The sequence below is a fragment of the Panicum virgatum genome, chromosome 6K, assembly GCF_016808335.1.
Source record: "Panicum virgatum strain AP13 chromosome 6K, P.virgatum_v5, whole genome shotgun sequence".
Classification (NCBI taxonomy): domain Eukaryota; kingdom Viridiplantae; phylum Streptophyta; class Magnoliopsida; order Poales; family Poaceae; genus Panicum; species Panicum virgatum.
The window spans coordinates 12,024,251-12,093,309 of record NC_053141.1 but is presented as its reverse complement, the minus strand read 5'-3'; the positions used below and the strand labels follow the sequence as shown (position 1 = coordinate 12,093,309).

At 49.4% G+C, this 69,059-nt stretch overlaps 5 protein-coding genes across 11 annotated transcripts; 2 read left to right on the top strand and 3 right to left on the bottom strand.

Moving 5' to 3' along the window:
* Positions 1 to 41,016: 41,016 nt before the first annotated feature.
* On the bottom strand, positions 41,017 to 42,374 carry LOC120711777 (methionine aminopeptidase 1B, chloroplastic-like). Its single transcript, XM_039997417.1, has 5 exons — positions 42,215 to 42,374; positions 42,048 to 42,129; positions 41,714 to 41,957; positions 41,455 to 41,616; positions 41,017 to 41,161 (listed from the first exon to the last, which is right to left on the bottom strand). Exons 1-5 carry the CDS (start codon positions 42,291 to 42,293, stop codon positions 41,102 to 41,104), a joined length of 627 nt encoding a protein of 208 aa, XP_039853351.1. The 5' UTR covers positions 42,294 to 42,374; the 3' UTR covers positions 41,017 to 41,101.
* A 2,157-nt stretch (positions 42,375 to 44,531) lies between these two features.
* On the bottom strand, positions 44,532 to 47,985 carry LOC120713244. The gene is made up of 4 exons (XM_039999238.1): positions 47,970 to 47,985; positions 47,582 to 47,718; positions 47,246 to 47,437; positions 44,532 to 44,537 (listed from the first exon to the last, which is right to left on the bottom strand). The coding sequence occupies exons 1-4, from the start codon at positions 47,983 to 47,985 to the stop codon at positions 44,532 to 44,534; spliced, it is 351 nt and encodes a 116-aa protein (XP_039855172.1).
* Positions 47,986 to 50,375: 2,390 nt separating this feature from the next.
* On the top strand, positions 50,376 to 57,345 carry LOC120711775 (B3 domain-containing protein Os06g0194400-like). Its single transcript, XM_039997416.1, has 7 exons — positions 50,376 to 50,573; positions 50,655 to 50,756; positions 50,827 to 50,858; positions 50,970 to 51,144; positions 51,264 to 51,470; positions 56,310 to 56,401; positions 57,075 to 57,345. The coding sequence occupies exons 1-6, from the start codon at positions 50,445 to 50,447 to the stop codon at positions 56,352 to 56,354; spliced, it is 690 nt and encodes a 229-aa protein (XP_039853350.1). The 5' UTR covers positions 50,376 to 50,444; the 3' UTR covers positions 56,355 to 56,401; positions 57,075 to 57,345.
* LOC120711774 lies at positions 51,856 to 55,758 on the bottom strand. Of its 6 annotated transcripts, none has more exons than XR_005690478.1 (5): positions 55,054 to 55,748; positions 54,739 to 54,976; positions 53,611 to 53,876; positions 53,154 to 53,247; positions 51,856 to 52,569 (listed from the first exon to the last, which is right to left on the bottom strand). XR_005690478.1 is itself a non-coding variant. In XM_039997415.1 (4 exons), the coding sequence occupies exons 1-4, from the start codon at positions 55,269 to 55,271 to the stop codon at positions 54,524 to 54,526; spliced, it is 393 nt and encodes a 130-aa protein (XP_039853349.1). In that variant the 5' UTR covers positions 55,272 to 55,749; the 3' UTR covers positions 53,883 to 54,523. The 6 variants fall into 6 exon arrangements, 1 of the variants encoding a protein (XP_039853349.1); XR_005690475.1 differs by lacking the exon at positions 53,154 to 53,247 and having other exon boundaries at positions 55,054 to 55,126; positions 55,315 to 55,706; XR_005690476.1 differs by lacking the exon at positions 53,154 to 53,247 and having other exon boundaries at positions 55,054 to 55,112; positions 55,201 to 55,705.
* Positions 57,346 to 59,823: 2,478 nt separating the features above from the next.
* LOC120711773 (oxygen-dependent coproporphyrinogen-III oxidase, chloroplastic-like) lies at positions 59,824 to 62,405 on the top strand. 2 transcript variants are annotated; one of them, XR_005690472.1, is made up of 8 exons: positions 59,824 to 60,257; positions 60,338 to 60,591; positions 60,692 to 60,786; positions 60,955 to 61,038; positions 61,265 to 61,352; positions 61,584 to 61,708; positions 61,789 to 61,887; positions 62,137 to 62,405. XR_005690472.1 is itself a non-coding variant. In XM_039997414.1 (8 exons), exons 1-8 carry the CDS (start codon positions 59,856 to 59,858, stop codon positions 62,203 to 62,205), a joined length of 1,059 nt encoding a protein of 352 aa, XP_039853348.1. In that variant the 5' UTR covers positions 59,835 to 59,855; the 3' UTR covers positions 62,206 to 62,405. The 2 variants fall into 2 exon arrangements, 1 of the variants encoding a protein (XP_039853348.1); XM_039997414.1 differs by having other exon boundaries at positions 59,835 to 60,257; positions 60,517 to 60,591; positions 60,670 to 60,786.
* The last annotated feature ends 6,654 nt before the right edge of the window (positions 62,406 to 69,059 follow it).

Genomic DNA, 69,059 nt, shown 5'->3' with positions numbered 1-69,059 from the left:
CCCATTGGTGCCAGGGGGGTTGCGTCCATGGAGTTGACCGTTGGAAGCAAGACGCTCGCCACAGCCTTTTTCGTCTCGGAAGTGCAAGGTAACTTCAGTTTAATACTTGGGCGTGATTAGATTCATGCCAATCAATGTGTTCTGTCTACCTTGCATCAATTTCTTATTCAGTGGATCGGTGATGAGGTTGAGATAGTGCCTGGTGACACTTCTTCCTTCATAGCTACCGTCGATTCGGTGCCAATGATAGCGTCAAGTGCTTATCGGGCTTAGATATGTCCGATTATGAGCTTATCAGTTCCACCAAGGAGGGTTTCGTTCCTGCAACTCTAAAGCCGATGGAGAATCGGCTAAATCACCTAATGCTGTATAGATGAGTCCGGCAGGCGACTCAGGTGCAACCGGTCAGAACGGTCCCACGACCGGTCAGACCAGTCCTCTTCAGATCGGCCATCGGAGCCAACCAATCAGACCGGTGGGTCAGATCGGTCAGACTGGTCCAACGCAGAGTGGCTCCAGCAGCGCATTGAGCACTATCGGGCGCGTACGAATGATAAGCGTGAGACTATTAAAGAGTCAGAAGATATGGACAAGCTGGGCCAAAGTTTCATTTCAGCTGATCCTCTAGAAAAGGTAGATCTAGGTGATGGTACTATTTCTAGGCCGACTTTTGTAAACAAGAATTTATCGGCTGAGTTTGAAGCCGATTTAATAAAGTTATTAAAAGAATATATTGATTGTTTTGCTTGGGAGTATTCTGAAATGTCGGGATTGAGTCGTGATCTTGTTGAGCATCGTTTACCAATCAAAGCCGATTTTAAACCTTATAAACAACCGGCTAGACATTTCAATCCTAGCATTTATGACCAAATTAAAGAGGAGATTAATCGATTATTAGATGCTGGTTTTATTCGGTCTTGTCGTTATGCGGATTGGATTTCTAATATTGTGCCCATTGAAAAGAAAGATTCGGGTAAGATTCATGTTTGCATTGATTTTATAGATCTCAATAAAGCTACTCCCAAGGATGAGTATCCTCTGCCCATAGCCGATATGCTAATTAATGAAGCATCGGAATATCGTGTTATTAGCTTTCTTGATAGTAACGCAGGTTACAATCAAATATTCATAGCCGAGGAAGATACGTCTAAAACGGTTTTTGTATGTCCCGAATTTGTTGGTTTGTTTGAGTGGGTGGTTATGACTTTTGGTTTGAAGAATGCTGGTGCAACTTATCAGAGAGCTATGAATTTAATCTTTCATGATTTGCTTGGTGTCATCTTGGAAGTGTACATCAATGATATTGTCATTAAATCGGCCGGTTTGGATTCTCATTTAGCCGATTTAAGACTTGCTCTCGAAAGGATGTGTCGCTATGAATCTCTTTATCTTTGTGTTCTTTTGGGGTATCGGCTGGGAAGTTCCTTGGTTTCATTATTCATGAGAAGGGCATAGAGACTGATCCTAAAAGAATTGAGGCTATGAGGAAAGTTGAAGCTCCTACTTGCAAGAAAGACTTACAAAAAATTCTAGGCAAGGTAAATTACATGAGAAGATTTATTTCTAACTTGTTTGGAAAGATTGATGCTTTTACTCCTATTCTTCGGTTAAAGAATGAAGCCGGATTTACTTGGGGGGCAAAACAGCAAGAGGCATTTGAGAAAATTAAATATTACTTGTCTTCGCCGCCGGTTCTTAAAGCACCTAGGAGAGGTGTTCTCTTTAAACTTTATATAGCGGCCGAAGATAAGGTTATTGGAGCTGTTTTGACTCAAGAGACTGAAGGGAAGGAGTATGTTGTTACTTATATAGGCCGACGACTTATTGACGCGGAAACAAGGTATACTTTTATTGAAAAGTTGTGTTTGTCTTTATATCATGCTTTTACTAAATTGGGACACTATCTACTATCTAGTACATGCATAGTAGTATGTCAAACCAATGTGATAAAATATATATTGCAAAAGCCGATTTTGAGTGGTAGAATCGGCAAATGGGCATATGCTTTGGTTGAATATGATTTGGCTTGTGAACCTTTGAAATCTATGAAAGACCAAATCGTAGCGGACTTCATTGTTGAGCATCGGATTAATGATGAGCATGATTTGAAAATCGGCCATATTTTTTGCACACCATGGAAGTTTTATTTTGATGGATCGGTTTGCGATGATGGGAGAGGAATTGGTGCTGTTTTTATGTCTCCAAGTGGTGCTATTTTGAGTTCTCAAACCGATTGGAAGAATATTGCACAAATAACCAAGTTGAGTATGAAGCATTATTATTTGGCTTGGAGATTTTACAATCCATGGGTGTGAAGCATGTTGAAGTTTTTGGTGATTCGCTTCTCATTGTGCAGCAAGTATCCAAAGTATAACAGTGCTATAATGGTTTATTAAATGCATATCTTGATAAATACCTCGACATTATTTCTTCTTTTGATGAATTCGTTATAAGACATTTGCTAAGAGAAGAAAATGGACAGGCTAATGCTCTGGCTCAGCAAGCACCTGGTTATAATATTAGAAAAGGAAAATTCAACATTAGAAAACCAATGCAAATTGAAGCCGAGCTGCAGGTTCTGGACGAACTGGTCCGACCGGTTGCAGCGACCGGTCTGACCGGTCCTGAGACCGGTCTGACCGATCAGACAGTAGAAAACATCAATTCGGCCATAAAAAAGCCGAAGATCAGGATTGGAGAGTTCCTATAATCTCCTATCTTAAAGATCCTGGTCGTGGTGCAGAGAGGAATATTTGGCGTGCAGCATTCAAATATATTTTGATTGATAATGAACTTTATCGACGAACTGCCGAAGATTTGCTTCTCAAATGTTTGAACTCGGATCAGGCCAAAGTTGCTATGGGAGAAATTCATGAAGGCATCTATGGTACTCATCAATCGGCTCCTAAAATGAAGTGGTTGCTTAGGAGAGCCGATTTTTATTGGCCTTCCATGATTTCGGATTGCTTTAAGTATTATAAAGGATGCGAAGAGTGTCAACGGTTTGGAGATTTGCAGTTAGTTCATGTTGTATCGTTGCATCCTATTATTAAACCATGGCCGTTCAGAGGTTGGGGGTTGGATTTTATTGGACAAATTAATCCTCCATCTTCAAAAGGGCATCGCTTCGTGTTGGTTGCTATGGATTATTTTACTAAGTGGACCGAAGCAGTTCCTTTGAAGAATATGACACATAGAGAGGTGGTTGAGTTTATAACTGAGCATATTATTCATAGATTCGGTATTCCTCAAACTTTGACTACGGATCAAGGTTCTTCATTCATATCAAAGGAGGTACGCGCATTTATCAAATCTTACAAGATCAAGTTGCTAAATTAATCTCCATATTATGCTCAGGCCAATGGACAGGCCGAGTCAAGCAATAAGATTTTGATCAAACTCATCAAGAAGAAAATAGATGAAAATCCTAAGAGGTGGCATGAAGTGTTATCCGAAGCATTGTGGGCTCATCGTATATCTTGTCATGGTGCTACTAAGGTTACTCCTTTTGAGCTTGTGTATGGTCAAGAGGCCGTTTTGCCCATTGAGGTGAATCTGGATGCTTATAGATTGGCTAAGCAAAATGATCTTCCCGCTGTTGATTATTATAATTCAATGATGGATAATATTGATGAAGTGACCGACAAGCGAACGAAGGCTTTAAAAGAGATTGAAAAGGACAAGCTTCGGGTTGCTAGAGCTTACAACAAGAAGGTAAAAGATAAATCCTTTCAGGTTGGAGATTTAGTTTGGAAGACAATATTGCCTCTTGGGATAAAAAACAATAGGTTTGGTAAGTGGTCACCGAGTTGGGAGGGTCCATATAAGGTTGTTAAAGTTATATTCGGGAATTTCTACATGATGGAGACGCTTCAAGGAGATCGACTACCTAGAGCTATCAATGGGAAGTACTTGAAGAAATTTTACCCAAGCGTGTGGCAAGATGCATGAAGAAGAGATGGCCGATTTATGAAAATCGTCCTTAGCAGTATTTTTTAGTCCCTAGTGTTGTATAGAATACTTCTGTTTTGCTTTTTTAGCTTATAAACTCACTAAAAAGCAGGGGGGACATATGTTGACAGCCAAATTTGGCACCTGCCGAGGCCAACCGGTCAGACCGGTCGGGCCGACCGGTCTGACCGGTCTGGTCTGTACAGTCCGAGTAGAATTAGGGTTTTTGTAGAGAGTCCTCATGTAATCCTACTCGTGAAGGGGTACGTCTTCCCCGGCCTATAAATATAAAGGCTAAGACCGATTGAGGTTATTCCCAATCGAATCAATACAAAAATCACATTACTTTTTACCTCTCAAACCCTAGCTTTTTCCAACCCAAATTGCTTTCTTCCTTCGTCTCTACGACGTTTGAAGGCGTTCTGAGTGGTCTGCCGACCTCAGGACAACTCTACGTTCACGAGCTCCGATGGGGTCCCTCCCGAGCTCGCTGTTCTAGGTTTCCGACGACGCTCTGTTTGCACCGGTCAGACCGGTCTGCCCAGGGTTTCGCGGGTGTTGATCGTTTTGACGATCGTTCACGCGTTCTAGCGCATTCGAGTGTGTTGACACGATTCTGTGTCAACAACGAGGCTGCACCATGTCAATAACAGGTCGTGCCGCCATCTCCAGGTTAAAGATCTCTTTATCTTTGTGTTCTTTGTCTCGGTTCAGCCCCTGGATTTGAAACATATTTTCAGCAAGTTTCTTATCAGCATCTCTCAGCTGCTGTTCGATAACCATCTTATACGCTTCAAGATCAGCATATGCTTGTCGCAATTCAGCACACTCTTGAAGAGCTTGTTCTCTTTCCCCTAAAAGATAACAGTATGAGTCACAAACTCATTACCAAAGTACTAATTCAAAGTAATCGTAACAGTTACTCACTTTGGCTTTGAGTCAGTTCTTCTTGATCTACCCCACCAGTTACTCGAGCTCCATCATTAGCTCGAGCAGCTAATAGCTGCTGTCCAAGTTCAGCAATCAAAGCATCTTTTTCAGCAAGTTCATGTCTCAAAGCAGAAATCTGCTGGAGCCCCTCGGCTTTCACAGCCAGAACTGAAGACTTCAGCCGAGAACGCTCGACCACTCTCTGCATATCCCAAGCACAAGATTTACATCGAAATCGAAGCAAAGACAAAAGGAAGGCGACTATATCTCATAATCAAAGGTATTACCTTGTGATGTTTATAGACCCGCCGCAATGAGCTCAGCACATCATTGCATAAGTCGGTCCCCAAAAGATCATCCTCAATCAGCCCCAATGGGACCTCCTCTGCCTGTTCGGAGCGAGACACTCCAGGTGTTGAAGTACTCGGCGGGACAGAACTCGTGGAAGGTAGGCTTACGGGAATCGAAGGCTCTGCAGATCCAGCAGGAACCCTAACATCCTCATCCCCCACGTTTCTACATGTGGCATCGCTTCCCTCGAGGAGCTATCGCCTTGCTCGGGGGCTGGACCATCTGATAGCAAACCAGCAGGTTGTAATCTTGAAAAGGTTCCCCAGTAATTCTGCGCAGAGCACGATTTAAACATCTAATCCTTCAAACATAGTAGTATAAACTATTTGAGTCAAAAAAAAGACTTACACTTTCGCCCTCTTTACGACAAGTTTCGTTGGTACTCGCAGCTTCATATGTACTGGTCCTGAACCAGTCAAGGGAGCTACAGGACTCGCACTGAGAATAAAGGTGCTAGTGGCACTAGTAGATCCACTAGCATTCCGACCGGTACCCGATACACCCACGATAGCAGGGCTGGGAACTGGCGGAACCACATTGAAAGTAATCGGGTGCTCTAGCCTAAGAGGGGGAGGGGGTGAATTAGGTACTAATAAAAACTTTGACCTATGGCTCCAACTAGTTTGCACAAAACTTAAACTAAAACAAGCTATCTAGATGTGTAACTAGGTTGTTCTAGTGTGAAACCCCTATCCCAAAAGAATTATGCACCCTATAGCCTTTCTTAACAAGAAACTACTCTATGAAAGTAAAGGCACAAAGGTTGCAAGTAATAAATGCGGAAGCTTAAAGAGCGGGATAGGAGATAGCAAACTCTTGACGCGGGTGTTTATCCTGTGGTTCGGTTAGCCACAAAGGCACATCTACATCCACGTTGTTGTAGCACTCACTAAGAGTATTGCTACTCGGCCACCAAGTCTCTTCCGTGAACACAATCACGGTCACCTTGGCCCCGGGTTCCACTAAGGAGCTTCTCCACAAAGGATGGGGGTCTCCACGTCCCCCGCACAAAGATGTCGTCACCGCTCCACACCAAGTCGGAGGGTCGATGACGTTGCCGGCGAGCTTCACGCTCCAAGGTGCCGGCGCACCACACTCTTATTTTGGTTCGCTAATGAACCACATCACAAAGGCTCTAAGCCTTGCAATCTCACTCACTAAGAGTTAATCCTTTACACAACACTCTCAAAGTGTGCTAAGGGCTAAGGATGTGATCTTGATGCTTTTGTATGGCTTGGAGATGTTCTTGGGTGTGTGTGGGATGTCCAGCAACTCCAGCAATCTTCAAATGGCCGGGGTGAGGCATATATATAGGCCACCAAGTTTTGTAGCCGTTGCTCCAACGGTCAGCTGAAAATCTGTGTATCACCGGAAGAACCGATGCCTCTGGCAGGGGTAGCGTCGGTTCTTCCGGTGCTCCTGATCCGAAGAGCTTTCAGGGCGCTGCCCTGAGACCCGCGAGGGGCGGCTCCCCCTCGACCCCCGTCCGCGAGAGAAACCGGGTAGCGGAACCCCCGTAGGGGCGGCCCTTCGGGCCTTGCTACGCCTATCTTCTCTTTCTTTTTGTCATCACTTGAACCTAAAAGCCTGAGAATGATCATCTTAACAATCATATTAGTCCAAGTGTTGTGTTGTCATTCGATCACCAAAATCACTCGAAATGGCATAAATGGTGCCATGTTCGTTACAATCTCCCCCTTTTTGGTGATTGATGACAACACAATCAAAGCAAGCATAAATTTGCAAAAATTGACAAATTTAACCACTTGATACCAAATTAAAAACCGCTTACGCTTGCTTGGATGTTTACCATCATCCAATGACGACTTGGCCTCCCCCTCAAACCATGATTCCCCCTTTTTCTCCCCCTTTTTCGCTACTTCCCCCTCATGACTTGATTCACTTAGGTATTTCTCCCTCTTTGGGATATGCTTCTTCTCCTTGAGAAAATACCTTGCTTTGATCCACATTTCTCCCCCTTTGGAATCAAATCACCTAAAAGGTCTTGCTCCAATAAAAAGTCTTGCAAAACAATATAGCTTAAGAGAAGATTAGTAGCCTAGTGAGTTAGTTCCATGACTCATGATCCAATTGTATTATATCAATGAAGATACCAATTGAAAACTTTCACTATGGTGGATCACAAAATCACGAAACTAGCATGTCATGAGCTAAGCTTTCCATAAGTATGTGCACAAAATGATAATGTGAAAATCAAGTGCATAACTAGATGTAATAACTAGAAAGCTTAGATCATATCATGCACGGAGGTAGCTCTAAAGTAAATAGGATATGACAAAGATACCAATTTAATGAGTTTAGAACCTTGCATACCTCCGGGGGTTTTTGTTTACCTTGCATGTACCAAATTGAAAGTGACTTACAACCAATTGAAAGTCTTTTTGAAGAAAAGCACTTGGTACACCAAGGTTGAGCAAATATATGAGCACATGGCCTATGGACTTAGATATGAGCATTTAAGTTCAATAGAGCATGGCTCAATATGCATGAAAACACAATTTATCTAATCACTCTTATAGAGTTGTTTGTTCACATTGATTGTGAGAAACATTCTCTTAGAGTGTTAACTCCACGTGAGACTACAAAAGATAAACTAGAAAACATGTTAGTCTCAAAATCACAAGCCATAGGATGAACTCCCCCTAAATGTGTGCAATTAATGTTTGAATCACCAAGCAAATGTATGCACATTAATTTTGACACAATTAGGAAGTTTACCCTATAGCTTGTGTTCATGGTACACATATGAAATACATACCTCATGAAGTCCATGTACCATGAAGGGTAATCTTGTGTAGCTTTCTACACACTTATCAAACCATGTAGGTTGCTCATGGGTTAGAGTCATGACACAAGCAACCCACCATATATAACATTAGGAGATGCAATGCAGCTATCCTAGCAAGAAGCAATGGAGCTATATGATGCTTGAATTCAATTCTAGCTACCATTACTTTAACATGGGGGACTTGGGCAACGTATGTCTAAGTTGTGAGCTTAGCTTGTTTTGGCTTGAACCTTTACTTCAACTTGTGAGCTAAGCCTCCAAATCCCCCGTAGCCAATTTTGAGCTTCAAGTCTCCTTTGGAACCCACACCATTTGAGGCCCCTTCATATTGATGATGACATCCTTGGGCACCCAAATGGGGCGGTTCCAACTCCTTTCTTGCTTCCCAACCTTGTGAGCAACCACCTTGCCATTTGTTTTCTTCTTGATCACATAGGAGGTGCTATTGCTTTTGTTCCTCCGGTTGGGCTTGGTGTAGATGAGAGAACTTTTGATTGTAAGCTTCTTCTTGTTCTTCTCATCTGAAAGCTTCTTCCTTGGTTGAGGACACTTGTTGGACTTGTGTCCTTCTTTGTGGCACTTTGAGCAAGTCACGGTGGACCCCTTCTCAAGCTTCTTCACCATGTTCTCACGGTTATCTTGAGAAGGTTGGACATTGCTCTCCATGCCTTTGCCCTTCAATCTATACAAGTCCTTCATGAGCCTTTCCACTTCTTGCTTGAGCTCATCATTCTCCTTGGCAATGAGATCATCGCATGATTCTACAACAACATTCTCATTGCATTTCTCATTGCAAGGGTTAGAGCAAGAATCATCAATTAAATCAATGCAAGGAGTTGAAGCATCTACCCTAGAGATAGGAATTGCACAAAGGATAGTTTGCTTCATTTCCCAAGAGTCATTAGTATCATTAATGCTCTCAAATTTTAATTTGAGCTCTTCATGCTCCTTGCTAAGCAATTTGAATTTGCACATCAAATCATCCAAGTTTGTAGCAAGAGAAGCATTTAGATCTTTGAGAGCACTAAGGTTTTTAATTTCTTTTGATTGTTTCTTAATGACTTTTTGGTGCTCATGAACAAGGTCAAGAAGTTCATCAATTGAAGGAGAATCGGAGTCATCATCACTTACATCGCTATCCATACTTTTGGCCATAAGGCAAGTGTTTGATGATGATTCGAAGTTTGTGCGGGTGGTGAATCTCTTGGTTGATTCATCACTTGAGCTAGCACTTGATTCTTCACCACCACTAACCCATTCACCAAATACGGCATATGATTCATGTTTGGGCTTCTTCTCCTCCTTTTGTTTGCTCTTCTTGAACTTCTTCTCAACCTTCATAAATTGATGGTGAGGCCCATCTTTGAGGAAGACCATGTACCCCATTGAGTTGATTTCCTTTAAGCACTTGTTCATCTTCTTTACATGCTTGTAGAGGTTGGGGTTCATTGGCTCTTGATCATCACTTGAGGAGCTTCTTGCTTCCTCTTCTTCCTCATCACTTGAGCTACCTTTGATGGCCATCTTCTTCAACTTTTTGACTTGCTTGCATGCAAGTGCACTTTGTGTTGGTGAAGAAATTGGCGCTCTTGTCTTGATATCATGACGTAGCTCATGGGCGATCACCTTGTTAAGGACTTTGTTTGGTGTCATTGTGTTGAGATCTTTCTCATAAAGAATTGTTGTCACCAAATCATAGTCCGGCCTTCTAAGTGAGTGAAGGATCTTGCGAATGCGTTCCAAATCTTCAATTTTCTTCACATCTAAAGAATTAATCTCATTCACAAGAATATTCAACCGTGAGTACATAGTTTTAGCATTTTCATGATCAAGTTGTTTGAAACTATTAAGTTTATCAATGAGAACATGATATTTTTCATTTGCAACATCTTTTGTGCCTTCATGGTTCTCACTAATAGTTTTCCATAAAACATTAGCATTTTCGCAAGCAAACACACGGTTGAACACATTTTCACCAAGAGAGTTTAAAATAGCACACTTGGCTATAGCATCATATTGCCTCTCTTGTTGATTATTGCTTTTAGTTCCTTCACTCGTAACTCTCCAAACATTTAGGCCCTTTGCTTGGAGGTGTGATTGCATTAGAATCTTCCATCGTTGGAAGCCCGTACCATCGAAATGTGGAGGAGGTCCTAGAGAATCCATCCCTTCCCCTAAAAGAGCTAACTCACTAGGCGGTGAAGCCTACCGATCTAATGAGCCGGTAAACACAAATTTGCCAATAGAATTGGCTTTGTTTGTGAGACAAGTGAGTCCCGGCTCTGATACCACTTGAAAGTAATCGGGTGCTCTAGCCTAAGAGGGGGAGGGGGTGAATTAGGTACTAATAAAAACTTTGACCTATGGCTCCAACTAGTTTGCACAAAACTTAAACTAAAACAAGCTATCTAGATGTGCAACTAGGTTGTTCTAATGTGAAACTCCTATCCCAAAAGAATTATGCACCCTATAGCCTTTCCTAACAAGAAACTACTCTATGAAAGTAAAGGCACAAAGGTTGCAAGTAATAAATACGGAAGCTTAAAGAGCGGGATAGGAGATAGCAAACTCTTGACGCGGGTGTTTATCCCGTGGTTCGGTTAGCCACAAAGACACACCTACATCCACGTTGTTGTAGCACTCACTAAGAGTATTGCTACTCGGCCACCAAGTCTCTTCCGTGAACATAATCACGGTCACCTTGGCCCTAGGTTCCACTAAGGAGCTTCTCCACAAAGGACGGGGGTCTCCACGTCCCCCGCACAAAGATGTCGTCGCCGCTCCACACCAAGTCGGAGGGTCGATGACGTTGCCGGCGAGCTTCACGCTCCAAGGTGCCGGTGCACCACACTCTTGTTTTGGTTCGCTAATGAACCACAGCACAAAGGCTCTAAGCCTTGCAATCTCACTCACTAAGAGCTAATCCTTTACAGAACACTCTCAAAGTGTGCTAAGGGCTAAGGATGTGATCTTGATGCTTTTGTATGGCTTGGAGATGTTCTTGGGTGTGTGTGGGATGTCCAGCAACTCCAGCAATCTTCAAATGGCCGGGGTGAGGCGTATATATAGGCCACCAAGTCTTGTAGCCGTTGCTCCAACGGTCAGCTGAAAATCTGCGTATCACCGGAAGAACCGATGCCTCTGGCAGGGGTAGCGTCGGTTCTTCCGGTGCTCCTGATCCGAAGAGCTTTCAGGGCGCTGCCCTGAGACCCGCGAGGGGCGGCTCCCCCTCGACCCCCGTCCGCGAGAGAAACCGGGTAGCGGAACCCCCGTAGGGGCGGCCCTTCGGGCCTTGCTACGCCTATCTTCTCTTTCTTTTTGTCATCACTTGAACCTAAAAGCCTGAGAATGATCATCTTAACAATCATATTAGTCCAAGTGTTGTGTTGTCATTCGATCACCAAAATCACTCGAAATGGCATAGATGGTGCCATGTTCGTTACACACATACATCCTACGAGACATGAAAGTTTGTGACTACCTTTACTCGTAGGGATTTTAATGCCTTTTAATCATAGATTAGTTCATGAAACTTACCTTTCCCTGTGAATTACACGTACAGAGGTATCACCCTACATGGTGCACCATTATCACCTTCCGAATCTAATGATTCATCAGTCGACAAGACCGGATCCTCCTCCACAACTGGCTCATCCTCATTAAAAACCACAGGTGCGTGGAACATCTTCTGGTTTTTTGCCTTTGCAGAATTGGGGATAGGAGGATCACTCTTGAAAATCTCCACATCTGCCTGCACAAGACAATATGTTTATGTGAAAACTTTTCAAGAAACAAACAAAAACTCAAAAAAGTAGTCGGAAAAGACATATCCTACCCGAGAAGGAGGATTACTGGCTCGAAAGACAGACGGAACATACGGGACACTGGATCGGGAAATATACTCCGGATTATCCTTAACCCATGTGTTCGTTCCCTCGGCTCTGAAGAGAACCGAGAATTATCTTCAGTTCCTTGATACTGAAAACCAAAATTCTTTCATCTCTGCAAAGGCTGAATTCTGCATTGAGTCCAATTAAACACAACAAAAGCTGCGGTTACTCACATTTCTCGCAGACAGAATATGAGGTCTTGCAACTCTTTCACTTGATCCTCACTTCCAGGAGAATTCTTGTGAATCCACTCGCGGAAGTATGCGGGTGTCTTAAGGGAGAATTTGGGCAGAGCAGGATCTGGATTCCCAATATAAAACTATTTTTCTCTCCAGTCAGGATCAACATGAATCCTGGGCCATCCTAGATACTTGTCAATTATTTCTAGGTGCAGTTGCAAACTTGTGCATCCAACGCGTCCAAGTTCTTCAGAAGATGGTTGAGGAGTAAGAGTATACAAACTCCGAAACAACTCGAAGTGCAGCTCAATTCCAAGAAAAGCTTCGCAAAAATGCACAGCAATGTGAAGCACAGACTGCGGAGTCAGATGGTCGATTTGAATCCCATAGTAATAAAGAAGACCCTAGGAAAAATCGCTCACTGGGAGAGCCAGGCCAAACTCCAGGAAAGAGGAAAACAAAACAATCTCCGAATCACTAGTAGATGGGAAAATCTCCCCTATGGCATTCCGCTAGTGGATCATATCCTTTGGCAGTAGAAGGCACTTCTTAACCAAATTATGCAAATCTGATTCAGAGCACTTACTCTGAACCCATGACAGTTCCTCTTCCGCTTGTTCCTTCCCCTCTCGCTTCCGCTTCTCTCCACGGTTGGAACCTGTAGGCTTCTCCATCCTGAAATCTTACGAGCTTTTTGATTAAGCTCGGGGACTAGGGCTACGGAAAGACGCGCAGTACTTTCGCTTCGAAACTGTCGGTATCCTGTAGCAGGGATACCCACTCTTACTGCGGGAAGGCAGGACCCGCATAGTTATCCATAACTGCGCGCAAAGGACGGACTAGCCAGGCCCCACGGGTCAGGCTCTTTCCTCACCAGGCCAATGGCCCCGGACCTGTTCTCCGCCTGGGGATAGGTCCGGAGACGCCACGTGCCCCTAAGGAGTGGAAGCTCCATGTCGACAGCCGAGGCCTCGGACCCCCCGTAAGGGGTCCGGGACCTCCTGCGTCCATCCGGACCGCCCCATACTGCGTGGGGGGGTCCGGAGCTGCCACATGTCCCGGAGGCACGGGTTCGAGCGCGAGCCTTCCGCTGGAAGACTCGCCCACCCACTGCATTTAATGCAGATGGTTAAGGCGTGCTCTGCCACTGCGGCACGCGGGACAGCCTTCGTCAGGCCTCACTGTGCACCGCGTATTACCAAGGTACACAGTGCAGCCGCCTGTGCCGCTCCCACGCAGAGCCCGTCTGCAACATTAAATGGATACGACGGTACGGCACTTTTCCATCATGCCGCCTACGCCGCAAGCTACACAGCCCGTTCAGCTACGTGGCAGGCGACGCCTCTAGCTACGTCTGGCATCGTCCCGACAAGACAGCGCCTGGACATGATGAACGAGAGACTCCAGGAGCAGGCAAGGGAATCCAAGAGAGAGATCTCCTTTGCCTGCGACGCCATAATGTATGAACAGTATGTTATTTTATACTACACCGTTGGGCCCACCTATCGGGGACCCAACAGCCATGTACGCGCCTCCCTTGAGATATAAAAGGGAGGCGCTCGCTGTGCACTACAAGCTCTCCAGACACACAAGCTCTCGCGAACTCTCTCGAGAGAAGGCAATACAACACACAGTGGACGTAGGGTATTACGCTCCGGCGGCCCGAACCTCTCTAATTCCGCTGTGTTCATCGTGTTCGAGAGGGAGATCGAACTAGGACTAGCTAACCCCCCGAGTACACACCCTCTGGGCTAGGGCGGGTGCCTTCCGCCACCCGGCCGTGGTTTGCAGCACCACGACATTTGGCGTGCCAGGTAGGGGCCGCTTTAGCTGGTCGCAGATCATCTCTTCCTCGTCTCGATGGTTCGTGTGGACGATGTGGAGATGACAGAGGGTGTGGCGTCCTCCACGCCACACGCCTCTCGCGTTCCTGCTCTAGGGGCAACTGTGCCTATGGAGCAGCCACCGTCGGCAGCGGCGCGCGCTGCTCGCCGGCAAGAGTCAGGGCGCCCATCAAGGGCCCCCTCACAAGCTGCGAGCGGCGGAGCGCTGGCAGCGGCTAGGGAGTTGCTTCGCAACCCCCCGGCTGAGGCAGCCTCGCCAGATGCCCTGAGGCAGTGGCGGGACGACGTTGACCGTCTCAGCCACCTGGCTCAGGCCTCCCCCAGTTCTGTAAGGACTGGGCAACGACCTCCGCCCGGCAATGCGGTGGTACCTTACCGCCAGCGTCAGGGCGGTGCGTCGGCATCCGTGTGCTCCCCCACCGTGAGGGGTGCACGAACAGAAGACCTACGGGTGGAGCTCAACCGCCGGCGCACGGGAGAGGATGCCCGCATCTCCGTCGAGAGGGCGCGAGAGCGCCGTCTTGACATTGAGGGCCGCAACCTCAACGCCGACTTGGACGTGGTGGCGCCCAAGCCCCCGGTGAACGCCCGGATACAGCCAGGCGCACCGGTGGCTGGGGTGGGATGTGCTGCACTGGCGGAGCACCTCCGCGCCGTGGCATGGCCGTTCAAGTTCCGCCCGCACCTGCCGGAGAAGTACAACGGTACCACTAACCCGTCGGAATTCCTGCAGGTGTACGTTACCGCCATCACAGCGGCTGGTGGTAACGGCGTCGTCATGGCGAGCTACTTTCATGTAGCCTTCTCTGGGCCAGCCCGGACCTGGCTCATGAACCTCACACCTGGGACGATTCAGTCCTGGGAGGAGCTCTGTGCGAGGTTCACAGCGAACTTCGCCAGCGCATACCAGCAGCATAGTGTGGAGGCACACCTTCACGCCGTGAGGCAAAAACCCGGAGAGACGCTCCGGGCCTTCATCTCGCGCTTCACCAAGGTACGGGGTACCATTCCTCGCATCTCCGATGCATCTATTATCACTGCTTTCCGCCAGGGGGTGCATGACAAGAAGATGCTCGAGAAGCTGGCGACGCACGAGGTGGAAAGCGTTACTACGCTTTTCTCCCTGGCAGACAAGTGTGCCAGGGCCGCTGAGGGCCGTGCATGGCACTCAGCCCCCCAAGACGGAGACACCAAGGCTGGTGGCTCCGGTGCTACCGCTCAGGGCGGTGGCAAGAAGAAGAAGAACAAGAACCGGAGCCGTGGGGAACCGCATTCTGGCGGACCAGTCGTTGCAGCAGCAGCGCCAGCAGCGGCTGGGGGCCAGAATGCACATGGCAAACGCCCTCGCCCGCAAGGTGGAAGCGGAGGTTCATGCCCAGTGCATCCCACCGCTCGCCACAGCGCCGCTGACTGCCGCGAGATCCAGAAGCTCGCGAAGCGGGTCAGTGGGCGGCGTGAGCAGTCCTCTAAGGATGGATTACCCCCTCCTCGCCAGCGGCCTGGCAAGGAGAAGGCCTCCGACAGCGGAGCCGCTGCTGGGGAGAAGGAGTTGGGGTACCAGTCCCCAGCTCGGGAGCTGAAGGGCGTCTACCACGACGATGACTCCGATTCCGACAACGGCGACCGCCGCAAGAAGCTGTACGTAATGTACGGCAGGAGCTGGGAGCTTGTCTCCCGGCGGGATGTGAAGACCCTTCGCCGAGAGGTCCTTTCGGTGAAGCCGGGGGTCCCGAAGGCGGTGCCTCACCAGAGGTGGATGAACACCACCATCTCTTTCGGGCCATCCGACTGCCCGGAGAATATGGCCGGAGCTGGTGTACTACCCCTAGTCACCGCTCCTGTCATATCCAATGTGAGGTTCTACCACGTGCTGATCGACGGTGGGGCTGGCCTCAACGTCATCAGCTATGCAGCATTCAAGCAGCTGCAGATCCCGGAGTCCAAGCTGACTCCCTCTCGCCCATTCTCCAGAGTGGGCCCACATCCGGTGTTCCCTCTGGGGAGCATCACATTGCTGGTCATGTTCGGGACCGAGGAGAACTTCCGCACAGAGAGCGTTTTGTTTGATGTTGCGGAGGTGAACCTCCCGTTCAACGCCATCATTAGTCGACCGGCACTCTACCGCTTCATGGCCATTGCTCATTACAGGTATTTGGTCTTGAAGATGCCTTCCCCTGCTGGAGTCCTCACCGTGCAGGGCGACCGCACCGCTGCCATCGCTGCAGTTGAGAGACTGCATGCTCTGGCGGCAGAGGCTGCACGTTCCAAGGAGGATCCATCCACCTCGCAACCCAGGGCGCCTGCAAAGGCTCCCAAGGTCCAACCGTCCGATCCGGACCATGTTCCCGTGAAGACGGTGCAGATTGGAGCGGACTCCGCCAGGACCACCCGCATTGCGGGGAACCTGGAGGAGAAATAGGAAGACGCGCTCATCGCTTTCCTCTGGGCAAATGTCGACGTGTTCGCCTGGGAACCGTCACAGATGCTCAGGATCCCCAGGGAAGTGATCGAGCACAATCTGAGGATCTACCCCGACGCCACGCCGGTGCGCCAAAAGCCTCGGAAGCAGTCCGTGGAGCGGCAGAACTTCATCCACAAAGAAGTCCGCAAGCTCCTACACGCTGGCTTCATCGAGGAGGTCCACCACCCCGAGTGGTTGGCCAATCCGGTCGTCGTCCCAAAGGCCAACGGGAAGCTTCGGATGTGCATCGACTACACCAGCCTCAACAAGGCATGTCCTAGAGACCCCTATCCTCTTCCATGTATCGATCAGATCGTGGACTCCACCTCTGGGTGTGACCTTTTGTCTTTCCTAGATGCATACTCTGGTTTCCACCAGATTCAGATGTCTAGAGGGGATAGGAAGCATACTGCCTTTGTAACAGTAGATGGGCTTTATTGCTACATTGTCATGCCATATGGTCTAAGGAATGCCTTACCCACGTTTGTACGAGCTATGAACAAAACCTTCTGTAATATAATTAGAGACATTGTTGAGGTTTATGTCGAAGACATTGTGGTCAAGACTAAGGTAGGGTCAACAATAGTGGAGGACCTGTCCCTCGTCTTCGACTGGCTCCGCGCCACGCGCACGAAGCTGAACCCTGAGAAGTGCATCTTCGGCGTCTCAGCAGGGAAGCTGCTGGGTTTCCTGGTCTCACATCCAGGCATCGAGGCAAACCCAGCCAAGATCAAGGCGATCGAAGCGATGAGGCCTCCTGGCCGCATCAAGGACGTCTAGAAGCTTACTGGATCTCTCGCTGCTCTTAGCCGCTTCATATCGAGGCTGGCTGAGAGGGCCCTTCCCTTCTTTAAGCTATTGAGGAGGTTCGGTCCATTTTCTTGGACCGAAGAGGCTAAACAGGCCTTCCAAGAACTGAAGCAGCACCTCACCTCGCTGCCAGTATTGGTGGCTCCAGAGCCCGGTGAGCCGTTGTTTCTGTATCTTGCTGTGTCTGCGGAGGCAGTCAGCATGGTGCTGGTCGCCGAAAGGATGGAGCAAGCTCGCCAGGGGAACACCAGGGTCTCCCTAGCCAAGGATGGTGAGCCGGACCCCGGACATGGGGGCCCGTCAGCCTCACCCCAGCTTGAAGGTCCAGACCCCGCACAAGCGGGTCCGGAGGAGCCTCGTCCCAGTGGGAACCCAGAACCGCTGGGGGCCCAAGGACCTAATGTGGTGGATAAGGGCGAGCCGGACCCGGTAACTAGGGTCCGGACCGTCCAAAAGCCGGTTTACTACGTCAGCAAAGCCCTCCACGAAGCGAAGGCCAGGTATCTTGAGACGCATAAGCTTATCTATGCGATACTTATTGCGTCCAGGAAACTGCGCCACTACTTTCAGGCACACCGAGTTGTCGTAGTGACCTCTTACCCGCTAAGAGCGATCCTGCACAACTCCAACACCACAGGCAATATCGCCAAGTGGGCAGCAGAGCTGGCTGAGTTCCAACTGGACCTCCAGCCTCGCCATGCAGTCAAGAGCCAGATCCTGGCTGATTTCATAGCAGAGTGGACTCCTTCCCCAAGCAATTCTGGGGGTCCGGACATCAACGCCGGACCCCCGGAGCCGGAAATCAGGACACCAGTCTTCACCGAGCCCCACTGGACACTCTTCTTCGACGGGTCCGCCCGCGAGAAGTGGGCCGGAGCTGGTGTGGTCCTCATCGACCCAACCGGAGATCAGCTGAAGTACATGGTGCACCTTGAGTTCAAGGCCACCAACAACATGGCGGAGTACGAAGCTCTGATCTTTGGCCTGACGCAAGCCCTCTCATTGGGGGTCCGGCAGCTTCTGGTGAAGGGGGATTCCCAGCTAATCATCAAGCAAGTCCGAGGGGATTGCAGCTGCAACAATCCCCAGCTCGCGGCATACCTCATGCACATGAGGAAGCTCAAGAAGGACTTCGACGCCCTGGAACTGCAACATGTTCCCCGCGAACTCAACTCAGCAGCAGATGATCTCTCCGCAAGAGCATCTACCTGGGCATCCGTGCCCGAGGGCGTCTTCGAAAGACGGCTGCTGAGACCTACCGCCCAGCCTGCCGAACTGGGTGAAGGGGATCAAGCTAGCACCTCGAAGCTAGCAATCCCGGCGGCATCCCACCTATGGTGCCAAACCTGGGCTGTGTGCTCTATTGAGGATCCTGGTGACCTCGTAGAGCCACTCCCACCTGCTCAGGAAGCTCCCGATGCATGGATCTCCGAGATCTGGGGCTACCTAAAAGATAACATCCTCCCTGATGACGATGTGTCCGCTGAGCGCATAGTCCGATTGGCTAAACGCTACGCGGTGGTAGAAGGGGATCTCTACCGCCGTGGCGCCAATGGTGTCCTCATGCGGTGCATTTTCCAGGGCGAGGGCCGCGAGTTGCTCGCGGAGATCCATGGAGGCGAGTGTGGAAGTCATTCCTCATCTTGCACGCTTGTTGGCAAGGCCTTTCGGCATGGCTTCTACTGGCCAACAGCACTCCAGGATGCGGCTGAGCTGGTAAAGTCCTGCAAAGTATGCCAATTCCATGCAAAGCAAATACACACACCGGCTCAAGCTCTGCAGATGATTCCGCCCTCATGGCCATTCGCTATGTGGGGTGTGGATATCCTGGGGCCATTCCCCCGGGCCGTCGGTGGGTACCGGTTCCTCTACGTCGCCATCGACAAGTTCACAAAGTGGCCGGAGGTTACCCCTGTGGTGAATATCACAAAGAAATCAGCAGTCGCATTCCTCAAGTCCATTGTGTGCAGATTTGGCGTCCCAAACCGCATCATCGCAGACAACGGGACCCAATTCAAAAGCAGACTCTTCCAAGGGTACTGCGAGGACATCAGCATCCAGCTATGCTTTGTGTTCGTGGCACATCCCCGCAGCAATGGGCAGGTTGAGAAAGCGAATGCAGAGATCCTCAGGGGACTCAAGACCCGCACCTACAACTGCTTGAAGAAGCATGGTGCCAAATGGGTTGACGAGCTTCCGTGCGTACTATGGGGCAACCGGACGACACCCAACCGAGCCACCGGGAGACTCCATTCTTCCTGGTCTACGGGGCTGAAGCATGCCTTCCCCCAGAAATTCACCTGGGCTCACCACGGGTCCAGGCTTTTGACGAATCCATGCAGGAGCAGCTGCGGCGTGACGACGTGGACTTCGTTGACGAACGAAGATGGCGGGCAGCAATCCGAAACGCACGCTACAACCAGGCGCTCCGGTGCTATCACCAACGGTTCGTGCACAGTAGGGAGCTCCGGGCTGGCGACCTCATCCTCAGATGGATTCTGAACCGAGCAGGGCTCCACAAACTTTCCCCCAGCTGGGAGGGGCCCTTCAAGGTCACAGAGGTATGCCGGCCCGGATGTGTTCGCCTCGCCACAGAAGATGGAGTGCCGCTGCCCAACCCATGGAACATAGAGCATCTGCGTAAGTTTTACACCTAGGCAGAGCAAGGAAATAAACTTTTCCTTTGTAATAAGATAGAGTTAGCGTGCGGCCCAGAGCGGTTGGGGGCCACCCTCGTAAACCCGACCTCTGGCATCCATCGCACCGTCGGCTAACGCGCGGCTCAGAACAGTAGAGGTCCGACCTCGTAAACCCGGCCTCTGGCATCCATCGCGCAAGCCATGTACATCAAGATTGCAAAGGAAAGATTTTCTCCTAGTTCTGTCTTTGTGTCAAAGTTAATTTTCGCATTTCGATTCTCGAAGATTTCGCTTTTCTAACCCCCGCGGGGACCTCTACTCTTGTTGCTACAACTAAGATCTGCATTGAGCTGCTGGACCGCCGTACAGATCCGGACCCTCTTGCTGCTAGAGAGGGGTCCGGACCCCTAGGGACCTACTCTGGAGAGCGGGTGCTTGTTTCCTGGGGTGGTCCGGAGCCCTGTGTAGCTGCTTAGCTGGTTCCGTACCCAAAAGCCTACACACTCCACTACACTGTAACGAGTGCTCCAGTACCTGGAGCCAGGTAATTAGGGGCCCGGACCTCGTTCCAGCTCAAGAGTTGGCTTCCTAAGTCCTACACGGCATGTCCAGCCCTATATCTCAAAGGATCGAGTACAACAAAGTGACCTCACCCACTGCTGCGAAGGGTCTGGGACGATGAAGCCAGGTCCGGAAAGATCGTGCTGTTTCCTGGAGTGGTCCGGAGCCCTGTGTAGCGCCTTAACCTGGTTCCGTACCCTAAGCCTACGCACTCCACCACTCGGTAACAAGCACTGAGCTACCTGGACCTGTGCATCTAGAGCCCCGGACCTGGTACCAGCCTGGGACCGGTCCAGGATCAGTCCCGCGGGCCTGCTACTAAGCTGTAACTTTGAAGTGGTACACAGGCCAAACCTTGAATGGTGGTAGCCAGTCTCAACCATTGAGCCTACCTACCAGGGGGTCCTGGCATCCGCTTTAAAGTTTCATGCAGATCAAGGTCCAGTCTCGGTGGTAGACAGGCTCAAAAACAACTGAGACTATCTCCCAGGGGGCCGGGGCATTCGCTTTATGCCACGACATCTGCATACGTCAAGCAGCTAAGTCGCAGTATCATTTCTAGCATGCAAGCAAGTTGATTCTTCTCTCTGTAGATTTTTCTGCTATGCAGGGAAAGGCATAAGACACTCGCTCAGTCTGCAAACTATGCGGCACCTATGCCCAAGGAGGTCCGAAGCATCTTCTTCAGCTCAGGTGGCAGACAGGTCCAATCAACTGAACCTATCTACCAGGGGGCCAGGGCGCCGGGGTGCTGCATACCGCAAATCAACAACTGACAAACAACTAAGTTGAAGTTTCTTCTATTTCAAAAATTTCAACTAATACAATGTTTGTTACATAATGCAAAAGATACAAAGATACAATCCCCAGCTCAAGGGTCTGCAGGCTCCCGCTTGAAGTAGGCGGCGACGAAGTCGACGACCTCCCACACGCTGTCCCGAGCGGCGGCCTCCGTCTCCGCTGCAGGACCATCGACCACGGGCGTCAGCGAGATGGCCGGGTCGTGGCTCCGGAGGCAGGTCAGGATGTGCTCCGCAACCATCCGGATCAGCTCGCGACCCTCGGCTTCGAGCTGACCAGCAAGGACCGGCTCCAGATGACGGAGTCTATCCGAAGCAGAACTCAGTACTGGGAGGGCGTCAGCTATCGAAGCTGGCAGCTCCGCCACCTGGATTGGGCTCATTCCAAATGGCACCAGTGCTAGGCTCGCTTCGGCCGCCCAGTCGGCAATCTGCTGGGCTCCCACGCGCTGGTCCTCCTGGTGCTTCCGGACCGCCTCCTGTACCGCCTCTTGCACCCGGGTGTCCAGAGCCGCCTTGGCCACCTCCACCTCACAGGACCTCCCGTCGAGCTCGCGGGACCTCTCCTCGAGCTCGGCCTTCCTCTTCTCCGACCACTCTTTCAGCTTCTTGAGGGAGTCCCGCTGACGCCCAAGTTCCTTTTCTATGCCGGTGGCGTGGGCCTCCCACTTATAGAGGGACTTCCGGTCCTCCTCCAGCTCCGCCTCGGCAATAGTCAGCTTGCCTGCTCTCTCCTGCAGTTGCTCGCGTAATCCCTGCAGAGTCACAGAGAAGACGTCGAGCTCCTGCCTCCGGACCTCGAGACCCTGGCTGCGAGTCTCCAGCTCGGTCTGCTGGGCCGCGAGGCAAGTCTCGAGGTCGGACCGCTGAGCCGCGAAGCCAACAACCTCCAGGGCGAAATCCTTCTCCCACTGCGCCAGGGTTTTCTCTCGGTTCGACAATGCGAACTCCCGGTCAAACACCTTCTTAAGGTTGGCTCGGTAGGCCTCTTGGTCCGCCTTGAGCTTCGACCGGGCTTCCGCAGCACGGGAGGCTTCAGCCTTCGTGTGCGCTTCCAGGCGGGTGTGCCAGTCGGAGAGGCGCTGGCGCTCGCTCTCCAGAGCAGACCACTCCCGCCAGAAGGCCGCCTCGGCGGAGGAGGTTGCCTCCTCGATCGACCGCCGGACCTGAAACAGCACCTGGGGAAGGGGAGTTACTTCCTCCTCCGGGAGTTGGAGCTGCAGAAGCCGCCTGCCAAAGACCACCTCCAACTCCTCCTCTGCAATAGGACCGGAGCTGGAGGTGGGGGCTTACGCTGCAGCACTTGTCACCGGCGCCTCCGCCGCCGCCGCATCCTGAGCGGCTGCGCCCAGCACCGGCGCCTCCGCCTCCGATGCGTCGGGTGCGGCTGCGCGCAGCACCGGCGCCTCCGCCGCCGCCGCATCGGGTGCGGCTACGCCCAGCACCGGTGCCTCCGCCGCCGTAGTGTCGGGGGCGGCAGCGCCCAGAGCCGGCATCTCAGCTGCCGCAGCGTCGGGTGCGGCAGCGCCCAGCACCGGCGCCTCTACCGCCGCCACGTCGAGTGCGGATGCCCCCAGCGCCGGCACCTCCGCCGTCGCTGCATTGGGAGCGGCAGCACCCAGCACCGGCGCCTCAGCCGCCGCAGCGTCGGGTGCGGCTGCGCCCAGTGCCGGCGCCTCCACCGTCGCTGCGTCGGGAGCGGCTGCGCCCAGCACCGACGCCTCCGCCGCTGCTGCGTCTGCTGCGCCCGCTACAGGTGCCCCCGCCGCCGCAGTGTTGTGTGCTGCAGAGTCTGGTAATGGCGCGCCTGTCAGCATCACATCGCGCATCACCGGGCTGGCAGAGGTCGTTGTACCTGAGGATTTCGCACCCGCCGTCGCCGCTGCTGTCGCTGCCGAGGCCGCAGCCGCCTGGGCACCAGCCGACGAGCCGACGATGGTGGAAGAACTGCTGGGGCGAGGAGCCCTGGTAACAAAGCGGAGAAGCCTTCAGCAAAAAGCAGGGCACCTGTCACAGGGGAAGAAAGCAGAGTAACACTAACCCAGAAGTGTCGGGTACCCAGCGTCCTCGGAGGCCCGACCTCCGCTCCTGCTGCTGCTGCTGCTCCCGCGACGGCGATGCAGGCGCAACCCGGGGCTGCTCCAGCTGCTGCTGCTGCTCCCGTGGCTGTGGCGCGGGCGCAACTCGGGGCTAAACCTGTTGCTGCTCTTGCCGCTCTCGCGCCCGCTGCAGCTGCTCCCGCGGCTGCTGCTGCTGCTGTTGCTGCCGGCGGGAGGTATCTCTCGGCGGCGATGGTGGCGGCGCAGTCACCCCCGAGGACCCGCGAGGGCCGGCGGCCCGAGAGCTACCCTGGCTCGCGCCCTCAGAGGTCCTCTGACGCTTCACGGCCGGCTCCGAGACTAGGGTCCCGTCGCCCCTAATTAGCCTGCGCCAGCCTGCTTCTCCCGACGACGCACCGGAGCTGCTCTGTACCTGGCTGGATCCGGCTGTGGCGGCGCTACTGGCCACAGCCTGCTTCCCCTTCGTGGAGGCACCGGACCCTGCGGTGCTCAGTGTAGCTTGATCCCCTGATGCGCCAGGGATCTGGAGCCCACAGTTCGGATCGCCCCCGGTCTGGCGTGGGGCCAGCCCCCCGTCGTCAAGAGTTGGCAGGGTAGCCAGCACCGCCACCCTCGCGGAATCCTCGCAAAGGGGAACAATACCCTGAGGGAGGATCAGGTTCTCTGGGATGAAGGCGTCTCCCGTCACGGCCCGCACCAGGACCTCCAAGGCTTCCTGGGTCAGGTCGCTCCCCTCTCCGCGGTGGGTCTTACTGCAGTCGTTGAGGCCGGTGAAGCTCCAAGCGGGGCGCGGGCGCTGCTTTAGGGGGGCGATCTGGCGCTTCATAAAGTCTCCGAGCACGTGCCACGAGGTGAGGCTGCTCTCCTCCAGCGACCTGATCTTACCCAGCATGGAGTCGAATTCCGGCTGCAAGGACGGCTTGGCCCTCCAGGATCCACGGTCGGTGGCAGGTCCCTCGGTCGGCAGGGCGAGGCGCTCGTTGGCTTCGGTGATGGCGATCACCCAATCCCTGCACCACTCCTCCCACTTCCCGCCAGTAAGGCCGGGAATGTAAGGAGTCGGCAGGTCACTCCTTATCTGGAAATAGTACCCCCCCCCACTTCGTCCTTGCTCCTTCCGAACCTCACCAATATGAAGAAGTAGCGGAAAAGGATGATGCAGGGCCGCACTCCCACGAACATCTCGCACAAATGCACGAAGATGGACATCAGGAGGAGGGAGTGGGGCGTCAGGTGCTGAAGTTGGAGGCCGAAGTCTTCCAGCAGCAGTAGCAGGAATGAAGAGATTGGCAGCCCCACGCCGGTGGAGATGTGCGAGGTGAATAGCACAAACTCCTCGGCGCGGAGGTTGCCAAGGGGAACTGAACCTGCTCGGACCCCCCAGCCGGTCTCCTGAGCACTCCACCCGAGCAGGCGGCGCACCGTGTTCAACACCTCCTCGTACTGGAAACGGCGAGGATGAGAAAGGGATGCCATCTCTCTGTGGAGGTGAGGAGCAGCCTGCGTGGGGGAGAAAGGGGAAGGGAAGGCTCGAAGGCAAAGGGGCACAAATGTTGGAAGGAAGAAGGCGAATGCGGGAAAGTAACCGCGGTATGCGGTTCGCCCCGTTATAAAGCCTGACTCAACCGGCGTGCCCCGGAACCATCGCTGGAACCCAAGCAACGCCCGCACCTGGTAACCAACAAAGGTGTGAAAAGGCGGGATCTGAACCATCGCCCACTCGCGAGGCGAGGCGGAAACTGAGCTGACGTGCGCATATTAAGCGCTGGCGTGGCCAAGCTTTTCGGGAACTGCGCCGGTGGTAAATGTACCGTTTACTCCGGCTGCAACAATGCCGAGCATCGCGCGCATGACGAGGTGAACCACTGTGCGTGGGGGCCATGAGTCAGTAAGCCGTTGCGATGTGATGAGGCAGCAAACAACCCGACGGATGGTCAAAACCGGTCAAGGCCCCTGCAGCAAGAAGCTTCAAGCTGTGCAGAGCCAAATCTCAGTAGTGGCCCCACCTGTGGGCTCGTACCTCCCCAAAGGTGGGCCCGGGGGCCACTGTCGGTACCCTGTAGCAGGGATACCCACTCTTACTGTGGGAAGGCAGAACCCGCATAGTTATCCATAACTGCGCGCAAAGGACGGACTAGCCAGGCCCCACGGGTCAGGCTCTTTCCTCACCAGGCCAATGGCCCCAGACCTGTTCTCCGCCTGGGGATAGGTCTGGAGACGCCACGTGCCCCTAAGGAGTGGAAGCTCCATGTTGACAGCCGAGGCCTCGGACCCCCCGTAAGGGGTCCGGGACCTCCTGCGTCCATCCGGACCGCCTCATACTGCGTGGGGGGGTCCGGAGCTGCCACGTGTCCCGGAGGCACGGGTTCGAGCGCGAGCCTTCCGCTGGAAGACTCGCCCACCCACTGCATTTAATGCAGATGGTTAAGGCGTGCTCTGCCACTGCGGCACGCGGGACAGCCTTCGTCAGGCCTCACTGTGCACCACGTATTACCAAGGTACACAGTGCAGCCGCTCCCACGCAGAGCCCGTCTGCATAATTAAATTGATATGACGGCACGGCACTTTTCCATCATGCCTCCTACGCCGCAAGCTACACAGCCCATTCAGCTACGTGGCAGACGACGCCTCTAGCTACGTCTAGCATCGTCCCGACAAGACAGCGCCTGGACATGAGGAACGAGGGACTCCAGGAGCAGGCAAGGGAATCCAGGAGAGAGATCTCCGTTGCCTGCGACGCCATAATGTATGAACAGTACGTTATTTTATACTACACCATTGGGCCCACCTATCGGGGACCCAACAGCCATGTACGCGCCTCCCTTGAGATATAAAAGGGAGGCGCTCGCTGTGCACTACAAGCTCTCCAGACACACAAGCTCTCGCGAACTCTCTCGAGAGAAGGCAATACAACACACAGTGGACGTAGGGTATTACGCTCCGGCGGCCCGAACCACTCTAATCCCGCTGTGTTCATCGTGTTCGAGAGGGAGATCGAACTAGGACTAGCTAACCCCTGAGTACACACCCTCTGGGCTAGGGCGGGTGCCTTCCGCCACCCGGCCGTGGTTTGCAGCACCACGACAGAAACTAAGGAGACAAGGGGGCAAGGGTGTAGAGCAATGGCGGCAGCAAACGGTAAAGATTTTAAGTTACCACATTAGGTTTTATAACCTAATCAATGGCAACTTCAAAAATACAGTGGTAGTCCAAACGGTACTTTCACTATTCAGATCTATATTGGAAACACTATTACCCTAAGTCATTTTTTCAGGGATACCATTCCGAAAAAAGAGGTTGGTAATTCAATTATCAAATTTCGTACTCCAAACAAATTACCCTGAGTATGCCATGATGTTTTGGATCCTTTTTTCCAAATTCTGGGATTTGGATACTAGGCCCGGGGGCTGAGGGGTATGTGTCATCAAAGATTTGTTTCTCAAAATTATTTGGCAGACATTTACTTAAATTCAAGATTTAAAGATGAACCCTCGGCCTGAATTTTTTGATTCAAACTCAGGCTCGGGGGCTACTCCATATGGAGTGTGATTGATCATTGCACCCCATAAAAGAGAAGACTATTATCTGAGGGCGTCAAGACTACTCGAGCAGGAGCACCACGCAGCTTCGGTGCAGATCAAGAAGTACTCGGAAGGCATGAGTGTTTTGCCGGGAGCACCTACCGGAGCGTGACGAGAGAATCACGCTGGACTGCTGGAGGATGAGGAGGGTCACGAGTACAACACGACCTACCTCACCGGGAACTTGTGCGGAGCCAATGCTGATTGGACAAAAATACATTTTATGGTTGGTGCATTTGAGTCCTTTGAGTTTGTTGTTGCTGCACAATTAATGTTCCTTATTCTTGGATACACAAATGAATTATCTGAGTGTTTGCAAAGAAGAGAGCAAGATATTCTTAATGCAATCTCTCTAGTTAATGTTGCAAAGAATAGAATGCAGCAACTGAGGACTAATGGTTGGGATCAATTCCTTGAAAGAGTTACTTTGTTTTGCAACAAACATGGTGTCCAAGTTTCTGCTATGGAGGATAATTATGTGCCTTATGGAAAATCAGCACGTTATGCTCGGAACCAAACAAATGATGATCACTTCAGAAGAGAAATATATATTGGTGTCATTGATCAAATTAGTCAAGAGCTTGATTATCAATTTGATGAGATAAACATGGAGCTGCTTTCTTGTATGTCGGCCTTCAATCCTTCCAACTCATTTGCTTCTTTTGATGCACAAAAGGTACGTAGACTAGCTGAGTTCTACCCGAATGACCTGAAAGTCCATGATTTGCTGAAACTTGAATTGCAACTTGACAATTATATTGATGATGTGAGACAAGATGATAGCTTCAAAAGCATAGAGAGTCTTGTTGGCCTCTCAGTTAAGCTTGTTCAAACAAATAGACACACATTGTATGATACGGTTTACTTGCTTCTCAAATTGGTATTGCTTCTACCCGTGGCGACGGCAAGTGTTGAAAAAGTATTCTCTGCAATGGCTTTAGTCAAAGCTAAGAAAAAAATAAGTTGGGCGATGGTCTTTTTGATGATTGTCTACAGACTTTCATTGAGCGGGATATTTTCTTTGAGGTGGATGAAGATGATATAATTGAGACTTTCATGAACTCTAGAAACCGTAGGCCAGACAAGAAGTAGCATGGTAATAATCTGTTAACCTTCCTATGTAAGCTTCTTTTCATTTGGACTTAATATGTTTGAACCATTTGCATTATAATTTATGGAATCTTGGTACTTAATTGTTGAATTTAAGATATGCAATGTTAATTACCAAATTTTAAGATTGTTTACCGAATTATATAAGATATATATACTGTTTGTATACCGAATTGCAAGTGAAAAAAATATCACGGCATACCCTTTATTACTCAAATCCTAGGTACGCCACTGCACTGGAGGATGAGGAGGGTCACGAGTACAACACCACCTACCTCACCGGGGACTTGTGCGGAGCCAATGCCGCCCTCAGTGCAGGATGGAGAAGGTTTGCCAATCAGCACAAGCTGGTCGATGGAGATTGCTTGGTCTTCCACTTGATCGAGACCACAAAGTTCAAGGTGAGAGTGATATACATCTTGCGTAACAGAATGCCTGAGTCATCCATGGAACTTGCGAGGTGGCTGATTGGTAACCTTTTTTATGGATGTTTTGAGGAAATTTTGCCTAATAATTGTTCAACCCATGTATCTAAGTACAATTAGTGGTGGAAGTTGTTACAATAGTTGGAATTGTGTTACATCAATTCGTTCTGCAGTTTGCTTATAGCTGAATTTGTCGACAGAACCACCTGACATATCTACTTTCTCCTAAATTATAGCCTAAATTTTGGGAATCAGTGTTATTTAGAAGGAAATAAAAATCTAACTTGTTTCAAGCTTGGCCATTTCTGCAGGAAATAATCCACGTTTGTACAAAATTTGTCTAATTGAAACTGAATATTTTTTTTTCTTTTGCTATTGTTTGATGTTCTCATGACTGCTATCTATAATGTTATTCCAGTATCATGACTCCTTAAGGATTAACTAGGAGAAATTTATGTATTCTACTCTTGGCCAAGCAATTTATTTTACGCAAATGGCTCAGGTCTACATAAAGCGAGCAAGTTCTTACTACGAAAAGATGAGTGATGAAAGTAGTAGCTTCTAATATGGTGATTGGAGCACAGGTAAAATGTCACCTTCGTTGTTTGCGGTGGTTGAATGAGTGTTTCATACTAAGATTTTGGCCAACTCTCCCATTTCCAAATTAGTTCCAGACTTTCAGCTCATCAACAAAGTTAACCCTTATCTTGCCAATTCCATTTGTGAAAAATACAAGGATCTTTGCAGGGGTTTGGTTTAGCGAACTGATTTAGATCATTCAAAGTAGTGACATTGCAAGAAGAATATCTTCATGACAGATGGTGATAGGAATTGGATCCCTACCAAGGCGTGGGCGTAGGTTGTAGGCGTGGGAAGGAGGAGGAGGGAGGATGATGCGCGCCCGACGGCTTCTGGGCGTCGTGGTCGCGCAAGGAGGAGGAGGCAGGTGGGTTTGAGAGGATTGTGGAGGAAGAAGTGACGGCTATTGCGTGCTACAGTACCGTGGTGCTACAGTACCGTGGGTACTGTTCACGAGGTAGCGGCTAGGGTTTGGGGGTCTCCCGGCTCCCTGAGGGAAGCCGAGTGATATGATTGCTCTTGTTTGATTCTCTCTCTATTGTTTAGGGATACTTATATCCTTTTACAAACCAACTAATTTATGGAAACAATTAAAATATCTAAAGGAGCAGATCTTAGCCACTAGTGCGACGGCGGCGTTGATACGTGATCATCGGTGGCGGCTGCACCGGCTCGGGCGCATGGGCCGGCCGGGCCTGGCCCATAACATCTCTCCGCTCCTCGAGAAACAGCTCGTCCTCGAGCTAAAAGTCGGGGTAGCGCTCGACGAAGGACTCCCGTGGCTCCTAGGTTGCATCATCTGGAGGGAACCCCTGCCACTCCACGAGGATCTCCTAGGCGCCATGCTGGAAGCGCGCCCGCCGCACCCGAGCCGGAGTCAAGACCACCCTGCTATCATGAATGGGCGGCAGTGGCAGCGTGGACGCAGGGGGTCACCGTGGAAGGGCTTCAGCAGCCCCACATGGAAGACATTGTGGAGGCGCGACCCCTCTGGAAGATGCAGGCGATAGGCCACCTGCCCGATGCGCTCGATTACCTAGAACGGACCTGCGTATCGAGGGCCGAGCTTGCCCTTGGGACGGCGCTCCAGCGAGTGGGTCGGCCTGTGTGGCAGGCGGAGCCAGACCCAATCACACACCACAAACTCCAGCTCGCGGTGGTGAATGTCGTAGTAGTGCTTGGCGTGCTAGCGAGCCTGGAGAAGACACTCGCGGACGTCGGCGAGGAAGGAGTCGCGGTCACGGAGAAGCATGTCGGCCGCGTCCGTCTGGGCTACGCCGGCGGTGTGTGGTAGAAGCGCCGGCGGGGGCGCCCGTAGACCACCTCGAACGGCGTCGCCCGAAGCGTCGTGTGGTACGAGGTGTTGTAGCAGTACTGCGCCCACGTGAGCCAGTCCACCCAGGCTCGTGGGCGGTCACCCGTGGTGCACCGCAGGTACATGGCCAGCACCTTGTTGACGATCTCTGACTGGCCGTCCGTCTGAGGATGGAACACCGTGCTGAAACGGAGCTGGACGCCGGCAATCTTGAAGAGGTCGCGCCACATGTGGCTCGTGAAGACGGGGTCCCGGTCGCTGATGATGGACGTCGGGAAGTCGTGGAGCCGAACGATGCCGTAGAAGAAGGCGCGGGCGACCGACGAAGCCGTGTACGGGTGGCTCAGGGCAATGAAGTGCGCATACTTCGAGAAGCGGTCCACCACGGTGAGGATGACCGACTTCTCGACGACCTTGGGCAGACCCTCGACAAAGTCCATCGAGATGTCTGCCCACACCTGGGCGGGAACCTCGAGGGGCTGGAGCAGCCCCGATGGCCGCTGCGTCGACATCTTGTTGCGCTGGCATGTAGGGTAGGCATGGACGAACTCCTGTACCAGCCGCCTGTCGTGGAGGAAGTAGAAGTCGGTGCGCAGACGCTGTAGGGTCTTCTGGACGCCCTCATGGCCAGCTGAATGGACCAATGAGAGCACTCACTGACGTAGGTAGTGCTAAGCGGGCACGAAGATGTGCTTGCCATGGAGAAGGAGCCCTGCGTCGGTGTGCCAGGGCGCATCGACGCCCCCGGCCAGGAGCCGTGCGGCCTCCTCGTCAGTGAATGTGGCCACGCGGATGTCGTCGAGGAGGTCGAAAGACGGACCGGAGATGGCGTGGAACTCCGCCGCGTCATCGGAGCTGAACTCGCTGTCACGGCGGGAGAGGGCGTCCCCCGCAGCGTTGAGGCGCCCCGGGCGATACTCCACGGCGAAGTCGAACCCGAACAGCTTGCTGAGCCACTGGTGCTGTGGGATCATAGACAGCCACTGGTCGAGGAGGTACTTTTAGGCTGTAGTGGTCGGTGCGGACCAAGAAGCGGCGCCCCCAGAGGTAGGGCCGCCAATGACGCACAGCCTATACCAGGCCGATGAGCTCCCTCTCATAGGCCGCCAGCTTGACGTGGCGGGCGGCGAAAGGCCGGCTGAAGAAGGCCAGGGGGCCGGACCCTAGGTGCAGCACCGCGCCGAAACCGGTGCCGGAGGCGTCGCAGTCTACCACAAACTGCTGCTCGAAGTCCGGCATCTGCAATACCGGGCCTGTCGAGAGTGCCTTTTTTAGCACCATGAAGGCCTCCGCCACTTCCGCGGTCTAGGCGAAGGCCTACTTGCGTAGGAGGCACGTCAGGAGGGTGGCAATCGCCCCGAAGTCCCGGATGAACTTCCGGTAGTAGCCTGCGAGGCCCAGAAAGCCGCGCACGCCTCATGCTGAGCGTGGCTCCGGCCAGGATGCGACCGCCTCCACCTTGGCGGTGTCCATCGCGACTCCCTCGGCCGAGATAACGTGGCCGAGGTAGGCGACTGAGCAGGAGCCGAAGGCGCACTTGAAGCGTTTGAGGTGGAGGCCGTTGGCGCGTAGCGCGTCGAGGACGAGGCGGACATGCTGCAAGTGCTCAGACCATGACGGGCTGTATATCAAAATATCATCGAAGAAAATGAACACAAACCGCCGAAGGAATGGCTGCAGGATGTCATTCATCAGGGCCTGGAACGTGGCCGGCACGTTGGAGAGACCGAACGGCATGATGAGGAACTCGAAGTGGCCGTGGTGGGTGCAGAACGCGGTCTTCTCCACATCAGCCAAGTGCATGCGCACTTGATGGTAGCCCGAGCGCAGATCGAGCTTGGTGAAGTACCTGGCACCGTGCAGCTCGTCGAGGAGCTCATCGACCACCGGGATCGGGAACTTGTCCTTGGAGGTCTTGTCATTGAGCGCATGGTAGTCGATGCAGAAGCGCCAGGTGCCGTCGGCCTTCTTGACCACCAGCATTGGTGCCGAGAACGGGGAGGTGCTGGGTCGTATGATGCCCTGGGATAGCATCGTGACACACTGATGCTCGAGCTCATCCTTCTGCAGCTGTGGGTAGCGGTACGGCCTGACCGTGACTGGTGCCGTGCCCGGTAGGAGGTGGATCCTGTGGTCGTAGGGGCGGGACGGAGGGAGGCCGCGCGGCTCGGCGAAGACGTCGTCGTACTACTTGAGGAGGACGTCGAGGAGTGGGCGCTCGGGGTCGGCCGAGAGCGCGTGCAGGCGCGGCTCGGAGATGTCGACGCGGGGTGATCCGATCCCGCGCCAGACGATGCGTCATCCATGCCACCAGAATGCCAAGCAGAGGTTGTCGAAGTCCCACAGGATCGGACCCAAGGTCCGCAAGTAGTCGACGCCGAGGACGAGGTCGAATCCGCCCAAGTCGATGCCGAAGCAGCTGATGGCGAACTCCTCCTGGCTGATATGCATGGCCACATTGCGGGCCACCGCCCCGCATGGCACGCGGTCGCCGTTGGCCACCGTCACTCGCAGCCTAGCTATCGATGTCACCAAACCGAGATGGCTCATCAGATCCTTGTGGATGAAGTTGTGCGTCGAGCCGCTGTCGAGGAGGGCCATCAGACGGTGTCCGCCGATGTAGACAGGGACCATCATCGTGTCCTCGGTGTGAATGCCGGCGATGGCGTGGAGGGAGACAACCGGGTCCGGCTCCTCAGTAGGCTGGGCGCCACTGCCCCCGGCCGCAGCGTCATCCTCGCCATCGGACGTGTAGTCGGCCACCTCCAGGTAGAAGAGGCGTTGGCACTGGTGGCCACGTATGTAGGGCTCGTCACAGTTGTAGCAGAGGCCCTGGCGACGGTGTTCCACCATCTCAGCCGGAGTCAAACGGTGGAACGGTTTGGGCGGCGGTGCCGGTAAGACCGGTGCAGGAGCGGCTGGCGGTGGCAGCGCCGGCGCTGGAGGAGCTGCGCGTGGCGCAGCTGGCGGCGGCAGGGGCAGGTGCTGGGGAAAGCGCCCTGCACGCTGTGGAGAAGCGGTCGCCGTGGCCGCTGCGCGACGCTCGAAGGCCTGTGCGAGATGCATGGCATCCTGGAGCGTCTGGGGTGTGCGGAGCTCGACATCGACACGGATGTGATCCGGCAGACCCCCCACAAAGAGGTCCGCTTTCTGCTTTGGCGAGAGCTCCGGGGTGTGGCACACCATAGAGTTGAAGCGCTCCTGGAAATCTTGGACGGTGACGTGCCAGGGAAGCCGGCCCAGCTCCGAGAGGCGGTTGGAGTGAATGGCCGGCCCGAAGCGTTGGTTGGCGAGCTCCTTGAAGCGCTCCTATGACGGCAAGCCCTCGTCCTGCTCGAGGGTGTAGTACCAGGTCTGGGCCACGCCAGTCATGTGGTACGAGGCGAGCCAGACCCGGTCGGAGGCCAGCGTGCGTTGTCCCCTAAAAAACTGCTCACAGCGGTGGAGCCAGTTCGGTGGATCTTCAGTGCCGTCGTAGGTGGGGAAGTCGAGCTTGCTGAAGCGCGGAACCCCCAGGCGCTCGTGTGCGCCGGCAGCTCCCGGTGCGCCAGGCGCGCCCAACGGGTTGGGCTGCGGGATGTCGTCGAACACGGGCAGCGGTGATGGCGAGTGAGGGAGCGGGATCTTGGTGATCGGCAGGGTCGGCGAAGACGTTGGGGGTGCCGTGGACAGCGTGGCGGCGGCCGTCGATGAAGAACTCGCCAAGGTTGTAGATCCGTACCCTGGCATCCCATAGGGCATGGACGCCGCAAGGGTCGATGTCGGCGGCGGTTGAAGGCGCGACTCCATAGAGGTGATGCGCGCCTCCATGCGCGTCTCCATGTCGCCCATGCTGCTCAGCAGCTTGGTCATCAGGGCGTCCAGACCCTCCATGGTTGGCGGCGGCAGCGGTGGCTCAGACTTGTCGTCGCCTGGCATATCTGATACCAGATTGATAGGAATTGGATCCCTACCAAGGCGTGGGCGCAGGTTGTAGGCGTGGGAAGGAGGAGGACGGAGGATGATGCGCGCCCGACGGCTTCTGAGCGCCGTGGTCGCGCAAGGAGGAGCAGGCAGGTGGGATTGAGAGGATTGTGGAGGAAGGAGTGACGGCTGCTGCCGCGCTACAGTACCTGCGGTGCTACAGTACCGCGGGTACTGTTCACGATATTGTGGCTAGGGTTTGGGGGTCTCCCGGCTCCCTGAGGGAAGCCGAGCGATATGATTGCTCTTGCTTGATTCTCTCTCTATTGTTTAGGGATACTTATATCCTTTTACAAACCAACTAATTTATGGAAACAATTAAAATATCTAAAGGAGCAGATCTTAGCCACTAGTGCGACGGCGGCGTTGATACGTGATCATCGGCGGCGGCTGCGCCGGCTCGGGCGCATGGGCCGGCTGGGCCTGGCCCATAACAGATGGCTTCAATGTCTAATAAAAGTACTAGATACTGTAATGATTTTTTTGAACTGTGGTAAAGTTTTTTTTTTGGGGTGGGGGTGGGGTTACAATCAGATTTTCCTTGCCCTTTTTTGACTGGCAAAAACACCGATGTTCCTGCACTATATAAGGGGAGGTGGATGGCAATTAGCCTCATTTTGTAAATTGATGCTTGTCCTAGATTTTGTTGGGTCCATTTCTTTGGTTCATTTTACGCGGCTATTTGGTTCCTCTGATATTGGCTTTGCGGTGCTAATATCCAGTCTTGGAGCAGGCTAAGCTATTTCTCATACAAGTTTCTCTTGCCACCATTAATTCTCTAGCTTGTTCGTCACAATTCAGGCGGCTCTAGACTAATAAAGTCATTAACTGAACATGGGCCTGCATCCTGCGTACCTTGACGTAGATTAGCAGTCTAAAACAGTCAGGTTATTAGGGCCTAACTTGTAATTAGCAGTCTAATTCACTCAAGCAGTTCACTGTTCAGCATTGATCTCGAAGCGTAGTATTCAAAATGAGTGCTCAAGGTGAGAGAAATACTCAATGAAATTTAGCATTGCCTAGATATTCAGAATACAAGTTAATTTATAGTGGTTTAATAATCAATGGTGCACATATGAGAAAAGATAAAGCTTGCTTGATAAGTCTATATTACTGTGCTTTACAATACTCGTTGTCTTGAGTCGGCCATAATAACTTAGGATGCAGATAAAATGATATCCAATCCTCAATCAATATTGTCTAAAGTGTACATGTATTCAGAAAAAGTTAATTAATGGTACAATTAAGGGAAGATAATACTAAAAAAGAAGTAAGCTAATTGCATAGAAGGTAGGAGTGTAGAACAAGAAGTATGGTGAAGATTGTAAAGATGCATGGTAAAACAACAAGCATTCTGTACACTTTCCTTCATTCTCTCTTGCCAACTTAACAAGCCGGCTTTGAGCTATGAATAATGCTCCGTTTGATCTAATGCAAATCAACGGGCAGAACTTCTCGATTAATCGTGGAATAGATAACTCTCGCTAACTTCCGCTCTCATGGAGAGGGAGACGCCAGAGGTCGTTGCGCCGGCAACCTTCCTCCGTGGGGAGGAGGGGGCGTCCCCGGAGCAGGGTTCACCAAACCGGTGGGAACCCGGTCCGGTTTGACCGGTTACCAGTCAAACCGGTCCGGGCCGGTTCCAATTTCGGCCGGTACCCAATCGGCCAAAATTCAAAATTTAAATTTAAATTTAAAAAATAAAAAATTCCTAAAAATACTTCAAGGTGCGATGAATCTAATGGTGTCAAATTTTCTCAAAAATTCGTTCATTTAGTATTGTTTGCGGGGATTTAAAGTTAAATCAAAAAAAGAAAAAGAAAAAATGGGCCGGCCCATTAAGGCCCATCGGTCAAACCGGTCAAATCGGCCGGTAAACCGGTCAAACCGGTCGGTAAACCGGTAAAACCAGCCGGTAAACCGGTTGCACGGAAGCTTTTGAATTTGGATTTGAATTCAAACCGGTAAAACCGGCCGGTAAACCGGTCGGAACTGGTTGCACGGGAGCTTTTGAATTTATTTGAATTTGGATTTGAATTCAACCGGTTTCCACAGGTTACCGGTCAAACCGGTCCGGTAAACCGCTACCGGAGGGCGGCGGTTTGACCGGACCGGTCGGTTTGGTTAACCCTGCCCTGGAGTCAGTTCGCGCATGGTTGGATCGCATGATTTTTGAAAGGGAAATTTGTATGTAGCACACTCAGAAAGAGTGGTTTTGTGTGGAGCACACCGTGAAAGCTGAAATTGTCTCCAACACATCGTAAAATTGTAAGTTAGTCTCCAACACACCACGCTGAGTTTAATAATCAATTTTAGCTTAGAGATGGTGTAAAAAGACCATTTTGCCCTTAGGCCCACTTGTCATCTTCTTCCTCTTCTCTTTCATCATCCTTTCTTCTCCGCTGGTGAAAGAAATCGGGTGCTCTAGCCTAAGAGGGGGAGGGGGTGAATTAGGCACTAATAAAAACTTTGACCTATGGCTCCAACTAGTTTGCACAAAACTTAAACTAAAACAAGCTATCTAGATGTGCAACTAGGTTGTTCTAGTGTGAAACCCCTATCCCAAAAGAATTATGCACCCTATAGCCTTTCCTAACAAAAAAACTACTCTATGAAAGTAAAGGCACAAAGGTTGCAAGTAATAAATGCGGAAGCTTAAAGAGCGGGATAGGAGATAGCAAACTCTTGACGCGGGTGTTTATCCCGTGGTTCGGTTAGCCACAAAGGCACACCTACATCCACGTTGTTGTAGCACTCACTAAGAGTATTGCTACTCGGCCACCAAGTCTCTTCCGTGAACACAATCACGGTCACCTTGGCCCCGGGTTCCACTAAGGAGCTTCTCCACAAAGGATGGGGGTCTCCACGTCCCCCGCACAAAGATGTCGTCGCCGCTCCACACCAAGTCGGAGGGTCGATGACGTTGCCGGCGAGCTTCACGCTCCAAGGTGCCGGCGCACCACACTCTTGTTTTGGTTCGCTAATGAACCACAGCACAAAGGCTCTAAGCCTTGCAATCTCACTCACTAAGAGCTAATCCTTTACACAACATTCTCAAAGTGTGCTAAGGGCTAAGGATGTGATCTTGATGCTTTTGTATGGCTTGGAGATGTTCTTGGGTGTGTGTGGGATGTCCAGCAACTCCAGCAATCTTCAAATGGCCGGGGTGAGGCGTATATATAGGCCACCAAGTCTTGTAGCCGTTGCTCCAACGGTCAGCTGAAAATCTGCGTATCACCGGAAGAACCGATGCCTCTGGCAGGGGTAGCGTCGGTTCTTCCGGTGCTCCTGATCCGAAGAGCTTTCAGGGCGCTGCCCTGAGACCCGCGAGGGGCGGCTCCCCCTCGACCCCGGTCCGCAAGAGAAACCGGGTAGCGGAACCCCCGTAGGGGCGGCCCTTCGGGCCTTGCTACGCCTATCTTCTCTTTCTTTTTGTCATCACTTGAACCTAAAAGCCTGAGAATGATCATCTTAACAATCATATTAGTCCAAGTGTTGTGTTGTCATTCGATCACCAAAATCACTCGAAATGGCATAAATGGTGCCATGTTCGTTACAGCTGGCCACTCTCTCTTATCTTTCTTCCTTCTCCCGTTGTTCCCTCCCTTCCACCGCCACCTCCCCTCCCTCTTCCCGTGCCGCACTTCCCTCCGACCCTCCCCGCCGCCACCTCATGCGCTCCTCCCCTCCTCCAATCCTGCGGCGGCTGGCGCGCAGGGAAGCCAGCACGGGGGAGCGGCGTGGTCGGCTCGCGCAAGCAGCCGCCGGCGCAAGGGTACGGTGGCAGCCGCTGCGATGGAGCCAGCGCGTGGGAGCGGTGGCAGCCGCTGCGAGGGAGCAGGCGCGGAGAAGCGATGGCAGCCACCGCGAGGGAGCCGGCGTGGGGGAGCGGCGGCGATCAGTGCGTGGGAGAAGGTGCGAGGGACCGGCGGCGGTGCGCGGACTGGCGTCGAGGGGCGGCCACAACGTGGGCTAGCGGCGGCGCGGGCTAGCGGTGACTCCTCGGCTGCAAGTCGCGCGCGGCACCGCACCTCCGCGCCGCAGCCCGGGCTAGCATCGAGGCGGCGCGGACTGGCGTTGAGGGGCGGCGGCGGTGTTGGCTAGTGGCGGCGCAGACCGGCGCGAGGGAGCAGGCGCAGGGGAGCGCCGGCGGTCGATGTGCTGGAGCGGGCACGGGGGAGCGCCGGCGGTGGCCTGCCGGAGGGGGAAGAAAAAGATGACAGGTGGGCCTGAGGGCAAAATGGTCTTTTACACCTTCACGCTGCTAAAAATGATTAATATACTTGGCGTGGTGTATTGGAGACAAACTTGCAATTTTACGATGTGTTGGAGACAATTTCAGCTTTCACGGTGTGCTCCACACAAAACCACTCTTTCAGAGTGTGCTACATACAAATTTCCCTTTTTGAAAGGGAGTTTTCCTAGAAGTGTGGCAGAGCCGCAGAGGGAACATGAGCTTTCTCTCGGACGCCTTTAGTGAACTGGCATGTGAAACACATCATGATTAGTCATTGTTGGTAGTCTATTATTAGGACAATCAACTTGCAAGGGCATAGAAATTAACAATGCAATTCTAAAGCACATATCCATCAATAGCAAATGGTTTGATCTGTTATGTTGTAGATGTAGGGCGTGCTTGGTTGGCCGCCATAACTTACCACGCCACAGTTGAGGCCGACACACGAAATATGGTCACTGCTTGGTTACTAATAAACCTACAGCATGCCACCGCCTTTCCAGTTCATTTTCTCACCACAGTTGTGGCGGCAAAATTTGGCGCCACAACTTCGGCAACCGATGGCTGGCAACCAAACATCCCCGTACTCTACTCCTGTCAATGATATCTTGGTATCGGAGGGTAGGCTGCTGATTTTTGCCAGAAAGGTAGCGAGGAAGATCCCTTGCTATGAGACACTGAATTTTTCATTGGATCGAAGGCCTCCACAGGATCGATATTTCAGAACATGTCCCTACTAGGGGTCCTCTGCAACTGTCCTTGGTATGGGGTGAGACGACACTTCGAGTGCTACGCCATCAAGACTTCTACCGTGTGCTTCTACGATTCCCGTGAATGCGCGCCTGATGCGATCATTGTCCACACTCCCACTGTCAGAGAACGGAAACAATTGCATCTATCGGAGGTTCAGCAGGTGCTCGATGCCGACCGGTGCAGTGCCACTCTATTCAGAGTCCAGGTATGACAGAGTAAGCTTTTGGAGACTTGGCATGACCCCCGGCTCGAAGCGCAGACGTGAGAAGAAATCCCCACCGCAGTAGATTTTCAGGTGCTCCAGAGCTGGGAATCCCCCGGGGCCAAAAGCAATGGAGGCTCCATCTTGAGGGCAGCTCTGCACCCACAGGTTGAGGTCGTTGAGTGAGGGCAGCTCGCCGAGGATGCTGACCTCGGCAGTTGATGTCTCCTTGACACTGAGATTCAGGTGGATAAGGCTTTGGAGATCGCCATTGATCCATCTTGGAGCTCTAGGCAGCAGCCATCGTATCAGTTCCAGTTTCCCAATCCGATGGAATGGGGGATGCGACAACGATCCCAGTCTGTCGTTCACATCATGTGCCCATTGTCCGATAGAACAAATGCACAGACTTCTGAGGTTGCAAAGTTTCCCAAGTGAGGTCACCAAAGCATCTATCTGTGTCTCTGTTGGAACCTGTCTATTGTCGAGCTTAAGGTCCCTCAGATTGGTAAGCACACCAAGGTCGTTAACGTTCCTGAAATCCGAGATGTCGAATCCTTCGAGAGTGCATAGAGACTTCATTCTGCCTATGCCATCAGGTAGCCTTGTATACAGTGGAAGGATCAGGTGGCGCAGCCGAAGCATCCGATGGCAATTTTATTTCACAACAACAACATAGCATTTTTTCTCAAGCAAGTTAGGATAGACTAGAGATGAAACCCAAAAAAAATAAAGGTCATGATTCAGGCACATTGATAGCTAGTCTCCAAGCACTCCTATCCAAATCTATCTCTTTAGAGATATTCCAATCTTTAAGGTCTCTCTTAACTGACTCATCCCAAGTCAGTTTAGGTCTATCTCTACCCCTCTTTACATTATCGATCCGCTCAAGAACCCCACTATGCACCGGCGCCTCAGGAGGCCTCCGTTGGACATGTCCAAACCATCTCAGCCGATGTTGGGTAAGTTTCTCCTCAATTGGTGCCACCCCGACCCTATCCCGAATAGCTCGTTTCGGACTCTATTCATCCTTGAGTGCCCGCAAAATCACCACAACATCCGCATCTCTGCTACACTCAGTTGTTGGACATGTCGTCTTTTTGTAGGCCAACATTCAGCACCATATAACATTGCCGGGCGAATTGTTGTCCTATAGAACTTGACTTTTAACTTTTGTGGCACCCTTTTGTCACAAAGGATGCCAGAAGCTTGACGTCATTTCAACCAGCCAGCTGAAATTCTATGCCTAACATCTTCATCAATGTCGCAATCTTTTTGTAGCACCGATCCTAAATACCGAAAAGTATCCTTCTGGACCACCACTTGCCCATCTAGAGTAACGTCTCCCCCCTCATGTCTAGTCGCGCTGAAATCACACATCATGTACTCGGTCTTGGTCCTACTAAGTCTTGACCCTTTCGACTCTAACGTGCGTCTCCACAGCTCTAACTTCCTATTAACCCCTGCCCTACTCTCGTCAACTAGCATCACATCATCAGCAAAGAGCATGCACCAAGGGATCTCACCTTGTATATCCCTTGTGACCTCATCCATCACTAAAGCAAATAGATAAGGGCTCAATGCTGACCCTGGTGCTGCACCCCTTGACCACAATGAGAAGGAAATTGGTGGCTGATAAGGAAAACAACAGCTAGCAAGCAGTACATACGTTTAAGTAGACAGTAACATCAATGTTGATAATGTCTCCATCCTGCCAGTCAGTGGAAACAAGCATTACTGTTCAGCTCAAAATTAAGGAAGTTCAGAAACCATACCAGCTGATACATGAACAAAAAAATATATATCTTGTTTCAGAGCTACTAGTTTGCAATTGGTATGATGCAATCTAGTTACTTACGAGAATATTTACTGATTGCAATGTTATTCTGCTCTGTGGTTCCACAAGAATTTCACTAATTGCAATGTTATTCTGCTTCTATGGCTCTACAAGAAATGATTGATTCTAATAAACTGCTACATTCAAAGGCAATAAAATGGCTGGACCTGTAGCTCACGAGAATCAGGGATTCCGTGGCAGGTGCACTCGTTCACCGACGTGCAGACGCTTTTCGGAAACCCACCATATCCAAGTGGTGACGGGTAGGCGCCGGCGTCGACAATCATCTGGTGCACAGCCCTGTCGATATCATCCGTCGTCCCAGCCGGCTGCACAGAAAGGAAGAAGACATCACACACGTATGGGACTCAAATTTCTCCCGAGAAGACGGAACTAGTCTGATCTGCAAAAATGCTCACTGCTCACTTTGACCAGTGTTCCTGCATACTGCAGAACGCGGGCGGCGAGCTCGCAGGCGTCCAGCATACGCATGACGCTCTCGCCGTCGTGCACCTGCCGGTCCGGGCACACGGACGGGATGGCGTCCGCGCCGACGTACGGAGGCCGGGGTATGTGGTCCGGCACCCGGAGGCGCGCGCTGACGGCCTCCCGCCGCAGCGGCTCCCTTCTCCACCTCCTGGCTCCTCCGGCGCCCTGCTCCTCTGCGGCCCTTCGATTTGGTCGCCAGAAACTCTGATGTATTATTACACTTTCGTTGGGATTTTGGGCACGAATGGGAAGGATCGCTGTGTACGCGCACCTGCGGATGATCCTTTTGGATTCCTCCGTCCTCCGCGGCGTTCTGGATGGCACGCGGAGAGGGGCGTGAAGGGCGGCGCCGCCTGCAAGAAGCAGCGGTGAGGGTGAAGGGAGGCGCTAGCAAGGAATGAGGGCTTTCGACAGGAGTGAGGAAGGACGAGCACGCACCTGGACGGTAGCAGCGGGATGCGGCGAACGGCGATGAGGGGTGCTGGTTGAGCTCCGCCGCCGGGACCCTCGCCGCCATCGCCGTTGTTGGGTTGCAGGCAGGCCGCGGACGGCGGGAAGCGGGTGAGGATAAGACGAGGGACAGGTGGAGGGATAGTATTTTTATAGAACTGTCCTTTTTTTTCAACCCTTTTAGTATTTTTTAAGATAAAACCTTAATTTTAGGAATGAGCTTGAAGTTTTCGTCTCTATTTTTTCTCAGGCTATCAAGACAAGTAGGATACTTTGCGTGAAAACATTTTGCAAAATTCTACAAAGAATCAACAAAGCTATTGTTTTTTAAACATTTTGACGGGGGTACGGTCGTAGGGACCCGCGGTCCCCCAACAACAAGCACGCTTCCACTGGAAGCCAAACCAACCGGCCGGCTCGAAAAAGGCAAAGCGACGGACGGGCACGGCCCATCCGCCTCCCGACCGCCCCAGAAGCGAAAGGGACACGTGGTAGTTACCCGACCCAAGATATGCATGCGGGATCGCTCGGTACCGAGCCGTCCGGATCTTGCTCTCCAAGGAGGCAACATAAGCCGAGGCCATGGCAGCCATGGCCAGGGCCGGCCCTGAGGGGGTGCGGACGGTGCGACCGCACCGGGCCTCCAAAAATCGAGGGCCTCCAAAAATTTCTATGTTACGAGACATGTCAAGTTATAAGTAACATCTTTGTTTATAAGCCAGCTCATTTAGATATTGAAAGAGACTCGAATCATCTAAGTATTTGGCATGGGCTTTGGAACATTAGCCCAGGACTAATTTTGAGAGCTAATGTTTAGTCTTAAATTGGTAGGCTAAGCATTAGCCCAAGGTAGATTGTTTGGATCCATGGGCTAATGCCCACCTTCTCTCTCATTCCCATATCTAGGTGTGTGTGTATACTCACATTTTTTGTGGGGTTCATACTAAATTAGCCCCATTATCACCTCTTGAAGGGGCTAAGAATTTTGGGAGAGATAATCCACTTTAACTTAAAATTATCTCTCATACATCCAAACAGGTGGGATAATTTGGAGCTAAAAGGTGAGAGATAACTATTATCTCTATGTATCCAAACAGATCCATGACCCCCTCATAAATTTTGTAACCTATATTGTTGGGCGTGACATCTCTGTCCAGTTGGAGGAATAAAGCCGCGCCCTGATTTGATAGAGGAAAATCAATGGACAATTTCTCCAACATCTGCCCAACTACACGCTTCAGTGCCTTCTTGACATTCTCGCGAGACGCCGCCGCTATCTACAGATCGCCGATTTGCTACCTACTTATCATGCCGATTAGCAATTTGACTTTTTATATTTTTATAGTTAATAGGGGCCTCCATATTTTTTTCGCACTGGGCCACCAAAAAGTCAGGGCCGGCCCTGGCCATGGCAGCCCCCGTTCCCACTCCCGCGGAGCCGGTCCGTGCGCCCGAACAGGACCTTTTGACGAAGTCATAGTATAAACTATGCCACCTATCCATAACCACAGCAGAAAACGAGAGAGAGAGCGTCAACTCATCCATCCCGCACGCCATCATCATGACCGCATTGACACCACCCCATTCACGCCAAAAGATTGTGACCAAGCGAGGCCACCTGACAACGGCTGAGCGTCTATCAGCAGGCGTGACACTTCCAGGTCAAAGTCCGCGCAGGGAAGGACGTGCGGAGAAAGTATGGATGGACAGGAGACGAGACGACCGTCGAGCCCCGACCCTCAATCGAGCGAGGAGACTATCCCGACCGACCGGGATAGGACGGGAGCGCGAAGACCCGTTGCCCAAAAAAACTAACCGGAAGGACTGCCACCACTCCCGACCGGTGGAGCGGGACCCGTTAACTGACAAGAACAAAGAGCCCTCTCCAGCGGGCAAGAAGAACACGCTAGAGATAGAGAAATGTAAATAGGAGGACCCATCTTGAAGTATAAAAGGGGACCCCGCTCACGTAAGAGAGAGATCGAACTATTCCTTCACTACTCGAAAGTTTGTAAGCTCCCCTCTGCAACTTTGAGCACCTGGATTCAAGCAATAGAGTGAGAGAACCACCCCCCATACTGAACGTAGTTCATTTCCTGCCCGAACCAGTCTAAATCCCTTGATTCATTTTGTGCTAGACCACTCCAATCCAACGTGCGAGACACGAACAATCAGGTAGTTTTGTAGTCACTCATTTCCGATTGCGACACATTTTTTGAAAACAAGAGAAATATTCCACGTATAACTGTTTTGCATATATTGGCATATAACTCAGGTACTAAGATATAGGCCCAGTTCATTTTCACTAGACCTATCAAATCAAAAATAATTTTGTTAGTTAAGAGTATAAAATAAGAGTTCTTTTACAATGATTGTAAAGTACCAATAGGTAATATCATATACTTTTAGTATGATTTTTTCTAACCGTTGATCAATTAAAAATATTTATAAAAATTAAATTAAATTAGTATTCGGTTCCACTTTTTGGTATTTGGTCCCACATTTTAGAAGTACCAGATACTTTGCCCTACGTACTTCTACGTATTTTCAATCATTGTAAAATTTCTCCACTTTATTTTATGAGAAATTTTACGCTGATTGAAAAAGTAGGAGCCGTTCATCTGATAAAATCCTACGATGGTAAAAATGGTAAAAGTAGAAAGTACTAAGAAATACATATAGTAAAGTATCTGGTACTTTCAAAATGTGGGATCAAGTATCAAAAAGTGGGACCGAATACTAATTTAATTTTTATAAAGAAAAAACTTCAAAGTAAAAATACATAAAAATACCTTTTGATACTTTATAATTATTATAAAAGAGCTTAGCAATATTTTTTTACATAGATGGGTTCTAATTAGAATTTATTTAATAATTTTAATAGTAAGATTTTCTTTAACCTGGTAGGGCTTAAATTTAGCAGCTACGCGGAAATGATATAGATCATCCTATGTATCTATTGGAGCGTTTCCAACAATGGCCGATGTACTGCTTTTCTCTTACACCAAGTTAGCGCTAATCACCAGATAGCTAACATTATTTTTCTCTTCTAACAAATCAGCCACCAGCCACCAACCATAACCAGCCGAACAGAGACACATCTTCTTCTCTTCTTCTGTAGATTATTTAGGATTTAGAGCTTAGGGTAACCCTAGTCATCCTATATAATCCTCGTTAGATCGTCCACGTGGAAGAAAAAGGAGAGAAGTTCTCTTAAAAAATAAAATAAAATACCCCTAAAAAAAGACAAGAGAGGAGCGTGCAAACAGACATTGCAGGTCTTAAAAAGTAAAGAATGACTGATTTTATTTCATGATCATTTTTTCCAAATATGAACATCTCATTGATTTTTAATAAAACGATTGGTAAAAGTATAATCTAATGTTATCAAAGAATTTTCAAGCCAATGTGATTAACATGTTCTCAAGCTAATTGTTATTAAAGTTAGTTATAGTTAAAAAACATTGATTGCATATTTTTTTTCAAAAAATGAAGACCATCATAATGCTTTGACCTATCTTAATTAAAAAGAGTAAATTGCACCCACCATGCAACAACTTGGCAGGTGGATACAAATTGGTCCAACAATTTGTAAAGTGCTCAATTTAATAAAATTACTTGATAACTGGATGCAGATTGATCTAATAATTTAAAAGATATTTAATTTAGTGCAATAACTTGGTAAATTGGTGCATTCACAGTCCAAACAGTACATGACAATGTATTTGCTAACGTCATGTCACAATAAACAATATATTCACGTCTTGACTATAGATTTTCATGTCGCAATGGACGCTAATAATTTTATTCTCAGAATAAATTAATTATAGATTTATTAAAAATAATATATTATTTAACCAACATTACAACATAAACATATTAAGCATAGTAGATGAACATCAATAATTTTTAAATTTTATAAACGGAAATTGTTTATGGTGATCTAGTTGTTGCTTTTTCATTTATGTATAATTTTTTATTAGTTCAAATTCAATCAATTTTTAGAATTACACCATTAGCATCACTGAAACATTAAAGTCGATAAGAGAGACCCTGAAACCTTAAGTTTCTTCTGCGGTTCTGCTCATGTGTTCAACAATGCTCATGTTTGTTTTTGCTTATTACTTTATTTAGCTCATTTTCCTTTCTAACAAATATAGGAGGCTTTAAAAATATATGTACCAAGCTCCTAAAAGGTATCAAAAGTTTGTATCAATATATTGATTTTTTTAGTTTAACTGTACATATAATCAAACATACCGAAAATAATGAGGATGAATTTTTCAATATTGAATGTCAGATTAAATAGTTTTAATCAAAATTAAATCACTGTAAAAAATAATTAATATAAAGACATAATATTAATTTCTAAATACTGAGAATTTTTATCTTAACCAAATACATTGTCACACAGGCGCATCACAAAAATCAATGGTCAAATAATACTTAATAATTTGTCCTAATGTGAATATATTCTTTATTGAGACCTTGCGTTAGTTACGTTGTAATGTAATATTTGGACTGTGAATGCACCTATTTGCTAAGTTATTGTATTGAATTGGGCATTTTGCAACTTGTTGGACTGATCTGCACCCACCTATTAAATTATTACACTAAATTAAATATTTTACGAGTTGTTGGACCAATTTGCATCCACCTGATAAATTGTTGTATGGTGGGTGTAATTTACTTATTAAAAAAGACACTGTGAAAGCACTTATAAAACCATGGGTAAGACTGACAGAGTTGTTGGATCCGCCCTTCATCTGCCGCCTACGCGCACCTAATCCATACACCAAGTAACCAGATGACCATGCTGCCGATCCCTCCCGTTGCTCCTGGACCGGGTGCACTAACCCTCCCGTTCCTTTCCTCTCGGCGCCCCCAACTTTTTTGTACTCTGTTCGCTGGACTGGAGCTGGAGTTGATGGCTGGAGTGGTGTGAGAAAAAAATACTGTTGGCTGGCTGGTGACTGAAAACTGGTGTGGTGTGAAAGTAAAATGCTGGAGCTGCCGAACAGAGTGCGGAAGGCACAGCAGACGGAGATGGCGGAGGCGGTGGTGTACGAGAAGCAGAGACGGAGGCAGGTGGAGGCGAACAAGCGCAAGCTCGAGGAGCTCCTGCTCCACCACCTCTCCGCCGCCGTCAGAGAGGCCGCCGCCAAGCCGGTGGGTCCCGGTTGCTTGGCCAATGGCCTTGCTGTTCCTCGTCTGGCTCCATTGTTTTTTTCAGTCTGGGTTTGCCTTATCCGAGTCGGCGCTTCTGCAGGCCAGGTAGCGGAAGGCTCGGCCGCCGCCGCGGAGCCGCTCCGGCGGTCCAGCCGCGTCGCCAACCTCCCCGAGAAGCCCGATTACCGCTTGGGGAGGAAGGACCTGCCGGACCGGGGGTCCGCGACCGACGAGGAGCGGAGGCACGCCATCACGAAGGCCCAGGAGCTGGCCGAGAAGCTGGACTCCCGCTTCCCCAACTTCGTGAAATCCATTACCAAGTACTATGCCAGCGGAAACAAATTGTTTTTTAATTTTATCAGAAATTATATTGTTCTTACCTGTTGAAAATATTAATAACTTGCTGCAATGTCTAGGTAGCATAGTTGAACCAGAGACGTTTGTTTCCTGAACTCATTGCAAATGAGTTTTACTTTTGGCATTTTTGTAACGATTAGCGAACATCATACAAATTTGAGGACAATGAATTTTCTAATTTGAATGTACATGCCTGTTATGAACTCATGATACTCACTGTTTTCCTTGATCATTCCTTATTCTCAGCTCTGGTGATGGAACAAGATTGCTGGGCGTCTTCAACCTTTTGGCTGGCAAAACATTGATGCTCTACCACCTGTTACTAATTTGTGGGGAGGTGGATGGCAATTAGCCTCATTTTGTAAATTGGTTGCTAATTTGTGGGCTTGGGATTACGACTTGCACGGTTCAGAAAACCTGCACTACGTAAGAGAATCTCCAAGAACTTTGGTATATTGGATGAGTTTTCTAAAAAAGAAAAGGAAGACAAAAAATCTCAATCCAACAGAAACTCTATATACCTCATCTTCTATTCTCGTTTTCTATCTAGGGGTGCTGTTGGGCATCTTTGCCTAACGCTGAGCACTGGCCATTTCTTTTTAGATTTTTGAAGAAGCTGTTGGATTTTATCCTCTTTTCGCTAGCTATTTTGTTTTACGTAATAATTATATCAAAATTTTAGCTATTCATAGATACAAGAGCTCTTGGAGATGCTCTAAGGGATGTGGATGGCAATTTGCCTCATTTTGTAAATTGATGCCTGCCCCGGTTCCTGTTGGGTCCCTTTCTCTGGTTCATTCTACGTAGCTTGGGCGTTACAACAGTTCATTCATGAGGATCTAGTGACGTCATTAGCTGATCATGGGCCTGGCTCCAGGATTCAGGAGGCTCCATGCTCAGTAGAAAGCTTTTGCATCGGCCAGGACAGGCCCAAACCCTGCTGCAACTTTCACAATTGAGGTCTTATTTAGATTCAAAACTTCAAAATTTCAAAAGATTTGTAAATCAACTGCATGGTATACTAAATATAGTTGAAAAAAATCGCATTACACAAATGAACTGTAAGAGACGAATCTAATGAGCCTAATTAGGTCGTGATTAGACATTAAATTGCTACAGTAAAGCTACAATAAACATATGTTAATGATGGATTAGTTAAGCTCATTAGATTCGTCTTGTAGTTTACAGATGAGTTTTGTAATTAGTTTTTTAATTAGTCTATATTTAATACTTCAAATATAAAAAGATTCTTTTTCAAAATTCCAAAAGAGTGGAACTAAACACACCCTAAACCCCAAACCCAGCCGTAGCTCATCCCCTTCCATCACAGGCCTTTGCAAGCCTCGGCTACTTCCTCCTTTTTCTCACTTTAATTTTTTGCTCCAATTTTTCTTTTGGAAAAAAGATATCTTTATCTAGTGGTTGACCACATTTACTCTGTTCGCTAGGCTAGAGCTGGAACTGGTGGCTGGAGTGGTGTGAGAGAAAAATACTGTTGGCTGGCTGGTGGCTGGAAGCTGGTGCTGGAGCGGTGCGAGAGGAAAACACTGTTGGGCTGGAGGCTGCTGGAGCTGCCGAACAGAGTGGTTAAAATTTGCGCCTCAAAGCTAAAATAAATGCTCAGATCAAAGATTTAACTTGCACTCCCCTGTTCCAAATTATAGGTTGTTTTAGCAAATTCGGAGGGGTAGTCTAATTCATAAAGGTTCTTGAGCATGTATCTCGAAGGCCATAGTGGATGGAATGAATTTAAGAAATGAGTGTTTGGAGATTGAGCGAAATACTCAATGAAAATTCCCACTCCCTGAATGTTCATGATACAAGTTAATTTCTAGTAGTTTTGTTAATCAATAGTGGTCGTATGAGAAAAGATAAAACTTGATAAGGCCCCGTTTAGTAAAGCTAATTGTTTAAAAGGGGTAGGAGTATAGAGCAAGAAGTATGGTGAAGATTGTGCAAAAAAGGGTAAAACAACAAGTTTTCGGTGTATTTTTTGTTCACTTTGCGCTAAGAATAATCTATGCTGGCCCCTGACTTAGGCCTCGTTTGGTTTTTCAGTTTAAATCATAAGTCTCATCACATCGCATGTTTACACACCAAATGGAAGTACTAAACAGACTTATTACAAAACTAATTTCATAAATCGTGCTTTAATCACGAGAAGAATCTATTAAGCCTAGTTAGTCCATAATTTGACCACTAATTGCTACAGTACCATTTACTAATTATGCATTAATTATACTTAATAGATTTGTCTAGAGTCCTAATTACAACTTATGCGATTAATTTTATATTAAATTGATATCTGAACATTCAAATTAGTATCTGAATATGTGATGTGACAGTAATTTAAAAAATCAAACGAGCCCTTAATTGGCCCCATGTTCCTCACTTCCTCGAAAACCACCACGGAATAGATCCCCTCGTCCGCTGTCCGCCGCGTTCAAATTTTGAATCTCGGAGTCCTTCGTCTGCCACTTGCCTGCACCTGGTCCATACACCACCGAGTCACGAGTCACCACTCACCAGATGACCTTGCTGCTGGACCGGGTGCACGAACCCTCCCGTTCCTTTCCTCTCGGCGCCCCCTACTTTTCTTTTTCTCTGCTCCGCCGCCTTGCCTCCCTCCTCCGCTCCTCCAATCCGTTCGGCTCCAAAAGAACTCGGGACGGGGAAGGCACGACGGACGGAGATGGCGGAGGCGGTGTCGTACGAGGAGCAGCGGCGGAGGCAGGTGGAGGCGAACAAGCGCAAGCTCGAGGAGCTCCAGCTCCACCACCTCTCCGCCGCCGTCAGAGAGGCCGCCGCCAAGCCCTCGCCGGTGTGTCCCGTGGCCGTTTCTCGTTCTGGCTCGATGTTTCTTTTAGCAGGTTTTGCCTTATCCGAATCGGCGCTTATGCAGGCCAAGAAACGGACGGCTCGGGTGCCGCGGGACGCCGCCGCGGAGCCGCTCCGGCGGTCCGGCCGCGTCGCCAACCTCCCGGAGAAGCCCAAGTACCGCGAAGTGAGTTTCAAAGAATCATACGCAGGACCATAGATTTTATCTTTGATGTGTTTTTTCATTGTGCCTGCAGGAAGTTTTGGATTTCGGGAGGAAGGTCAGAAGGTACGCGCGCCTATTCCTTCTCCCCAATCTGGCAATCCATCCGTGATGAACTGATGATTCGTGCTAGCAGAAGAAATCTTGATTTGTTTTTGGTTGTTCTCGAGCGGGCAGGACGTACGGCTCGGGGAGGAAGGACCTGGTGAACCGGGTGTACGCGACCGACGAGGAGCGGAGCCACGCCATCACGAAGGCCGAGGAGCTGGCCGGCGAGTTGGGCTCTCGCTCCCGCTTCCCCATCTTCGTGAAACCCATGACCCAGTCCCATGTCACCGGAGGCTTCTGGCTGGTAAAGTAGTGGAAGCTCCGATCTGATGCATACCGGTTATGGTGTATGGTCTGCTGCCAATTTGGTCCATCCGTCTCCCTAGAGGTTACTTCTTGTTTGATGGACTGGTGAAATTGCAGGGCCTCCCAACCCCGTTCTGCCGGAAGTACCTGCCGAAGCGCGACGAGACAATCATGCTGGAGGACGAGGAGGATGACGAGTTCGAGACGCTCTACCTCGTCAGGAAGATGGGCCTCAGTGCCGGATGGAGAGGATTCGCCATTGAGCACAAGCTGGTCGATGGAGATTGCCTAGTCTTCCAGTTGATTGAGCGCACCAAGTTCAAGGTGAGCGCGATCCATTTTGCATAACGGGAATGCCTCTGGGTCATCCATGGAACTTCCGTGGTGGCTGATTTGGTTATCCTTTCCATGGATGTTCCAGGGAACTTTTGCCCAATAATTGTTCAACCCAAGTATCAAGTACAATTAGTGATGTGGAAGTTGTTACAATAGTTGGAATTGTGTTGCATCAATTTCTTCTGCAGTTTGCTTTTATATATATATAGGACAGGGCTAATCTCTACCCTGAGTGTGGAATAGTTATTCCGTACCCGAGTCAGCCGTCCGTCCCCACGCGCGGCTCAGCGATCTGGCTTGCGCGGCCACAGGTAGCGAGTCACCGCCGGTTTTTTTCCAGAGCGGTTTTTTTCCAGAGCGCTGCCGAGCGAGATTTTTTTTTTCGTGCTGCTCTCTTGGTCCATGTGGTTTGCGTTTTTTTTCCCCCGAGCGCTGCCTCGTTGGAACTTGTGGTCCCGCTTGGGTCAACCATCCACATTAATTTACGTTTAGCAACCAAACAGAAAGCACCAGTCAAAGAACGAATTAAATAAAAGAACACAACACGAGTAAAAGAAAAGCAATCGCTTCAAATGGAGGTTAAATGGCTTATATATTAATTTGCCACAAAAAATGAGTCTTCCTAATTAAAATTCTTAGATTTTTTTATTTCAAACAATGCCCTACAATTAAAAACAGAGTATTTATGATTGAAGTCAAACTTTTCCGTTCGAAGTGGGATGTTCTTTGCCGTTCTGCACATGGCTGAATGGTTTTCAATCCAAAACATAAATGTTTAATTAATAAATATTGCAGAAAATTTGGCTAATATGGTCGTCCAGTGAATATCTGGTGCACTAAATATTGGATTCGTTACCAAAAAAAAGTGTGCTATGCTACAGGAGGGACAGCAGTGCCGTGGCAACCAGAATTCATATCGACCAAAGAGAAGACTCTTTATCATGAAAAATTTTATAATTCATAATTTGACTCGATGTGTTGCCTCAGTGCCACAAAGCAGTAGCGCCTCTGTAAGCCAGTTTGACAAACCCTTGGTTGCGCCCATTTCTTGAGGAAGCCTTCACTCCTTCTAGATTGTCACCTATACCTACCACCAAATTTCGATAAGCAAATCTAATTAGCAATTCAGCATCCCGTGGGTGAACAAATACCAGGTGGTAAAAAACAATGGAACTTAGCTCTGATTAGGATACCATGCTAGTGTTGAGAGAGAAAATTTGTTCAAGTGCATCAAAACAAAAGAGTAACCCCCTAGTGCTAGCAAATAGTTATTACAAGAATGTTCTACTGACACATCTATATTACTGTACAAAAAATCAGCATGGCAAGGTAATTGTTGTACTTCTATGTTACTGAAATATGAAGAGTATTAGATCAATTGTGCACCACAAAGCCATCAATTTTTAAGACATTACGCCATCAATTAATATAGCTCTAGTTATCTGAATAGGTATTCCCCCACCAACACCCTGTCAGGAAAACAATTAGTTGTAGTAAATTGCTTGGTTCTGGAGACAATCAACAGCAGAACAGAAAGGTATGCAATTACGTCATGAAGCAATAAGGAATATAGACCAATCAGATAACAAAGGGAATGCTGAAGCACCTCACATACAACGAAAATATTGCATTACCGTATAACTTTATTTAATATTATTAATCTACATATACCTTAATTCTGAAGCCTAAATCAACTGTGCACCAGATTATTAATCCATCAAAACATATAGCTGATCTAGCATTATCATCAGTTGCACAAATCCGGCTGAAAATAGTAACTAAGGCTGAAGTTCAATATACATAAACCAAGATAAAAGAAACAGATAGCAAGATTCAGAAAATTAAACAAAACTAGTAGTTAGCAAAGCATGCATTCAGAGGAAAAGGTATTAAATAGCATGCCTTCAGAGAAAATCGTGTCCAATCAGTGAGAGATCGTGCTAGTGCTATACACATTGACGAGAATCAAAAACCATAGAATAAGGAAATAGGGAAAAGTATCACACAGCTAGCGATTGCAACAACCTATGACCTAACTTGAACTACATATCCTCCACAAATAATCGGCAGCTCAGAGGAAAATCAACCAAATCAACTGAAATCAATTAGGGTGAGGATAGAAGGGTACCTTGCGCCGGTGGGGGAAATACCAACGATATATCCAAGATTGAGCAGACGTTGGGGTGATGGCTGGGAAATCAGCTTGAGTGGGGGAGGACCTCATGTGGAGGATGATGAATCGGCGCGGATGGTCTCGAATTGGCAATGAAAGAACTTGAATCGGCCGACAGCACCTGAGCCTGGGCATCATATTAGGGCATGTGCCTTACCAGTCCTGCTCTCAAATGTAGGTGCACTAGTAATGCTACTTGGTATTTCCCCAAGTCTCATTGCCTAAGAACACAAAAAATAAGGACAAACTTAAATAATATATTTATTATTTGGGTCAACAAATAGGTAATAAAGCTTCAAAAAAGTATTACAACATTCATCCTTAATCTTCCTTCACCATCCAACGACACAAACAAATCAGATGAAATAAACATAATGAGATAGATTGGGCTATTGTCAATAGTGGTCAGGGAAAGGGAGGTCTATGTTGCCAAAATAATTTGGTGGGGGCAATGATGAGCATTGTTTCTTAGTACTGTAAATTTACAAGTAATTATAAAACTAGTAAATTATATGGTTAATTGACCACATACTTTGTATGTCAAAATTACTGTAACACAACAGGAGATCAACAGAAGTTTCTGACTATGATTTGCTAGAAAGAAAATTCATGAAATATGAACTCATGAATTTACTATAACATTCAGGTTCTGATGTAATTGATATTTTAGCTTCATGCTACTTTGAACCCAAATCCGGATAAATCACTGACAGCTGTAGACTGTGGTGAGATCGACATAATTACAAATGCTAGTATATTACATGGGTAATTCACCACGACTGTAAGAGCAATAAAGTATTCAAAAATTTATTTGGTACCTAAAATCTGTGCGACCTAGTGCATGAAGGTTATCTGTTCCACACAGCCTTCATTCTACATCTGAAAAACCAGACTAGTTCAAGGATCTACAAAGCCTGAGTGATTTTTTGGACAAATTTACTGTAAGAAAACTGTGATTTTTATGTAGCTGGAAAAACACAGTATTAAATTATAATGCATTTGCAAGAGTGAAAGGACACTGAAGGCATAGTGATCTGAACAAACAAAATATTCTTCCATAGCATCTATAGGGGAATCACGAACCTATTTGCGGCAGCTCACCGTAGGATCCTGCCTCCTCTACGGGGATGGTGATTGACGGGGCCACCAGTACGAAATACGGCCACTGCAACGCAACAATGAAGCCCCAGGTGGATGGATGCCGCCAGCCGACGCAGGGGAACAGATTCGAGGTCGCCGTTGAGACTGGAAGGTAGTCGCATTCGCGAGAGATTTGGACCTTTCCTGATGGCGATTGAAGGCAAGGACTCTCCGCTCCGATCTGCACCCAAAAAATTAAATTGGGAACGAATTAATCAAGATCAAATGAGTAGACACGGGATCTTCTCTCAATCATACCTGGAATTGTGCCAAGGCATACTGCTCCGTATGGTAGCCTCCACTCAATTTGGAGCCAGCTGCAAAAGGGGATCTAGGGGTTTTCGAGGTGAACACATGAGCAGAATAGGAGCAGGGTTAGGAGAGTGGAGCAGGGAGCTGCCAGACCTGCTGCCCTCCTCCAATCCACTCGAGATCCAGCCATGGGTCTGGCTGATGAAGCACCGCCATACCGCCATGCGCGGGGGGAGACGGATCAGCACACGAGAACTAGGGGGTTACCTCCCATGATGGTGCTTGCCGCCATGGCTGGCCGCTGCTAAGTGCTAAGCCGCCTGGACCCGCCTCGCGCCACCCGCGCCTGGCCCTCGCCACGCCGACCTCCTGCCAGCGCTCGCGCGCCGCAGCTCGTGAGGACGGGCGGACGTCCTCGTCGGGGCGGTTACCGGCGGCGCAGCGCAACGTCCGGGACGGCGCGAGGGTCGCCGACGGGAGGCCGAGACGCGCCGGGATGAGGGTAGTGCGGCGCCGAGATTGGGGGCGCGTCCGGGGGATAGGAGAGCGGCGGCGGCCGATGGGACGGCACGAGGGTCGCCGACGGGATTGGGGGGGCGTCTGGGGGAGGAGGGAGCGGCGACGACAGAAATCCGAGCTGGGCACGAGGATTGGGGGCGCGCCTGGGTGAGGGAGCGGCGGCAGCAGGGACCCTCGCGGAGCAGTTTTGGTGGTGCGGCGCGGGGGGGGGGGGGGGGGGGGGGGGGGTTGGTTCCGGGGGTGGGGGGTAGTGGGGGCTGAGCCAAACCGTGGCGGATTGGATGCGGATGACCGGATGGAAAAACCCGGAGCGGTGGGTCGGATGCGCACCCACGCTCGGGTACTGAATAACCTTATTCTATATCCAGAGTGTTAATTAGACTTACTATATATATATATATATATATATATATATATCTGAATTTGTGGACAGAACCACCTGACATATCTACTTTCTCCTAAATTATAACCAAATTTTGGGAATCAATATTATTTAGAAAGAAATAAAAATCTAACTTGTTTCAAGCCTGGCCATTTTTGCAGGAATATAATCCACATTTGTGCAAAACGTGTCTAATTGAAACTGAATCATTTTTTTTGCTATTGTTAGATGTTCTCATGACTGCTTAATATATGTATTAACTAGGAGAAATATATGTACTATGACTCCTTAAGGATTAATTAGGAGAAATATATGTAAATTCTACTCTGACCAAGCAATTTCTTTTACGCAAATGGCTCAGGTCTACATAATACGAGCAAGTTCCTACTATGAAGATGAGGAGTGATGAAACTAGTAGCTTCTAATATGGTGATTGGATATTTTGGAGCGCAGGTAAAATGTCACCTTCATTGTTTACGGTGGTTGAATGAGTTTTCACATTAAGATTTTGGCCAACTCTTCCATTTCCAAGTTAGTTTCAGATTTTCAGCTCATCAACAAAGTTAACCCTGATTATGCCAGTTCTATTTGTGAAAATACTAGATTCTCTGATGATTATTTGGACTGTGGTAAAGCATTTTTTGTGGGGTGCAATCAGATTCCCCTTGCCCCTTTGTTCCAGAAACATTTCATCGATATTTGAACTCTGATCCACATTTCTTTTGTAGGTTAGTACTAGATTAGGTACTTTTATACAGTTTCATTTCTGTAGTTTTTTTTTTGTAAAATTACATTTATGTAACATTAGCAAGTTACTTGTTTTTTTAGTTTTATCAGAAGTCATGTTGTCTTAGCTGTTGGAAATGCTTATAACTTGCAGCAATGTCTGCCTATTAATAATATGGAAAGTCCGCGTAACTGAACCAAAGAAGCTTGATTTTTAAACGTAACTGAACCAAAGAAGCTTAATTTTTAAACTACTGCAAATGAGTTTAACTTCTGGTACTTTTGTAATGATTAATGAACACCACAGGAGTTTGAGGCAATGAATTTTCTAATTGAAATATACACGCCTGTCATGAACCCATGATATTGACTGGTTTCCTTGTTCCTTTTTCATTCTCAGCTCAGGTGACGGTTGCACTCCACAAAACCAGTGTGAGCAGGATGGAACAGGCTCGCATGTGGGGGGAATGCTGCGCGTCTTCAACCTTTTGACTGGCGAAAATACTGATGTGTTCTACCAGTTGCTAATTTGTTGGCTTGGGATTATGACCTGCACGGTTCAGAAACCTGCACTATGTAAGGGGAGGTGGATGGCAATTAGCCCCATTTTGTAAATTGATGCCCGTCCTGGTTCCTGTTGGGTCCCTTTTTCTGGTCCATTCTGAGCATTACACCAATTGATTCATGAGGATCTGGACTAATGACGTCGTTAGCTGATTATGGGCCTGGCTCTAGGATTCAGGAGGCTCCAGGCTCGGTTGAAAGCTTTTGCATCGGCCGGGAGAGGCCCAAAAGCGAATGCAGGCCGCCGAACAACCGGCTCCGCTCCACGGGGCAGGCCAAAACAGGGCGACCAAGCACACGTGCTCTTCCTCCTCTCACAGGCGCCGCAACTACCAACCGCGCTGCAGCTTCAAGCCGCCGCGTCGTCGACGCCTGCGAGCAGTCGAGCACCAAGGCTATCCGCACTCCTGTCTAAATTCATTTTCTAAAAAAATATTTCATTCTGATTATCGATATTTTCTTTTTTATATTTAGTTCTTCTACACCCATTATCCTCTATATTTCATTCTCTGTACCAAACTACGAGCACCTGGGGTCACTTATCTTACACATTTCAATTTTTATTCTCACCCATGCCACCCACCTGTCGCTCTCCCCTCTCTCTCCCCTCCCTTCTGCTTTCTTCCTAGACCGGCAGCGCCCCTCCTTGCGGGCTGGACGGCGGCGGCAGCCATCGGCGGGGCGGCAGGCTCGACGACATGGGTGCAACGGGTTGGATCTGGTCGACGGCATGGGCGGCAGGCTCGACAGTGGCAGCCAACTCCCTCTTTGATAGCGCTCCTAGCGGCGGTGGCGGACGGGATTCGGCGGCGCTCTTATCGAAGGTGGAGGCCAAGGAGCATGAGGCGACCGCGGAGCAGAAGGGCGTGGCGGAGGCTCGTTAGCCGGGCCACTGCGGCGGCAGAGGGTGTGATGGAGTAGAGAGGTAGAGGCAGAGCGGTAGAGCGAGGTGGAGGCGGAGCGACGTGCGTGGAAGGTCGAGAGGCGGGCCCGCGCCGGCGGTATTGTTGCTCCACAACCACGCTAGATTTGGCGGATCGGGAGCGGGGAGATAGCGGAGGTTTTACAGCCCCCGGTGTAGAGATTTTTTAGGGTAAACATACTGGAGGATCGAGTACCAGATGGGATAGAGAAGCCGGTGTGGACAGTGTAGCTCATCACCATCTATTTGGCGAGCCTGTGCTACTTCATCTTATTTCTCTTTTTTGCCTCAATTTTTCTTTTAGAAAATAGGTGTCTTTATTTAGTGGTTGAGCATCATGTAACATTAAAATTTGCGCTCTCATGAAACCAAAAAAATAAAAATAAAAATAAACACTTGGATCAAGATTTGACTTGTAATCGCCGTTCCAAAGTGCAGATCGTTTAACAAATTTGAAACAGAGGGACTAACCAAGTGTCTAATTCATAGAAGTGATGGGCTGTTGAGCATCGATCTCGAAGGCCATAGTGGATGGAATGAATTCTCTAAATATTCATAATACAAGTTAATTCTAGTGGTTTTGTTAATCAATAGTGCACGTGTGAGAAAAGATTAAACTTGACAAATCTACATTACTCTACTTGTTGTTTTAGAATCCGGCCTAACAACTAAGGATGCAGATAAAATGATATCTAATCCTCCATAAATATTTTCTTTTTTAGTACAGTACAACGCAGACGCTCACAACACGCACGCACACTCACCCCGATGAACACACATACGCAAATCCTACCTCTATGAGCACCTCCGAAGGACTGGACCGGCAGATCTGGAGATTCCCGAAGTCACCATTGGCGCCTCGTTGTCGACAGGAACGTCGCTTACCACTTAACGCATAACGCCGGAAAATCCTGGAATAAATTCAGGAAAGTGCGAGCACCCGTGCCAAGTCGAGGACTTGAACCCGGGTGGGTAGGTTCCACCACAAGGGACCAAACCAGCTGATCTATGATCAGTTCGCCTCCATAAATATTTTCTAAGGTGAAAATGTAGTATGTCTCTATATACATAGTCATAAGGAAAGATAATACTAAAATAGTAAGCTAATTGTTTAACAGGGGTAGGAGTACAGAGCAAGAAGTATGGTGAAGATTGTACAAAAAAAGGTAAAATAACAGGGGGCATATCTAGTGTAAACTAAAATTTCGTGAAACCCGTGCAAATCACAGCAAAAAAAATTGTCTAAATTAAAAAAGATCACACATATAGATGATATGATGATATACAACCTTGTAAAATATCTTGTCCAAACTTGACTTTGTGTATGAGATATAAAAATAATAAATTTCTAACAAACGAAGTCGAGTTTGGACAAGATATTTTATAAAATTGTGTATCATCATATCATCTACATTTGTGATTTTTTAGTGAATTTATACGATTTTTTACCGTAGTTTGTACGAGTTTTCATAAAATTTTGATTTGCACTGAATATGTTCCCAAATCAACAAGTTTTTATTCTGTAGTATATTGTCCTTCATCGTCTCTTGTCAAAATTTTTTCCAGATATTTTTAAGCAGGCTTTGTGCTAAGAATAATGCTCCGTTTGATTTGATTTGATGCATATCAAGTTATCAACGGACATAATTTCTCGATTTGTTGTGGAATAGATAACTCTCGCTCACTTCCGCTCTCATGGAGAGGGAGACGCCGGAGCTCGCGGCGCCGGCGACCTTCCTCCGCGGGGAGGAAGGGGCGTCCTCGGAGTCAGTGCGCGCGCGGTTCGAGCGCATGATCCGGCGCGTGCAGGCGGAGGTATGCGCGGAGCTCGAGGCGGTCGAGGGAGGCGCAAGGGACGGCGGCGGAGGCGCGCTGTTCCGGGAGGACGCCTGGACGCGCCCCGGCGGCGGCGGCGGAATCAGCCGTGTGCTCCAGGGCGGCCGCGTGTTCGAGAAGGCCGCGGTGAACGTCTCCGTGGTCTACGGGGTCATGCCTCCTGAGGCGTACCGCGCGGCGAGGCCTGAAGCCGCCGCAGCGGCGGCGGCTGGAGGGGAGAAGGCCGGGCCGGTAGCCTTCTTCGCGGCCGGCGTCAGTTCGGTGAGTGAGATTCCTCTCGCCGCGCACAGCATTATCATTTATCACTAACCAATGGCGTGTGCAAATTTTGCATCTTTCAGAAATGTGCTTGTTGCTCTCTTAGTCTCTTATCTACGGGAAGTTCAAAAATTCAGTACAAGCAGCATCGAAGTTGAGCAAAATTCTTACTTTGGGGAAAAAAAAAGAAAAACATGTGCTCAGTTCTGAACCCAGTTTATAATCAAGAATGTTTTGATAAGGTTCTTGTTCTGCCTGTCAGGTCATTCATCCAGTGAACCCATTTGCTCCAACAATGCATTTCAACTACCGGTATTTCGAAACAGAGGCACCTAAGGTACTAATAGTGCTGACTGCAGAAATAAACTGAACTGTTTTATTTCTTGAACTTTCGACAACTTCAGATATCATGGAGGATAATGCACCATTCTCTGCAGATGCACCTGGTGCACCTAGGCAGTGGTGGTTTGGAGGTGGTACTGACCTGACGCCTTCATATATCATTGAAGAGGATATCAAGCACTTCCATTCCGTATGTCAATGCCTCCTCCATTTGTTGAACATAAATTTAGACCCAGTTATGCTAGCTATGTTTTTATTTTGGCCAAAAGCAGCTTGTTCAAGGCTGTTGTGTTTGACATTTGTTTAATTGGTATGTGTTTGTTGGATATCTCATTTGTTCACTATTGAACCCTTTCAGGTTCAGAAACAAACGTGTGATAAATTTGATCCTAGCTTTTATCCTAGATTCAAAAAATGGTGTGATGATTACTTTTATATCAAGGTCAGTTTGTTCAGATTTTCATTTGATGTTACCTACTACTGTAATTTTTTAATTGACAATTTTTTTTGTCACTGACACATGGCAAATCTCATGGTTGAATTTATCCAGACATAAAAAAAATTGCTATATGTTGTTCTTCTTATTCAGTATTATGCACTAGATAGTTATCATGCTTGTCTGGTCCCCAGAACAAGTCATGGACATGGTTATTTGCGTTTGACCGCAGCATCGTGGTGAACGGCGTGGGGTGGGTGGAATATTTTTTGATGATCTTAGTGACTATGATCAGGAAACTCTCCTTCAATTTGCTACAGGTATCATATCATCTCTTGTATTCTTTTCGGTTAAAGTGGATCTGGATATAAACTCGCCACATATTTGCATGGTGTTGAGAATCAGCAACTCAATCTATTGCAATACCCCAAAGGGGTAGACTATACATGTGTTACTTATTGCAGAATGACCCTATGCTAGATAGTGTCAGGCACTGGTATGCAGATACATCTAACTCATGGTAAACCATGTTGTAACTTCCATCTCTGCAGAATGTGCAGATTCAGTTCTACCTGCATACATACCCATTATAGAATGCCGCAAAGACATTCCATTTACTAAGGAGCACAAGGCATGGCAGCAGCTACGGAGAGGACGCTATGTGGAATTTAACCTCGTTAGTGCTTTACATGCAAACAATTTTATTTCTTAGTGCTGTCAGCTGTACTCTGGCCCTTACACTTGCTTCTTATGAAGGTTTATGATCGGGGAACCACGTTTGGCCTCAAGACTGGAGGACGGATTGAGAGTATCCTTGTTTCTCTTCCTCTTACCGCACGGTGGGAGTATGATCATGTAAGCTGAGAAGCTCTCTTACTTATGCAAAGTCTAACCGTTATTAAGATGTCTGGTTCTTTCTGTTCTAAAGCACTTGAGTGTCCAAAAATACGATTCTTAAATAATATGAAAAACATTTTGGATTTAGTATCTGACTGCCTGTGTTACGGCGAATCATTTGAATTGGGGAAGTTTCTGGTGTTTCACCATTTGCATTATTGGACCTTAAATTTGACAAAGTTTTCTAATAGACCATTTGTTTTGTAGAAACCAGAAGTAGGGAGTGAAGAATGGAAACTTCTTGACACATGCATAAATCCAAGGGAATGGATCTGACTTGTTTAGAAGTTCTTGCTCTTTCAGTACCTTGCTATTAAAATGTCACCTTGATCTTTGTATGGTTCATGGGCACATTGTTTTCATGTAAGGTCGAATGCCATTTTCTTTTCCCTTTTTGTCTTGTGCAATGTAACTGATCCGGTTATATCTGTCCAATACAAAGGCACAAACTCTCCTGTGTTTTTCAAGGTAAAAAATGAATGATCAGCCTAATTTTCAAAAGGAGAAAACACAAGAACAGAAAAATGTGTCTTTCCGTTCATCAGATGAAGCGCCCCGTTTGCACAGAGACAAAATGTACCAGTCTAGGCTGGTAACACATTTATTACATCAGATGATTCAGTCTCGGTACAAATCCCCTGGTAAAGGAGAGTGATCCAAAGCTAAAAGAGAAACAACCAAAGCAAACCGAGAGTGCTGGCTACGCAACACTCGGGACTACACGGCAGTGGAAACATCTTTATTAGCCCAATGCCACAAGCAAGTTGTAGCAGCCCGAAAAATTCAATGTACAAAATAGCCTGCTATAGATTGCTATTAGCTTTTTAGGAGATCTACTGCTATGCTATACAACATTTATCCGCTATGCCCGCTAAAGAAGGGTTTTAAAAGATTTAGTGGTAATAAATATCCGCTATGTCCGCTAAAGATGTATTTCAAAAGAAATAAAGAATCAATACAACTAGGGTGAACCATAAATAAAGCAGCATGAGCACAGTTGGACAGTCAAGAGTCTATTTTAGAGTGCAGACCAATGATGCTTCTAATTTTGTATATAATTATTGATTATTTTATCATGCTAAATGATTTAGCTTCTGCTATAGCTTTCGCTATAGCTCTTTGAAAGGGCTTCCGCTAAATATCTTAGCCCACTATTTCTTACATTGGAATAAATTCATATTAAAAAATCACTCGAATTCAAAAACTATTTTCAAAACCTATTGCGAAATTAATATCTGGAGCTCAATTTCCTTGTCACCTAATCTCCATCATGATCCTAATCACCTCCCAATTATTTTTCTCTCTTAATTTTTCCAAGCAGCCAATCATCTTCCACTTCTCCTAATCTCCTTTGTACCCTCTCTAACATGCACACACAGCACGAAAGCAAGCCAAGCACTTTGAATCAGCAAGCCACGCGACGCACACATGCATGCACACGAGCAAGCCAACCAGCAAGCGCTACGGCAACCAGCAAGGCAAGCTACACACGCACAAGCAAACCTTGCAGCAGCCACCATGCTCACTGCCGTGTCCACGCCTCAGCAGCTCGCCACCCCGGCCTCCCTACCTCGCTCACGCGCACGCGCGACACACTGGCCCCGCGACGGGACCGCGCACTGCCGCCGGCACGTAGGGGTGGTGAAGGGTCCAAAATTTTAAATTAGAAAATGTAAGGACCAGGCTCTAATTTTATACAATTATGAGCTAACTAATTTAAAGGTCTTGTTGGGCTGTGAAGAGACCACTAGAGTTATGACCCATTACCACCCCTACCGGCACGGCACCACGCCGTGACGCTCACCGCCGAGCCCCCACCTCGCTGCAGCCTTCTCGCTGGCCAAGCCCGCCTCATTGCGCGTGCTTCAACACCGCCTTCGCCTCAGCTACAAGCTCGCCGCTGTGCACGTTGACGTCGAGCTGCCGCAGCCCACCCCCGTCGTCCTTGCCCCGTCCTTGCGCGACGTCACCGCTGTCCGCCACGCCTATATAAAAGGGCGAGGCCGCGCGGAGCTCCTTTTAGGTGCCAAAATGCTGCTCAGTTTTTCTCTCTCTTGTTTGGAGCATGTTTTTCCCATTGCAACACTCGATGCCCAGTTCCAAAATGCAAGCACCGAGGACAGTACTGGCATGAAAAGACATCTTTCTACATTTGAAGTACTAAACATAGACTAATCATAAAAATAATTACAGAACTCGTCTGTAAATCGCGAGACGAATCTAACGAGCCTAATTAATCTGTCATTTAAGGTTATGTACTGTAGCATTACTGTAGCAATTTAGCATCTAATTACAGTCTAATTAGATTCATTAGATTCGCCTCGTCATTTACAGACAGCAGTCGCAATGCGTTTTTTATTTCGTCTAGATTTAAGTCTCCATGCAGGTGTCGGAAATTTTTTTGGAATTTTGGTTTTTTAACCAAACACGGCCTACATTAGCTAGTTTCACGTGTGAATGAAGCAGTGGCCGCAGTGGTTTGTTGTGCCGAGTTCCTTTTTTTTTCGACATTGGGCCCGTGATTTTTCGGCACCGATGCTTGCACGCTGTGGTCGAAAATATTTTGAAGCTTTGTCAGTGAAGTGACATTCCAAGCCTCAACTACACTGCGGGTGCTCTTATAGGCTAGGGATGGGGATGCAGGGCATGCGCGCCCAAGCGCGCGGCGCAGTGTGCTTGACGGCGCTGGCGACGAGGCCGCCGGCGAGGCGCTGCTGGTTTTGACGGTGCTGTAGCTCCGCGTGCGCACGGGGCTGCTTGGCGTGGACCTGCGCGCCGGTGGCCGGCGGCGGGATGCGCGGCGGTCTGAGGTGATGTGATGGGTGCGGCAGGTCGTCGAAGCGGACTGTGGCGCGTGTGGTCGCGAGTCGCGACGAGCAGGTGAGGCCAACAAGGAAAAGGCGCCGGCATCGCTGCGCTGAGCGTGCGCGTGCACGCTGCTGCATGAGCGAGGGGCACGGATAAGCTTGCATGCTTGCATGTACGTGGGTGCTTGCTAATGGCAACATGCACGCGGCTAAGTGCTGCTGCGTGCGTGAAATTTTTGTACGTGAGAGCACACAGTTTGGAGAGGGAGAGCAAGAGAGAGATTAAGAAATAGAGGGAAGCTGATTCGCTGGATTGTGTGCATGAGATGATTAAGCCTGAGATGGATTAGAGGCAAAAGAGGGTTGAGCTCAACAAAGTTTAAGCAATTATATTTTAAAAATAGTTTTGAATTCAAATGATTTTTTAATATGAATTTTTGGGCTGTTATAGAAGAGGACTTTTGAAAGAAAAGAAAACTTACGCAATCGTAAGTGGCAATTTGCTTGTCTCGTGCTCTTATATTTTCCTGATTCACAATCAATCTCATTTTACCATTCTTCTTGCTCGATAAGTATAATGCGACAGGATTATTGATTAGAATCAAGCTTCTTAACTTGTTGAATTTTTGGTAGAAGTAAGTCTTCTGCACACCCGACAAAGAGGTTACTATTATTACCTCTTTCATCTGGATCGATATTTTCTCATAAGCTGCAGGTACATAAACTGGCTCGGATCAAAGTTATTATATCTCTTTTTGTTGGAAGTGATTCTTTCATATACATGCAAAATTTGAGATTGTTCAGGTTGCTATTTATTTATTTATTGCCATCTATTTGGTAGCTCTTATTTAAGGTCAGGGAGCACTAGATATTTTCCATAGTCCTAGTAATAATAAAAGTAACATTCGAGGTTCTGTTCAGTAAAATTATGGTAATTGTTGTCATTCTGTAGTATTCTGAGATAATTCAGTAAATTTGAGAAGTAACATTTCATTTTAGTAATGCGCATAGGAGATAGTTTAGAAGATACTATAAATAACTTTATGATAGAAATTTTCTGGTAACAATGCGTTTGGAGACTCTGTTGGTCTTTCATGGCACGTCTAGTGCATTTAATCTAGCAGTTGATCCATTTCACTTATGACACCTTTTCAGTTTATCCTCGACCCACCAGTCAACTGTAGTCTCTTTTGCATCTAGGAAAGATCACTTGCACAACTTGGTAACTAGTTTTCTTTTATAATTTTACACCACTAGAATTACAAAAATTAAAGTAGAATACTACATTTGAAATTATAAGGTGTGTTTTGTTTCATTAGTAACAGTCCAAAATTATTAAGCATGACCAGGAGCATATATTTTGAACTTTATTTCAATGTTCTGAGATTTTTTTTTTTGCCATATGGCTTGTGAAGGAACTTGGATTTTCACCATAGTACCTATGTCCGGAGTTAATTTATTAAAATACTACCTTTCAAAACATAGTTCAGGTGAATTTTTGTCGGATTTCAAAACCGTCTCCATGTAGCCTAAAACTCAAATCTACATTCGGGGGAGATTTTGATTTCAAATTGTCGTGGTGCTGCAAACCACAGCCGGGTGGCGGAAGGCACCCGCCCTAGCCCAGAGGGTGTATACTCAGGGGGTAGCTAGTCTTAGATCGGTCTCACTCAAGAACACGAGGAACACAGCAGGATTTAGAGTGGTTCGGGCCGCCGGATCGTAATACCCTACGTCCACTGTGTGTTGTATTGCCTTCCCACGAGAGTGAGAAGGTTGCGAGAGCTTGAGTCAGTCTGGATTGTGGAGATCGTCCTGTGCACAGCGGGCACCTCCCTTTTATATCTCAAGGGGGTGCGTACACGGCTGTTGGATCCCCGACAGGTGGGTCCAACGATGCAATATAAAATAACGGATTGTCCATACATTATGGCGTTGCAGGCAAAGGAGATCTCTCTCTTGGATTCCCTCGCCTGCTCCCGGAGCCCTCCGTCCATCATGTCTTGGCGCTGTCTTGTCGAGACGGAGCCTGACGTAGCTAGTAGCATCGCCTGCCACGTAGCTGAACGGCTGTGTAGGGAGCGGCGTAGGTGGCATGATGGAAAAGTGCCGTGCCGTCGTATCCATTTAACGCGGCAGACGGGCTCTGCGCGGGCGCGGCTCAGGCGGCTGCACTGTGCTCCTTGGTAATACGCGGCGCGCAACGGGGCCTGACAAAAGGCTGTCTTGTGTACCGCGGCGGCAGAGCACGCCTTGTCCATCGCATTAAATGCGGTAGGTGGGCGAGTCTTCCTGCGGAAGACTCGCGCACGATCCCACGTCTCCGGGACACGTGGCGGCTCCGGACCCCTACACGGTGAGGGGAGTCCGGACGGGCGCAGGAGGTCCCGGACCCCTCTGGGGGTCCGAGGCCTCGGCGGTCAGCTCGGAGCTTCCCTTCCGTGGAGACACGTGGCGTCACCGGACCCATCCTCAGGCGGGGAACGGTCCGGGGCCGTTGGCCTGGTGAGGGAAAAGCCTGGCCTGTGGGGCCTGGCTACTCCGTCTTTCCCGCGCAGCTACGGATAACTACGCGGGTCCTGCCTTGCTGCAGTAAGAGTGGGTATCCCTGTTACAGGGTACCGACAGTGGCCCCCAGGCCCACCTTGGGGGAGGTACGAACCCACAGGTGGGGCCACTTCTGCGATTTGGCTCTATATAGCTTGAAGCTCCTTTCCGCAGGGGTCTTGACCGGCTTTGACCACCCATTGGGTTGGTTGCTGCCTCATCACATCGCAACGGCTTACTGACTCACGATCCCCACGCATAATAGTGGTTCACCTAGTCATGCGCGCGACGCTCGGCATTGTTGCGGCCGGAGTAAACGGAATATTTACCACCGGCGCAGTTCCCGAAAAGCTCGGCCACGCCTGCGATTAATGCGCGCACGTCAGCTCAGCTTCCGCCTCGCTTCACGCGCGCGGGCGGCGGTTCGGATCCCGCCTTTTCACACCTCTGTTGGTTACCCGCTCTCCCTGACAGGTGGGCCTGGGCCCCCTTGCCATGGAATGGGCGGTTAACACTAGGTGCGGACGTCGCTTGGGTTCCAGCGACGGTTCCGGGGCGCGCCGGTTGAGTCAGGCTTTATAATGGGGTGTACCGCATTCCGCGGTTACTTTCCCGCATTCGTCTTCTCCCTTCCAACCTTTGCGCCCCTTTGCCTTCGAGCCCCCTTTGCCCTTTGTTCCCTCACGCCGGCTGCCTCTCATCTCCACTGAGCAATGGCATCCCTTGTTCACCCCCGCCGATACCAGACCGAGGGAGAGTTGAACACAGTGCGCCGTCTGCTGGGATGGAGCGCTCAGGAGACCGGCTGGGGGGTGCGAGCAGGCTCGGTTCCCCTTGGCAACCTCCGCGCCGGGGAGTTTGTGCTATTCATCTCGCACATCTCCACTGGCGTGGGACTGCCGATTTCTTCGTTCCTGCTGCTGCTGCTGGAAGACTTCGGCCTCCAACTTCAGCATCTGACGCCGCACTCCCTCCTCCTGACGTCCATCTTCGTGCACCTATGCGAGATGTTCGTGGGAGTTCGGCCCTGCGTCATCCTCTTCCGCTACTTCTTCATTCTGGTGAGATCCGGAAGGAGCAAGGACGAGGTGGGAGGGTACTACTTCCAGGTGAGGAGTGACCTGGCGACTCCTTACATTCCCGGCCTGGCTGGCGGGAAGTGGGAGGAGTGGCGCAGGGATTGGGTGATCGCCGCCACCGAAGCCAACGAGCGCCTCACCCTGCCGACCGAGGGGCCCACCTCCGACAAGGCATCCTGGAGGGCCAAGCCGTCGCTGCAGCCGGAGTTCGACTCCGTGCTGGACAAGATCAGGTCGCTGGCAGAGAGCGGCCTCACCTCGTGGCACGTGCTCGGAGACTTCGTGAAGCGCCGGATCACTCCCCTGAAGCAGCGGCCACGTGCAGCGTGGAACTTCACCGGTCTCAACGACTGCAGCAGGACCCAACGCGGAGAGGGGAGCGACCTGACACAGGAGGCCTTGGAGGTTCTGGTGCGGAACATGACGGGGGACGCCTTCATCCCGGAGAACCTGATCCTCCCGCAGGGCATAGTCCCCCTCTGTGAGGACTCCGCGAGGGTGGCGGTGCTGGCAACCCTGCCGACTCTGGACGACGGCGGACTGGCCCCACGCCAGACCGGAGGCGACGCGAACCGCGGGCTCCGGATCCCGGGTGCATCCGGGGATCAGGCCACGCTGAGCGCTGCGGGATCCGGCGCCACCACGAAGGGGAAGCAGGCCGCGGCTAGCAGCGCAGCCACAGCCGGCTCCAGCCGGG

What these genes read in the sequence shown, in the direction of transcription:
- LOC120711777 (XM_039997417.1), bottom strand. Translation starts at nt 42,293, where the DNA reads ATGGCGGCGAGGGTCCCGGCGGCGGAGCTCAACCAGCACCCCTCATCG. An exon ending in ATCCCGCTGCTACCGTCCAG is followed by an intron (nt 42,130 to 42,214) that starts GTGCGTGCTCGT and finishes TGCTTCTTGCAG; the next exon opens with GCGGCGCCGCCCTTCACGCC. An exon ending in TCCAAAAGGATCATCCGCAG is followed by an intron (nt 41,958 to 42,047) that starts GTGCGCGTACAC and finishes ACCAAATCGAAG; the next exon opens with GGCCGCAGAGGAGCAGGGCG.
- LOC120713244 (XM_039999238.1), bottom strand. An exon ending in AGGTCCTTCCTCCCCAAGCG is followed by an intron (nt 47,438 to 47,581) that starts GTAATCGGGCTT and finishes CAATGGAGCCAG; the next exon opens with ACGAGGAACAGCAAGGCCAT.
- LOC120711775 (XM_039997416.1), top strand. Translation starts at nt 50,445, where the DNA reads ATGGCGGAGGCGGTGTCGTACGAGGAGCAGCGGCGGAGGCAGGTGGAG. An exon ending in CCGCCGCCAAGCCCTCGCCG is followed by an intron (nt 50,574 to 50,654) that starts GTGTGTCCCGTG and finishes GCGCTTATGCAG; the next exon opens with GCCAAGAAACGGACGGCTCG. An exon ending in AGAAGCCCAAGTACCGCGAA is followed by an intron (nt 50,757 to 50,826) that starts GTGAGTTTCAAA and finishes TTGTGCCTGCAG; the next exon opens with GAAGTTTTGGATTTCGGGAG.
- LOC120711774 (XM_039997415.1), bottom strand. Translation starts at nt 55,271, where the DNA reads ATGGCGGTATGGCGGTGCTTCATCAGCCAGACCCATGGCTGGATCTCG. An exon ending in GGATTGGAGGAGGGCAGCAG is followed by an intron (nt 55,127 to 55,200) that starts GTCTGGCAGCTC and finishes GAAAACCCCTAG; the next exon opens with ATCCCCTTTTGCAGCTGGCT. An exon ending in ATGCCTTGGCACAATTCCAG is followed by an intron (nt 54,977 to 55,053) that starts GTATGATTGAGA and finishes TTTTGGGTGCAG; the next exon opens with ATCGGAGCGGAGAGTCCTTG.
- LOC120711773 (XM_039997414.1), top strand. Translation starts at nt 59,856, where the DNA reads ATGGAGAGGGAGACGCCGGAGCTCGCGGCGCCGGCGACCTTCCTCCGC. An exon ending in ATGATTACTTTTATATCAAG is followed by an intron (nt 61,039 to 61,264) that starts GTCAGTTTGTTC and finishes GTTTGACCGCAG; the next exon opens with CATCGTGGTGAACGGCGTGG. An exon ending in GCTATGTGGAATTTAACCTC is followed by an intron (nt 61,709 to 61,788) that starts GTTAGTGCTTTA and finishes CTTCTTATGAAG; the next exon opens with GTTTATGATCGGGGAACCAC.